Source organism: Camellia sinensis, chromosome 8, assembly GCF_055761805.1.
Source record: "Camellia sinensis isolate YWXY chromosome 8, ASM5576180v1, whole genome shotgun sequence".
NCBI lineage: Eukaryota > Viridiplantae > Streptophyta > Magnoliopsida > Ericales > Theaceae > Camellia > Camellia sinensis.
Genome location: NC_138968.1, coordinates 155,568,013 through 155,640,101, shown reverse-complemented (window position 1 = coordinate 155,640,101; position 72,089 = coordinate 155,568,013). Strand labels below are relative to the sequence as shown.

Below are 72,089 nucleotides of genomic sequence, written 5' to 3'. Positions count from 1 at the left end.
AGACAAACCCATAGGCCTCAATACATCCGAAAACAACTAGACATGCAACATCGAATCTCCACTCCCATCGAATCTGTCGATGTGGGGCATTTTAAATTTCTCTAGTAATCTGACCAAAGCCTCAGTGTACCCATCTTCGATATCTGGAATGGAGTTGAAGCCCTGGGATTTCTTCAATGCTTTCTCCAATCTGGAAATCTTGACCAAGGCTGGATCAATTTCATTGATATCAAAAGGAAAAATCCTTGGAGGAGGTTGAACTGGAGGACGATAAGCTGGAGCTGGGGGAAACATGTCGTGAGGATCTGGGACTGGTCGATTTTCTTCTGGTGGGGGTAGATTCGGGTTTGGCCGAGCAGTAGGGATCGAATGCATGGTTGATGCTGATGCCCCAAATGTACGTCGTAGATTGGCAATGACTTCATCTTGTGCAGCCATCCTCTGCTTTACAGTGTCCATAGTCCTTTGGACGGCAGTCATCATGGCAGCGAATTCCTCTGCGTTCGGTGCTGTATTCTGTGCCATTACTAATCTGGGTGAACTACATACTGGTGAACCGATTAAGTGAAAACGGGTAGGTGTTTGTGGAGTGCTTTGTACTGATGCTATTAACCATCTGTTTCTTCTTCGTTGAGTGACTAGAGGAAACGAGACTAGGACGGGCTGACCATCGACAAGGTCTTGAACTTTACACAGCCTACTGAAACGAGTCCACACAACTTGGGAAATGTCGGGTCTTATTGAAGCTATGATGGTAAACTACCTAGCAAAAAGAAAGGAAGAAAAACAAAATCAAAATCAGACAGCACTTAGGCCCCAATTCACAACGGTCAAAACACATAGTTGAACTGTAATCCCCACTAATCTCTGTCTTCAAACTTTATACTGAGATGAACCATCATGTACAGTCTCACTGTAAAAACACATATAAAGTAAAAAGAACCAAAACACCCCTACGAGGGGGTAGGCTTACCCTATCCTAGATTTTGGCATGATCTACGTTGCACTATTTCAAACAATGAGTTTTACAACATCTTGTAAATGGGTGGCATCCTATCCTAAGTTGGAATAGTCACTATAGCTTCACTATATGTAACTAGGTCAAATGGTCAAAAGGGTACCTCAGCAAGAATACCTAATATATCTCTCACACCTAACACCAAGAAATGGAAGGTGGATCAAGCGGTACGGCGGTAATCCAGATCCAAGGGTTGTGTTCCCAACAAGGCTGAGCCCATGACCGATCAGCCTTTTGGCAAGCTTTTTAGGAAAGCCTCCGGCAAACCGTCCAGGAATAGCAGTCGGCAAACACAGTGACTTAAACGCACCAATACAAATGCAAATGCAAAGAAACATATAAGTGTAAATAAAAATTCACATTATGAATTTCAAGTCAAGTTCTCTAAGTCCCTAGCAGAGTCGCCAGAAACTGTAGCTTGACTTTTCGTGCTCCTTTCGGAAGACGAATAGCCCTACAGTTCGGACTCATGTGGTTCTGAATCTGATTTCACAAAGTGCAATGTGAAATAGTAAAAACACAAAAGAGCCCAAATCCGGCAATTTTTTTTTGGAAAATCGATGTTTGAATCAAATGCCAAAAATGGACTGCTTTGCCAGATTACAGAGTCGCCACCTAAATATGTTTTTTGGAAAATTTAGGAAACCAAAGACTCGTGCCAAAGGCCATTAGTCTGTCATCACCAAAGTATCTCGGCTCAGGAACTTAGATACAAGAGGAGAAGGTCGTGAATTGAGCACCCCACTCACTCAATGAAAGATCGGCCTTTATTAATCATGATGTGATTTTTATTTACATTATATGTTCTTTTTCCGATTTATTAGCTATTTTTACTATGCAATGCACACACAAGGTATAGACTAATTTGCAAGAATTGGAACACTTGATCTCATGTTTTGTTTTGAAATTGTTTTGTGAATTTGCCACTTGAAAAAGTGGGCTAAAATGGACATTAATCAAGCCATCACAATTCAAACAACTAGCCTTCATCCACAAGCATTCAAACAGTTATATCATTTAAGCAATTAGCCTCATGGAAGTATACTTTGACATGATAACACAAACATTCGATGCAAGATGCTAAAGCAATAAAATTACTAACCTAGTACTCTGAGCCAAAACAAAGCAGAATTTATTAGAAAAATATGCATGCTCCTAATCAATGCAATATAACTAAATGCAACGCACACATTAGGTATTTTATAGGTTTGGCTATGAGCATGGCATACGATTCTATTCAAGACATGCGATAAAGCACGTATTCAAGTAATGAGTTTCAAACATTTGATATTGGGTTAGCATGATGAGCCAAACCTTGAATGTATGCAAGACGATGGATGCAAGGCATAAGAATGCAATGAAACGGGATGCCCTATACTAACCATCGTAAGCAAGTAAGTAAAAGGGAGAAAGACGTAGGGTTGTAAGACATACAACTTATTACAACATTGCCCTCGTGCAAGAGGGTGCAAATCAAAGTCCAAAAGTCCGAATTAAATTAATTATTACAAAACCGAATGAATAAATAAGTGAGGCTAATTAACTAGCTAACTATGCTATTACAACAAGGATAACCACGGCAAACAAACTCGCTATTTAAACTAATTAACTATAATAATTACAAAGGGACAATAATAATAATTACAACACTTAATAATTAATGAGACTAATCACAATAAGCAATATTAAATTAATTACAACAACAATTATAATGTAAGCGAGGATGCACAAGGATTGTATGCATGCACAATGTTCAAGAACAGCTCTGTTTGCCCTAGACTTACTCTATTTCAACTGAGCCACTGCCCTCTGTTTTCTGCAAAAATACAAAGCTAACCAAACATTGAGGACCGGTCATGCCTCAATTTTGTGCAAAACTCTATTTTGTATTCTGAAGTGAAAACAGTGCAGACAGAGTTATTCAAGCTCTATTTGTCTCTTCCTTCCTTCTCTATCATAGGAAAGCCTCAAGAGAAGGTTAGATTTGTTTCCAAAACCATCAATGAGCAAATTGATTGCTTGATAATTTCAATGTACAATTTTGGACAAAGATCAATAAATAGAATGAATAACAACCACCCCTCCCCCTTGCCATAGAGTGAACTCAAAGAGGGAGGTAGGGATGCTCCAAGGATGATCAAAACACCATGAATTAGCGTATGACCACTCTTGACTCGATAAACTTGGCATAACGTCCGGCCAAGCCCAAGCAATATGACTCATTTTCTTTATGTGTTTGGTTGCTTTTAAACCAATTCTTTTAGTCATTTCCATTCTTTAGTCCATTTGTTCGAAGTGATGATTAAGTCCTCTAAAAAGAGAGAAGCGTCAAACGGGAAGTAATTCTCAACGTAAAAGAGAGATTATGCCATTGACAATGAATCTCCATATAGATTAAGCCATTAAGCATGAATCTCTAGTTCATATGTTAAATAACCATCAACCGATTGAAACAACTCTTAATTGAAAGAAAGGAACGGCAAGTTGATTCTTAAAATGAGGTTAACATGAAAATTGGACAAAGAAATGCTAAGAACAACATAATACAAGCTATGTACAAAGACCAATGCTACAATAAAGGAACTAATCAAAGCTTGAATCAATTAAATAGATTAGGACAACCCTAAAATAGTCTCTAATAAGCCAAAACAGTGGCTGAAAATGTAAGAACAGAACTCAAAAAATAAATAAACAAAAAGAAAAGACAATAAAGCTATGTAAGCAAAAAGAAGGAGGGGTGGCCAACCCCTCCAACTTCAAGACTTCAAACCATGTTTTTTTGGCCTCAGTTCAACTCCAAAAATCAGTTCAAAAATCAAAGGAAAATAGTGTAAAGGAACCAAGGGTTGAGCTATGAAGATAGGTGCAAGTAAGGGTGTTAACCTTACCACCTTTGGTAGCTTATCCAAACCCAAGTTCCAACACTTAGAATGGATACAAAATAGCCCAAGAATACAAGGAATAGATAGAAATGAAGTAAGCAAAAGCAAGAACAAAAGTTGTTAGCTTATACCTCTCAAATTGGAGTAAGCTTTAGTTGATGATCAAACTCACTCTTACCACACTCTTAAGCTTGAATTATATTTCTCAAGGGTCAACCAAGGCTCTAAGATGATGAATCAAGGTTGTGTATGGTGTATATAGATGATACAAGGAAGGTAGGTTAACTCAAAGGTAGCTTGCAATGGAAGAAGGAGGAAGAAAGAGCTCTTTCTATGTGTATAGGCTTTCTTCCAATTGTTTAACCCCAAAAATAGAGGTATATGGTCGTATTTATAGAATTTGAGCACAAAAGGTGATAAATATCTTCAAAAATGGACAGCTGGCGGCCTCCCGCCCAGAATAGTGTTTCTCACTACTGAAGCCCGATCAGGCATCAATAGCCACGGCTAGGCCTCAATGAATTCCACTGTTTTCTATTTTAGCTTCAACAAATGGTGACACAAGGTGTACAAATGAATTTCTTGGGTATGATCAGTGGGAATATGGAAGGTTTGGGGTTGTTTCAAAACTTAAACAAGGCTCCTTGGTTGAGACTTCGAACCATGCACAATACCACTTTCATCATCGAGTGTACCGAGCAAAGCGCTCTAGCCTTGTGGGCAATAAAAAATGGGGTGTCCACAGCGTATCCTGATGTTCACACCACATTTCCTCATACCGCGTGTAACGTATTAGGATTATACCTTTGGTTAAGAACATTTGGACGTGTCCCGATGTTCACATCGACCTTTCCTCTTATCGCATTCTACGCGTTAGGATTGTACCTTCGGTTAAAAACATATGGGCGTGTCCCAGTGTTCACACCAACCTTTTCTTCTATCGTGTGCAACGCATTAGGATTGTACCTTCGGTTAAACACATTTGGGCGTGTCTCAGTGTTCACACCAACCTTTCCTCCTATCACGTGCAACATGTTACAATTGTACCTTTCGTTAAAAACGACAGGTGTGCCTATTCGTTCACACCACCTTTCCTCTTCCCCTCGGTTAAAAACATTAGGTGTGCCTGTTTGATCACACCACCTTTCCTCCTATCGTGTAAGATGCGTTAGGATCTCGGTTGAAACCTCGGGTGCGCCCAATGGTTACATCGCCCTTCCCACTTCCTACGTGAGGCGTAGTTAGGTTTGTTTTTTCTTACATCCTTTCTACGTAAGACATAGGTTGGTTTGTGCTTTCTTTGTCCTTTTCATGTGAGACGTATATGTTTGCTCACTTCTTTCCATATGAGACACAACGGGGTTTATTTTGCTTTGATTTGCGTTTTCATTCAAACGTTGCATTCTTGTTAGATTATAGCATTGTTTCATTGCTTCATTTACATTATGTTTCATTACATTGTTTCATTGCATGATCATAAGTTATTTGTTGCATTTCATATTGCATTTTGCCCTCGAGTTCAATCTTTACATTTATGTCTTGATTTCTTGCCCGAGCCTTGCGGCCTTGTCAAATGGGTCATCTCTGGGCTTTGACATTCAGTCACATCACTTTATGACTTCGAGCTCTGTCAAAGAGGGGCAACTGTGGACACCCCATTTTTGACCGCTCGCAAAACTCGAGCGCTTTGCCTGGTACAGTAGCTCGGCTTTTTTGCCCCCCTTTTCGAAGGTTTGAAAGAAAGCCCTACAGTTCGAACTCCTGTGGTTCTGAATCTAATCTTACAAGTGCAATGTGAAATTGATAAACACTAAAGAGTCCAAATTCGGCAAATCTTTTGAAAAATTGATTTTAGGATCAAAATGCCAAAATTGGATTACTTTTCCAGATACAGAGTCGCCACCTAAATATTTTATTTTGAGGAAATCTAGGAAATCCATGACTCGTACCAAAGGCCACGTGTCCATCATCAACAAAGTTGCCTCGGCTCGGGAACATAGGTACGAGAGGGAAAGGTCATGAATTGAGCACCCCCGTTCGCTCGATCAAAGATCGGCCTCTACTAATCATGATATGATTTTTTATCAATATTATATGTTCTTGTTCCAGTTATTAAACTAACATTACTATGTGATGTGCGCAAGCCAATATAGACTAGTTTGCTCAAGTTGGAACAATTCAATTCATGTTTGTTTGTGAAAAGGGTTTGAATTTGCCACCTCAAGTAGGCTTAAAGTTTGTGGATTTGCCACCAAACATAGTGGGCTTAAAACTGATTTGCCACTCAACAAAGTGGGTTTAAAAACATACATTCGTTGAATCGTTCCAATTCAAACAACAAGCATTTATCTACAGGCATTCAAATAGTTCATCACTTAAACATTTAGTCTCATGGTGAGCATGCTAAACATGGCAACATTCACAATCATGCAAATATGCTAAAGCATAAAAACTCATCTAGTACTCCAAGCTAAGAAGATATGAGTTATAAAAATATGCATGATTCCTAATTATACAAAATGACTAATGCAACACATGCAAAGAATGTAATTAATAGGCTCAGCTACTAATATGACATATGATTCAATTAAATAGCACGCGGTTAAACACGTATTCAAAGAAGTATTGAGCTAACAATGAAGTTTGAATGATGCGCCGAGCCTCGGTGCATGCCATACAAATGAATGGATGAAAGCGTAAGGTATGTTAATTTGAAATATGTCCTTAATCTAACCATCAAAAGCGGATAAATAAAAGGGAGAAAAGATGTGGGGTTGGAAAACATACACATTATTACAACACGCTCTCACGAAGGAGAGTCCGAATGAATAAAGCTAACTAACTAAGCTAAGCAAAGCTAATTAAGCTAATTATTACAAAACTTGAATAAATAGCTAAACTAATTAACAAATTATTACGACACTTGAAATGAATAATTAACTAACTATCTAAGCTAATTAATTAAGAATTTAACTGAGCTAAGCAAATTAAATATTACAACAACAAATAATTAGCTACAACTAATTAGATATTACAACACAATTAATTATACCAATGAAACAATTAAATAATCAAACACATTCGATATGAGCACCAAGGAAGATGGATGGAGGTTGCATGCGTATCGCCTGAAAGCTACTCTGTCTGCCCTAGGCTGCCTCTGTTTCACCTTCATCCACTGCCTCTGTTTCTGTAAAATTGTACTACTGGCCATACACCAAGGGCCATGCATTACTGATGGCCAGCCGGGCCTACAAAAGGCCAATCGTGCATTGATTTGGTGCAAAACTCTGTTTCTGTGCTCTGAGGTGAAATCAGTGCAGATAGAGCATTTTCAAGCTTTGTTTGTTCTTTCTTCATTCTCTATCATGGGAAAGTCTCAGGAGAAGGTTGGGATTGACTCCAAAACCATCAATGATCCATATGATTGCTTAATAATCTCAGATATCATTTTGGACCAAAAATCAATAAATGTGATACAAATGGACCACCTCTCCCTTTTTGTCATGGAATGAACTCAAAAAAGGAAGTTGAGACACTTCAAGGACATCAAACACACCATCAATTGATGCTTAATGACCCTTGACACAAGAAACTCGGCATAACGTCCAACGAAATTCAAGCTATTTAAGCCATTTTCTTTAGGTATGTTGATCCAAGTTTTAAACCAATTGCTTTAGTCATTGCCATTCATTAGCCTATTTTTCCAAATGTGATGTTAAATTCCTCTAAACAAGAAGTGTTTTCAAACAAGAGGTCCTTCCAAGACATGAGAATGAGACTACACCGTTGACGATGAATCTCCGAAGAGATTAAGCCATTAAGTGTAGGTCTCTCCTTTACATGCATTGAACACCCTCAATCGGTTGAAACCTTCTCATGAATGAAAGATATGGAATGATTGATTGATTAGTAAACTTAGGCTCCAAACATGGAAAATGAACAAAGAAAGCATATCAAACAACAAGCATGCCAACTTGTGAGACCCCAAGTGTATTAAACAAGGCATGAACCAATTGAAAAAGCCTAAACAACCTCAAAACAGTCCTAAATACATGAAAATTAGAGGTGAAGCATGCATGAAAAGGGGTTGAAAAGCGAGACAATAAAGATGAGAATTAAGGCTAGTAAACAAGGATGAGGAGGGGTGGCTAACCCCTCCATTTTTGAAGCTTCAAAGTATGGTTTTTAGCCTTTTCAAACCTCTTCCAAGAAGTAAGCTTGTCCTTGGAGTTTCAAACTTAGTTCCAATACACTCTCAAGCTTGAATTACACTTCCTCAAGATCAACCAAGGTTTAGGATGGTAAGATAAGGTTGTATATGATGTATATAGGTGGTGTAAGCAAGCTAGGTTAGCTCAAATATAACTTGCAATGGAAGAAAGAGGAGTGAAGGGCTCTTAAGGTGTATATATCTCTTATAGAATTTTGTTCAACCCTCAAAACAATCCCAAAGCTTTGGTTTTATAGAATTCGGGCTCAGAAGGTGATAAATATCTTCAAAAATGGACAGCTGGCGATTTCCCGCCCAGAATGGTGTTTGTCGCCATCGAAGGCCGACCGGCCATTCAGAGCCACGGCCGGCCATCACTGATGCACAACTGGGCCCTGATGGCCTCCCCTATTTTTTTTTTGGTTCAAACTCAGCTCGAGGTGAGAAATGGTCCAAAAATGAAACCCCAGGGTTCAAACAAGGTAAATGTTGAAGATGTGAGGTTATTTCAGAAGACTGATTGATTTCGAATTGCTGCGAATTCATAATTCAACTTTCATCATTGAGTGTATTGAACCAAACATCTAAGTCTTGCAAGTGGTCAAAAACGGGATGTCTACAGGTACACTCAATGATGAAAGTGGTGTTGTGCGTGGTTCGAGGTCTCAACGAAGGGGCCATGTTTGAAGCTCCAAAACAATCCCGAACCTCCCATATTCTCACTAATTATCCCAAGAAATCCATTTTTACACATTATGCCACCCTATGCTGAGGCTAAAACAGAAAAACAGGAGAACACATTGAGGGCCGGCAGTGCCTCAATAAGGGCTGGCCGTGGCTATTAAAGGCCGGTCGTGCCTTAGTAGCAAGAAACACTGTTCTGGGCGAGAGGCCGCCAGCTGTCCTTTTTTGAAGATATTTATAACCCCTCTTGCTCAAATTCTATAAAAACGACCATATATCTGTCACGACCCCATTCCGCTCCTAGTAGAATGGTGCCATGATGGCCAGTAATTCGAAATTACCTAAGGCCAACTTGCAAGGGTTCACACACAAACAGAGTATACATATGGGGCTTACAAATGCGGAAGCAATAAATTCAAAGCTAAGTAGTCCATAAGAGCAGTGCATAAGTTAAATGGAATGGCATACATCCTCACATAGCTTTAATATAACAAAATGAAGTACAAAAATGCATCTTGACCAAAAGGCTTCTCAGCCCTCAAATACAAAATACAATGAAATACAACTAAGAAGCATAATCTTCAAGATGCTACAAAAGTGCAAAATCCAAAACAAGTGGCAAGTACATCTAGGCGTTACCGCCGTCCTGCTCGTTACCTACATATATATATATAGAGGGGGGTGAGCTTGGATACTCAATGAATGGTATAAATAATAAAAGGGTTTGCATGACTGGTATTCAAGATCTTTATCAAACGATACATAACATAATTAGTGCAAGTCAAAGGATGAACCAAGTCCATCTAGCAAATCTGTCAAGCTTCAAGGGATGCTTATTAGCATCATTATAATACAAGTGATGACATCTCGGACAAACAAACCCACGCGGTAAACCGTCAGTGGCAAACAAGGCAAGACAAGGGAGATATCTCAATTCAATGGTACAGTTGCATTATAGTCCCCTGGCACTAAGGACTTGTGCTACAAATGCTTAGAGTCCCCTAGCACGTACAGACTTCCAAACTTTGTGCTGCAAATGCTTAGAGTCCTCCAACACGTAAGGACTTTAAAGATTGTGCTGCAAATGCTTAGAGTCCTCTAGCATATAAGGACTTTCAAGATTGTGCTGCAAATGCTTAGAGTCCTCCAGCACGTAAGGACTTTCCAAGAATGTCATCAAAACAAGATAGTACATATTTTCCAACTAGGAATAACTATTCATGCTTACAAATACTTTTCAAAAACAAAGCAAAACAAGGCTTTTATCAAAGCATTATAACATAACTTTATTAAAAATACCACTCACTTAGCTCTTCAAACGTCGGGGTTAAGGCAAGTCCAAGTCCTACAAACACATAGCAAAGTCTGTTGAATGCACTTTCAAACAAGTTTCACATGCATGCAAATGATCTCGGCATTCCTCAAAAACTAAGTCAAATCAAAACAAAACACAGTTTCTTATCTCGGGAAACATGCTGGGCAACTACCAGGTCTAGGCCGAGGTCCCACACCTCCTTGCCGAGGTGTGGTCCCGGTGGCCACATTCAAGGAAATGAAGTCGGAAAAATCTAGGTTTCCCTCTCTTGAAGAACATAACGAACATGAAGAACATGAACATGAGGAAGATGAATGCAAAGATCATAATTTGCTATTACAAAATCTGAGATTTCATGCTATGAATTCAAAAACATGGACCTGGGTACCCATATCCAAGGATCTTGTGAGAACAAACACAAAAACATGAATCTTAATGCAAACTCTCGGATCAAACAAGACTTTTTCTTCAAGAACACATGAACACTATTTTCTCTTTCTAAAACCAACTTTAAATCAATGCATGACGTGCAGAACAGGTTCGATCGTGCAATGCAGCTAGATGGTCAATAAGAACAACAAGAGTGAATCAAGAATCTAACCTCAATACACGAATCTAACAGTTTGATCTCTAGGAATCAAGCTCGAAAGCCCACTCTCTCACTCTAAAACTTCTTCTTCTTCCTAGAGCTTCTCTCTCTCTACAAGGCAAAGATATAATACAAAAATGTATATTTTTTGGGTCTGTCGACTGACTTAACCCTCTGCAGGGGTACGTGGCAACGGCTAGTTGGTTTTACTCAAAAAGTGACCAAGTGAAAAGACAAGGCTATGACAAAGTGTACTCAATAAGCTAGGCGGCAAGAACACTCGAACAAGTAACGACATCGGCTAACAACAAGACTTCGGCAAGCAAGGGGCAAGGACATCGGCTAGAAAGGACAACACTTGGCCTAGCTGTGCCACACCTTGGCCTAGATGTGCCACACCTCGGTCTAGGTCGTACCAATCCAGGAGTACGGTCACTTGGGTTCAAGGGTAACATCTCGGCCTAGATAATATACATCTCGGCCTAGATAGTGACATCTCGGCCAACATGTCAGAGTGAAGATGGAGTCAACCAAAGTAAATTCCAAGATGGTCTTAGATGTAAGAGGTTCAAAACTGACATAGGCTCAGGGTGACCTCGGCTAAACCCGCACCGAGTAAGGTACAAAGCACGCTGTAACACTTAAGCGAACAAGGACAAGACTTGAAATGCAAGCTTAACAAGACAGAATCATATGAATGCATATGAGTATGGTTAGGACAGTGTGAGGATTATTACAATATCTCTGTTTTGTGGGTTGAAGAATTTCTACAAAGCCTCTACATCACTTTGAGAGCTCCCTCTTCTCTTTCTTCTTGTGCAAGCAACACTTTGAACAAACCCATCACCTTGAACCTATATCCATACACCATATACACCTTCATACCTTGGCCTAGGAACCTTGGTTGAGCCTTGAACACCATAATTCAAGCTTGAGAGCGTGTTGAGACTTAGTTTGAATCATAAGCAAAAGCTCACTTCTTTGAGAGGTATAAGCTTGTCATCTTCTCTTTTACTCCTTGTTCTTTCATTTGCTATCTAGTTCTTATAGTTTTATGTTGTTTTGATTCTATTACAAGTGTTTGAGTTTGGTTTTGAAGAGCTACCAAAAGGATAGAGAGAGTTTACACTCACTATACCTTTACTTATAGCTTAAACCCTTACTTTTACACTCTTTTTCTTTTCTCCCTAAACTAATTTTCAGAGTTAAAAAAGGGCTAAAAATCATGCTTTGAGGTTTTAAAAATGGAGGGATTAGCCATCCCTCCTTGTTCTTGTTTACTAGTCTTGTTTTCTCTCTTTGTTGATTAGCTTTTTAGGCTCTTTTCATGAATTCTAAGCCTCTATTTTTCATCTCTTGAAGGCTATTTTAGATTGTGTAAATAGTTCATGCTTTGATTTGCTTGGTTGTTGTCCTATAAGTTTGCCTGCATAGCTCGTTGTATATTGTTCTTAGCTTTTCTTTAACTCATTTCCATGTTTAAGAACCTCATTTTAATAATCAACTTGCAATTCATCTCTTTCATTTGAGAGTTGTTTCAATCAGTTGACGGTTATTCAAAACGTGAACTAGCAATTTATGCTTAATGGCTTAATCTCTACGGAGGTTCATTGCCAACAGTGTAGTCTCTTTTTCATATTGAGAATCACCTCCCATTTGACATATTTCTCATTTAGTGGACATAATCCCTAATGGACGTAACAATCATCTTGGACTTAATGGATTAAAGGATGGTAAAGGCTAAAGAATTTGGATTAAAATGAACCAACCCACATAAAGAAAATGTGTTATATTGCTTGGGGTTCGGCCGGACGTTATGTCGAATCCATTGTGTCAAAGGTTATCTGGCATCAATTCATGATGTTTTGATGAATCTTGAAGCGCCTCTACCTTCCTCTTTGAGTTCATTATATGATAGGAGGGAGGGGTGGTTGTTGTTTATTTCGTTTATTGATTTTTGTCCAAATTGTACCCGAAATCATCAAGCAATCAACTTGCTCATTGATGGTTTTGGAAACGACTTCAACCTTCTCTCGAGGCTTTCCCATGACAGAGAAGTGTGAGGGGGACAAACAGAGTCCAGAACACTCTGTCTACACTATTTTTATTTCAAAGCACACAACAGAATTTGGCATGAAACTGAGGCACGACCGGCCTTCTTTGGGCCCGACCGGGCTTCATTGAGGGCCAGCCGGTCATCAATGTTTGGTCAGCAGTGTATTTTGCAGAAAATAGAGGGCAGTGGCTGAAGGTGAAACAGTGCAAGCCTGGGGAAGATAGAGTTATTCTTGGACACTATACATGCAACCCTTGCGCATCCTTGTTTACATCATGATCATTTTTTAATTAATTAATTAGTCTTGTTAATTATTAGTGTTGTAATTAATTAATTTATCATCATTGTTTATTTGTAATTGTTATAGCTAGTTAACTTAAATAGTTAGTCTATTTATTATTATCCTTGTTGTAATAGAGTAGTTAGTTAGTTATTCTTTGCGTATTTATTCATTCGGTTTTGTAATAATTAGTTTGATTTGGACTTTCGGACTTTAATTTGCACCCTCTTGTACGAGGGCAACTATATAATAAGTTGTATGTCTTCCAACCCCACGTCTTTCTCCCTTTTACTTACTTGCTTACGATGGTTAATATAGGAACATCATTTTTCATATTAGCATTCTTATGTTTTGCATCCATTATCTTGCATGCATCCAAGGCTTAGCTCATCATACTAACCTAGTATCAATGTTCAAATCCATTACTTGAATACGTGCTTTATTGCATGCCTTGAACGAAATCATATGCCATGCTCATAGCTAAGCCTATAAATGACATAATGTGTGCGTTGCATTAGCCATATTGCATTAATTAGAAACATGCATATTTTTCTTAATTATTTTGCTTGGTTTTGGCTTGAAATACTAAGTGAGTAATTTTGTGTTTTAGCATTTTGCATCGAATGTTTGTGTTACCATGTCAAAACATACTTCCATGAGGCTAGTTGCTTAAATGATATAACTGTTTGAATGCTTGTGGATGAAGGCTAGTTGCTTGAATTGGGATAATTTGATTAATGTCCATTTTAGCCCACTTTTTCAAGTGGCATATTCACAAAACAATTTCAAACAAAATATGAAATCAAATGTTCCAAATCTTGCAAATTAGTCTATACTTGTGTGATTCATGTAGTAATATAGTTGATAATCGGATCAAGAGTATATAATGTAAATAACAATCACATTATGATTACTAGAGGTCGATCTTTGATCGGGCGAGTGGGGTGCTCAATTCATGATCTTCCCCTCTCATACCTAAGTTCTTGAGCCGAGACAACTTTGGTGATGATGGACTAATGGCCTTTGGCACGAGTCTTGGGTTTCTTAAATTTCTCAAAAATATTTAGGTGGCAACTCTGAAATCTGACAAAACAGTCCATCTTTGACATTTTATTCAAAACATCGATTTTCCAAAAAGAATTGCCGGATTTGGACTTTTTTTGTGTGTGTTTTCACTGTTTCACATTGCACTTGTGAAATCAGATTCAGAACCATAGGTAGAGTCTGAATTATAGGGCTTCTCGTCTTCCGAAAGGAGCTCGAAAAGTCGAGCTACAGTATCCCCACATTGTAACCCAAACAAAAGCCTCACATCCACATCGGGGAAGTCCACACCACGCCTACCAGCCACCAACATCACCGCTTGTACGTTGTAAGACTGAATAATGCTAACCACCAAATCATCACATTTTCTGAACTCGGTGTGGTCCAACTAATTTACGAGTATTGCTTTGAACAATAACCAGAATGGTGTCTTCCACAAGTCAACAAGGTGCATATCCTTTAACTTCATTGTGTACACCATCTTTACCACGCCTGCTATGTTGGAACGAAAATTTAATCTTTGTTTCGGACGCCTAACAGTACCACCAGAACAGGCCATAATTTTCAGTTGTACAAATAGGTTGAGCCCTTGCAATTTACCCCCTACATTCTTAGATGTCGACGCGTCATCCGCATTTTTCCGTTTACGCTCACACGACCGTGTCCACGGACTTGACAGCCTAACAACTTTTGCATTCAAACACAATAACACAACAGACCCAAAAGCAAAAAATTATGCACACACACATTACACATGACATTGTATGGTTCGTTGTTGTTCAATTATCCACCACATAACCGAAAATGTTTACACAACCAGGCAAACAAACACATAACAACAGCCCAACAACAACAAATGCCTAATGCACAACGTGACATGTGAAGGAACAAGTACAATTTTCCGCACCAAGCACAACTACCATAATACATACAAATTGTGTAACTCCCTCGCAACATTCAATTAGCGATGTAAATCTCGCTCGGCTCGGCCCACCGAGCCCGGCCCTGTCCATGTCGGGCTTCGCGGGCTCCTGCCAAAATTCAGGCCTGCTGGGCTGGCTCACGAGCCAAAAAATTAAGCCTAGGCTTTGACCCTAACCCAAGGGTATTCGGGCCTTGGCCGGGCCTTGGGGCGGCCCGATGGGCCTGACTATTTTTTTAATTTTTTCTACCAAAATTTTATTATTTTCTACTAAAAAAGACACTGGGCCTCGGGCGGGGCGAAGCGGGCCTTGAGTGGGCCATAAGTAGGCCGATGGGCTAGGTTTCAAAATGATGGCCCAAGCCCTGGCCTAGGGTCTCGGGCTGGGCATGGGTCTGGACCCAAACAGGCCTAAACGGGTCGAGCACACCTCGGGCCGCGAGCAGGCTTCAAGCCGCCCACGGGCCGTGGGCCATTTTTACACTCCTACATTCAGGACAATTCAACGCACCTTTCAGCAAATCACCCCCCCTCCATAACGCATGCAGTTGTTAACACCTACATGACCCCATACCATTGAAACAACCACAAAACACAATCAAAAATCAAAACTAACTTATGCACACTTCCACACACCCACATTCAAATTCGTTCGCTCAGTAAATCTCATCCCCACAATGCATGAAATTGTTAACATATACATGACCCCACACCATTGGTATGACCAAAAAACACAATTAAAAATCAAAACTAACATACGCACACTTCTCCACACTCACACGACCAACCACATACAATAAAAAACAACGTCACACCCTTACCCCACCACCCCACCGTACAACGTTGAACATACAGCCCCACACAACACATACACCCACAAATCAACAGGCCAACAAAAAAAAAAACCCAACCCCGCCCTCCCAGCAACCGAAACCCCAAATCGGGCCCCAATCTCACACGTGTTGTCCCCCAAACACACTACATTCGTTTCTACGTAAACACCCCCCCAATGTAAACCCAAACACAAATGACATTAACAGGCACACTGCCACATCAAAAATAAATCACTTAACACCGAATCAGTTCAAACTCAGTACAACAACATGCACATACACACACTGTGTAATGGAATAGAGAAATACTTACATTCCCAGACATTGTGCACCCATACGTCGACACTTTTCGTGTGCCACTAGACAGAATGCAGAGGTTCACGTCAACGGCAACAACACCCCAAAGACAATTAGGGTTCCACACCAGAAACTACTAAAACAATCAATCCACCAACACGAGTGATGCTACGTCGCTTTGTTTGGAAAATCTTTCTGAAATTACTAATGTGGGATGCAATCACATCTTATCATTTCAAAATTCAAACATGGAAAACTATAATCAAATGATCGTACCGTTCCGCTCATTTCGGCAACACTGTTTGCTTCCGATTTAGGGATTAAACCACACACGTTAATTGGTTATACGGGGAGGGTCAGACAATTACCAAAACAATAATGATACAGACCACTAAAACATCACCACTAACATCACCATTAATGATGTGGCAAGCCAAAAAAAAAAAAACTAAGGCACAAAACACATGTGGCAGTGGGTACGACAAATTAGTGGTCTGCATCATTTTTCTTACCAAAATGAAAAAAGAATCTATACCGTCTCACAAAAATGGGTACGACAAACGGGTCATAAAAAAATTACGGTTCACTGCAGTCCCCCACAACCTCATATGCCACGTGTAGTGTTCACATTCCACAACTTCACGCCAAAAACAATCTAAACAATAAAAACATAATAGTATGCTTTTTTTAGGTGAAACACACACACACGATAATTCCCATAATTAAACACATCAGCCATTGCTAGTCAACAAACCAATGGCAATTAAGTAAACAAACATCCACAAGGACTACATGGTGAACAAGAAAACAATTAGGAGCATATGGATTACATGATCAAAAAATGGGATTTTTTTGGTCAATTCCTCTATAATTTAAGCGGCTCAATTTATATGGCTTGTTGAGCATATTATCGATGTAAAAAATTAAGTTGATTGGATACTAAAAACTATATGATCACGTCACATTTTTCTTACAAAAATTGATGGCATATATAATTTTTTTACAATAGCCTATTCATTATTTTATGAGATAAGTGTGATCTAATCAAACAATTGTTGATTTTTTTATATGAATTAATGAACAATTTAATTCACCAAATGGGTCTAGAGCTAGCTGACCAAAGCCCAACAATACTTATTTAATTTGTAATTCGTAATCAAATTAGAGAGAAGTTGAACCTTCTAATAGTTAGTTTAACTTGTTTGAAACACACTTCTCAAAATTTTTGCTATTATTCTTGCAATCTCAAGCTTATTGTTTAATGCACCCTCTACCAAAAAAAAAAAAAAAGAAGTGAGAGAGCTTATTGTTTAATATGAATATGTGATTGTTTGTTTAATTTTTAGCATTAATATTTTAATTAATTATGGAAGTATTATAATGCTTTACTACTTTTCTAAGGTTCCCAATAAATTTTATTATAAATATCATATTCAATCTTATATTATCTAATATTTTCAGTTTTTCATAATATTTTTGGACCACTTTTTATTTTTATATTTCCTATGTGTTTTTATTATTTTTTTACAGATTGTATTGAATTAAGGGTTTATTATACTTTATACCCCTAAACTATCATCACCAAATTATCTATTTAGTCCCTGAATTATCAATTGAGCGTTCTTAGTTCCTAAAGTATATAAATTAAAATCTATTTAATCATTAAACTATCGATTGAATCTATTAAGTACTTAAAATATTTAATTCATTAAGGCCACAAATGACCTTCCTGACTACATGCAAATATGTTATTTAGCCATTTTCAACTTTGGAAATGCAATTGCCTATGACATTCTTAGGGACCGTGGCTTAAGTGTGATCTCCTTCATTAAAGAAGAGGTAAGATAATAATTTGGAAATTTAGACTAATGCAACTAAAATTATGGAATTGGGCACATATATATATATATATATATATAGCGATAGTATCTCTTGGAGCATTACCACAACATGTATACATGGTACTCCCATTAAACAAAGAAATAGATAATGTCAATCTTGTCTCTCACTCAGTTGACTAAACTGGATTGGATCAAGTAGAATTGGTTTCACTCATCCCATAACTACTGCTCTTATTGATTTGTGAATATTATATCAACATTTTGAGTTAGTACTCGGCCAGTATTGACATCTAATCATGTGTATATTGCAGTGGGCAAATCTTTGCAGATCACATTTGGCGGAGGCAAGGTGGTTCTACAGTGGATATACACCAACATTGGAAGAGTACTTTAAAAATGCATGGATTTCAGTGGGTGGCCAAGCAGGCATAGCCCATGCTTACCTGCTACTCGAGTCTACCATGATCAAAACTCGTCTTGATATCTTCAAGATCAATGGCTTTGGCCCAATTTACTGGTCATCTCTTATTGCCCAACTAAGCGATGATTTGGGCACCTCCAAGGTAATACAACATAGAATACATCAAATTAATCCTTAATTATACATGCATTATAGTGTATAATCTTTAAAATTTTATAAACTATTCTGATTATCAAAATAAGTTTTGTGAAGTGTTATGAAAGTAGAGAGAGGAGAAAAGAGAAACTCTATATTGAATTGAATAATGAAATACAAGAAGCCTGTATATATAGGATAAGAAGAAACCTAGATAAGTATAGAAAATGAGATGAGATACATCTACAATACAGATAGAAAAGTATAAAATAATAATATATATCTAATATATATCTAACACCTCCCTTAAGTTCATGGTGGTAAGTTAGATATCAATTTGAGCTTAGAGAGGGGATCAGAGAGGTGTCCTAGAAGATGAGCTTTGGTGAAGAGGTCAGCGGTCTGATCAACAGAGGTAACAAAGAGAAAACGAATATGGCCACTAGTAACATGTTGTCGTATGAAGTGGCAATCAATCTCAATATGCATGGTGCGATCATGGAAGACATCGTTATGTACAATCTGAATAACACTCTGATTGTCATAATAAAGATTGGTGACAATAGAATAAGAAACACCTATGTCAGAAAGAAGCCAACGAAGCCACACAAGCTCCTAAGTAGTGTCAGCAAGAGCACGATACTCAGCCTCGGCACTAGAACGAGCAATAAGGGTTTTGTAGCGCCCTCAAAATAATACATAAAATCCATCACTTTAGACATGCATTGGTACAAAGAAACCAACCATCTTTCCATTAATCAGAGTAGTTCTTACAAAAGTATTACATGTTAACAACAAAAGCAAATGTCCTACGGGCTTACAGCTTTCCAAGTTAACACTTGGTTACAAAAAGAAGAGTGCTAACTCGATACATATTAAGCCCTTGGCTTGAATTTACATGTAATATATCAAAAGAAAACAAACAACAAAAGCAATCTGCCTGCCTCTAGCCTCCCAAGCTATGTCCTTGGAGGTGGCATGCTACTTGTACCTCAAAATGATGTCCCATAAAGGGTGAGCCACAGCCTAGTAGAAATACACTAAACCAGCTATGAACAATGACTAAAAGATTAGCAGTTGATAAATGGCCAACACAGATCCATCCACATATATCACATTTCGGTTTCATGACATTAAGTCCATGTTACATTTCATTTCCCATGTCTTTTCCAACTTTGAGTTTGAAAACAGGGCTCAACACCTAGCCAAATAACTTAATGAGATTTAGACTCATCTTTAAAACACTTTCGAAATTCATGAGGGATACACATTTTAATGTTGTATTAATAACACATAGACCATTCTACACTTTGCGAAAGATACACATTTCGGTGCTGTATCAACATAACATAGAATCACTTCTATACTTCACAATTGATAACGATATACATTTTAGTGATATATCAAATCAATTCAAACACTTCCATAATCAACACTTGATACACATGGTAGCGCTGTATCAATGTCACACAAAATTCGGTTTAGAGGTCCATCCCCTATCTTCCCCTAAACCGTGGAGTACAACCCCTATCTCCTCCCACACAACACATGTACATAAACATAGATCATATACAATCAATCAATACATAGAATTAATGTATTATACCAGTCGCTATATTCAATAGCATACTCAATCGATTAGTTTTAGTTTGCCTAATCATCATGCAGTGTCTACAATAGTCAAGACTATCCTCCACCGATAGTCCAAAGCAGTTATTTCTATACTGAAAATAAATGCACCAAATGGATATATAATCAACATTTCAACTAGGTAAGCGATGAACGAATCTAACTACACCATTTAATTCCATACACATTCAATTCCAACGTTCTCAACTTAATTCCTATTTTCTTCAAAATAATTATACCAATTAATTTATCAATGTAATTAGAACATTTCCCATAATTAACATCACAACCCTAAGGTTCCATTTTCACCAATAATCCAATATTGATCTCATTTCTCTATGCCAAACATGCATATAAATTTATATAAACAAAACCCCAACTTTTTTGTAAAATTACACAAAGGCCCAAACTTTTTCAAAATTACCCAACAACCCTCAACTCATCAAAATGCTAAAATTCAAAGACAAAACTCATGAGAAGGAGTATGATATTCCTACCTCGAAGTTAGAGCTCAAACGGAGAAGAGACCAAAAACCAAAGTGCTCCAAACTCCAAACCTTTCGGATCAAAACGACGCCCATGACGATCAACACAACTTTTACAAAGGCCGAAGGGAAAGGAAGCACTCTATCTAGATTAAACCCTAGAGAGAAGAGAGTTTCTAGAGAGAGAAGCTTTCAAAATCGATTTTGGGAAAGTTAGAGAGAGAGACGAAAAGTGAAAAGTGATTCAAAAATGCCCAACTGCTAGCTGATATACGACAGGTCCGCTCAAGCGAAAAACACAACGCCCGAGCGTCAAGAACAAAAAGCATGGTCCGCTCGAGCACAAGAAGGCCCGCTCGAGCTCCAAGACACAGAGATAAAGCACATCCGCTCGAGCGCGAAAACCAGTCTGCTCGAGCATAGATTTCCCTCTCCCAGAACTTTCACAGACAAAACACTACCCGCTCGAGAGCCAATAGGTCCACTCGAGCGTAAGAAAACCCGCTCGAGCGTGAAAAACACACCTGCAGAAGTTTGGCAGAGGCACGAAATACTGGGAGTGTGTAAACTCCGCTCGAGCGCAAGAAGACCCGCTCGAGGGGTCAACCAAAAGCAAACTCCGCTCGAGCGCAGAATGGCCTGCTCGAGCGTAACACCAAAACTCTGGGCAACAACACTTGATACCAAAACTCAACCTACCTGCTCGAAACACGCCCAACACATCCTAAAATTCAAACATAGGGAATTAAAAGACAACAACAAGATACACAACTACCAACTCCACGGAACCAAAGTTCAGGAGTACAACAAATACAAAAAGGAAAAAAAATCGGGATCGCTATAACCTCCCCCCCTTAAAGAATTTCGTCCCCGAAATTAAATACAAGTTTTTCAAAAACAAGATTTTCTCAATTCCTAACATTATTACAATGCGAATTTTAACAACTCGACCCCTTACCGGTCATCTCATCTCTTTTCAAGAGGCAATTTATAACATTTTCCACAACATGCATTATAGTTATGCATTCCCTGAAATTTCACAAATTTCAATACTACATTCCACAATTCTATATCATATTCAGTATTCATAATATATTTCCATTTCTACAATACATCCAACATATGCAATGTTACATTAAACTTCCATTTTGAGGCAAGTTCAAAATACTTCCATTAAATCAAAACATAAACCATGTTTTACAACCTAAGATATATTCAATACTCTTAAGGTTCAACAATACAACAAAGTACCTCCAACTCACGTTCCCAAGTGGCTTCCTTCACTCCGTGATGTTTCCACAAGACTTTTACCAAGGGAACGGTCTTGCCTCGCAAGACTTGATCCCGCCTATCCAAGACCCGAACCGGTCTCTCCTCATACGAGGCATCCTCACCAACCTCTAAGTCGGTCCAATCCAATACATGCGATGGATCTGGCTCATACTTCCGAAGCATACTCACATGAAACACGTCATGAACTCCAGATAACTGCGGCGGTAATGCTAAACGATAGGCAACCTCGCCAATCCTCTCAAGGATCTCAAAAGGGCCAATAAACCGAGGGGATAACTTCCCACTCTTCTCAAACCTCATCAATCCCCGCCTAGGTGATATCTTCAGAAAAACATGATCACCCACCTCGAATACCAAAGGTCGCCTCCTACGGTCGGCATAAGATTTCTGACGACTCTAGGCTGCAACAACCCTCCTACGGATAAGCTCAACTTTCTCCGTCGTTTCCCTCACCAACTCCGAACCCAACAAAGGTGCATCACCCACCTCAGCCCAACAAACTGGAGACCTACACGGTCGGCTATACAAGGCCTCAAACGGTGCCATACCGATGCTAGATTGAAAGCTGTTGTTATAGGCAAACTCCACCAAGGGCAAGTACCTCTCCCACGTCCCACTAAAATCAAGGACACAATCCCGAAGCATATCCTCAAGGATCTGAATAGTACGCTCAGACTGCCCGTCAGTCTGAGGATGATAAGCCGTGCTAAAGGTCAACTTAGTGCCCAAGGCACTCTGCAAACTCTGCCACAACCTAGCAGTAAAACGAGGATCTCGATCTGAGACGATCGTCATTGGAACCCCATGCAACCTCACTATGTCCTGAATATACAAGTCGGCGAGATGATCTACCGAATCTCTCACGTGCATAGGAATGAAGTGCGCCGACTTAGTCAACCGGTCTACAACCACCCAAATGGCATCACTACCCCGCTGAGTCCTCGGAAGACCTACAACGAAGTCCATAGTGACATGCTCCCACTTCCACTCGGCAATAGGCAAGGGTTGCAACAAACTCGCTGGCCTCTAATGCTTGGTCTTCACTTGCTGGCAAGTAAGGCACTTTGATATGAAAACAGCCACATCTCTCTTCATATCCCACCACCAAAACTGGCGACCCAAATACCGATACATCTTAGTGCCTCCCGGGTGTACCGCAAGGCGTGAATGATGGAACTCTCGGAGTACTTCCTCTCGGCAAGACTCTGGCACAAACAAACGGTCTCGATATCTCACACTCTGGTCGGGATACACCGCCAAACCCTTCTCAACCTTCCCACTGGATCTTCTCTCTGAAGGACTCTACCTCAAGGTCACCTCTCTGTGCCTCTAATACTCGGGTCACAAGTGTAGGCTGCGCAACAACAGAAAACAAGGCCGCAGCCTCAACAGATTCGCCCAGAAGCAAATCAAACTCGCCAAGTACACCCAACATCTCCCATTCCCGGATGGCTATACAAGCTACATCACTAATGGATTTCCTACTAAGGGCATCGGCCACAACATTAGCCTTTCCCGGGTGATAGTGCAACTCAAAATCATAGTCCTCAATGAACTCCATCCACCTCCCCTGCCTCAGATTCAAGTCTCTCTGTGTGAAAAGTTACTTCAAACTCTTGTGGTCCGAGAACACCTCGAACCTCTCACCATAAAGGTAGTGCTTGCAAATCTTCAAGGCGAAGATCACTGCTACTAACTCTAGGTCGTGTGTATGGTAATTTTTCTCGTGCATTTTCAACTGACGTGAGCCATAAGCTACCACATTCCCCTCTTGCATCAACACACAACCCAAACCCTCCCGTGAGGCATCACAATAAACCACATAACCCAACCCTCTCTCCGGAATAATCAAAACGGGAGCAGTAGTCAATCTAACCCTCAACTCCTGGAACGACTTTTCGCAAGTCTCACTCCATACAAACTTGACCCCTTTTCGCGTCAATCTAGTCAAAGGCGAAGCTAGCCTGGAGAAATCTTTCACAAACCGACGGTAATACCCAGCTAATCCCAGAAAACTGCGAATCTCAAACACATTCTTCGGCTGTGCCCAATCTTGCACTGCCTCTACCTTGGATGTATCAACAGACACCCCTTCCCCCGGACACCACATGGCCTAAAAATTTGACCTCTCCTAGCTAGAACTCACACTTCCCAAACTTGGCATACAGCCTGTGCGCTCTAGGCGATTTAAGCACCACTCTCAAGTGTTCCTCGTGCTCCTCCTCAAAAGGCGAATAGATAAGAATGTCGTCCACGAAAACGACCACAAATCGATCTAAGAATTCCCGGAAGATCCGGTTCATCAAATCCATAAAGACTGCCAGTGCATTGGTAAGCCCGAATGGCATCACCAGAAACTCATAATGGCCATACCGCGTACGGAATGCCGTCTTAGAAATATCCTCCTCTCTGACTCTCAACCGGTGGTAACCCGATCTCAAGTCTATCTTAGAGAAACAACGGGAACCCTTCAACTGGTCAAACAGATCATCAATACGGGGCATAGGGTACTTGTTCTTGACTGTAGCCCGATTCAACTTTCAGTAGTCGATACAAAGTCTCAAGGCACCATCTTTCTTCTTAGCGAAGAGGGGCGGTGCTCCCCACGGCAAAACACTAGGGTGAACAAAGCCCTTATCTAGCAAATCCTAGAGCTGAATCTTCAACTCACTCAACTCGGCTGGGGCAAAATGGTAAGGTGCCATAGAAATCGGCCCTGTGCCGGGCACTAAATCAATAGAGAACTCTATCTCACGGTGAGGTGGCAAACTAACGAGATCCTCGGGAAAGACATCCGAGTACTCACAAACCACTCTCGGCAACACAGTCTGGGTCTCACCGCACTCACGACTCAAAAAGCTAGCAAGTAGACCACTAAGCTCACTCCGCCCTCGTGGATTGTACACCGGTGGCAACACACTACCAACCCGATCCCCCAAGAAATGGAAACACTCCCCGCTCAAGGTACATACTGTGACCCTCTGGCGGTAGCAATCAATAACAGCCCGGTATGACGATAGCCAGTCCATACCCAAAATAACATCAAAACCCTTCATGGGCATGACAACAAAAGGAAAAGGAAGCCTATGGTCGGCGACCTCTATATCACAACCTCTAACACCTTGTTTCAAGATCAACTCACCACCAACAAGCGATACTACACATATAGGAGATGCTAACTGTGCCAACTCTAATTCCAAAACAGATGCAAATGCTGCAGATACAAAAGAATGAGATGCACCCGTATCAATCAATACATTAGCAACCGAGTTGCAAAACAAAAAGGTACCTCTCACAACTGATGGAGCAGGTACAAGATCCTGCGTGGTAACAGCGTACACGCGACCTGTAGGCCCCTGTAGGACCCTGAGTACGGACCATAGCAGAGAAATCATAGTACATCTGTTTAAGTTCAGAGCAATTTTTGAGAAGAAAAAGCCAAGTATAACGAGAAAAATCATCAACAAAAATCACAAAATATCTGGACCCCCATGGTCAGTTCGGGGGAAGGTCCCTAAATATCTAAATGCACAAGATCAAAAGGAGAAGGAGAAATAGAATTACTTTTATTAAAGGTAAGGTAGGTTGTTTAGCAATTTGACAAGACAAACAATCGACATCTTCAAGATGGACACGACCTAACTGACCACTAGAAACGAAAGTTTCCAAATGACAAAAAGAGACATGTCCTAAGCGACAATGCCAAAGATGAAAAGAAGACATAATAGATACAGCAGCAATAGTAGATAATTTGTGTGGACTGTGAAGATGGATAAGGTCAAACATACATCCATGCTTACAGCCTAAACCAAGGATCTATCTCGTTTGACGGTCTTGCACCAAACAACTAGTAGTAGAAAAAGGTATTGGTTAGACCAAGTTCACATAACTGACCAACATAGATAAGGTTAAATTGAAAAGCATGAATATGATAAACATCAAAAAGAGATACAGTGGAAGTAAAGATTTGGCCAGTGTGACTAATAGGCATATGAGAACCATCAGTGGTGTATATAGTGAGAGTAGAAGATGATGATGATAAAGAAGAAAATCGAGTGGAGTCAGAAGTCATGTGATTACAGCATGCGGAATCAAAATACCATGCAGAGTTGCCTGAGGTTACTGAAAAAGTAGTAGAGGGAGGAGTACCTGTGATGCCCCGACTCTACACTATTGGTTGCAGTCAAGGGAGAGTCGCTAATGAGCCCTATGGTCAATAACCAAGTAAGATCCCAGATCGCCGGAGGAATCAAATTAGCCTCCCTTCTAAGTCCAGCTTTCTTAGGCAGCGCACTACCTTTTTGACAAATCTTACAAGGTATTGACACAAGGTCTCATAAGCAACGATAAGGTTCATACATATATATATTAGAATATAAGCACATAACAACCACGAATATCCTTAATTTCAAAAATTTGTTCCATTATATTACATCCCAAAAGAAATTTTAAATCTTCATATGAGCCTTACAAAATATCAAAAGGGAAATTTCTAACTTTTCTAAGATAGCCAAAGTCTTCGAAGGTTTCAGGCTCGTCGTCTCCAGCTATAAGCTCCTCTTCAGCACCTGGCATGATACGTCATGAGCTTTGAATGCCCAGTAAACACACACACACCCCACCCATTTTTCCCAGTCCAATACACAATCACAAATATAACATCAAGTAGTAAAGCATGATACTCAACTAAATAAATAAAGGGTTATAAGCTAGATGTTAGTAAACTAGAAATCCCCCAAAGAGATTCCGTCCTCCCAACCACAAGAATCGGACGCGGATTATTCAGTATGCCCCCTCTTTTGCTACTTTGTTGCAGTCCTAACCTCTGATGCCTACCAACGGTTATGTACCGTGTAGCGCTAACCACAGGGCCTTAAAAGAGACGGTAAAATAGGGCTTTGCCCAAATCCCTCCTCACACCAAACCACCTAGGGTCCGAATACAACCGCTCCATTCAAGGGTTCCGAAAACCACTTGCGCAAGATTTTAACTTCCAAATAGGGAACGCATCCCAACAATCCATACATCACATATTATCATCTTTCCATTACTCAAAAGATTGAAAACCCAATACCATCCCAATTAAGTTTTTCGTTGAATTAAATGTTTTAAATCAAGGTTAGACTAACTTAACAAGATAATGATATCCACACAAGCATGCATCATTAAGATGAAGAAGATAAAGAACATAACAATAACACATATAATATCATGCCAAGATATGATCATAAGCTAATAAGCATTTTCATGAACACAAGAGCATAAAACACCCATGCGCAACAGAATTTCCAGATTCAATATCACATAAGGATTAGAATGAAAGGACTATTTTAAATTTTTCACCAGACTCGGCCTTCCTATGGTTCGTAGAGAATTTAATCTAGTTTCATAACATATTTCGGAAATGGGATAGCTTTTCTAGATTTTAAGTTATTTAGAAAACACTCCAGCGCTGTCCAGATTCGTCGACCGTTACGAAATTTTGATTTTCTTGCAAACCGCTCACTGTTTTTCAATGAAACCAATTTTAGTTGAAAGATAACTCCTTAAGGAAGATTTTGACATAAAATAGAGGTCCAGAATAATTTTATAAATTTTTCTAGAAATTTTGAAAGTTGGCTGCGAAAACAGATTCTAAGGCACAATACCCAAAACAAGAAGATTTGTGAAAAAAGAGATCCACTACGGGAAAATTTTCATTTATTTTGTGATGAAAACATGCTAAATAACATATATTAAACTCAGAAATTTTGCTTGAAGGTGTGCCTTTGGAAAGTTTAAGAGATAGATATGAAAAAGATAGTTTTGCATCGAAATGAGGGAAACTACAAGAGAGGTAGAATCATGGCTCAACCCTTATCATTTTTAACACAAGTAGCTCATCAATAACACATTTGAAAACAATGTTTAGAACTCTTAAGAACATGTATTTGAAAAAAGGAAAATGAAAGAGAAGGTTGCGTTGTGGCTTACTTGCTAGGCTTGAACAAGATGGCTCTCCTCTTTCTTCCTCTCCCTCTCAAGACTTCTCTCTTGCTCTCCTTTCTCTCCTCTAGGCCGAATGTGTGTGAGGGTGTGTTGTTTGTGTTTGTCATGCCAGGGGGTGGTGGTATTTATAGGCAAATTTTGGTGTAAAAAGACATAAAGGCCCACTAGTTGGAATTGGATGGAAAAGATTGGATTTACTTGGAGTCTAATGGAATAGGGAGTGATTAGGGAACTTAATCATAGGATTAGACAATATCTAGTTGGTCTCTAGTTGGAGTGAAACTAGTGTTGGAAACAAAACCCTAGATTTAGGGGTACTAGGTGTTAGGGTTTCTAGAATACCATGATTACAATTCTTGAAAATAAGCCCCTCACAATCTCCTAGGGTGGTCGGCCATTGGGAAGGGAGATGGGGCATTTTTTTTTATTCAATTTAGATACTAGGGACGCATCTCCCAATGTATATATATATATATATATATCTCAAATTGATTTGATGGTACCTATAGTATAAAAGTACAAGTACTATTTTTGGGGCAATTCTTGAAATTAATAAAAGAAGTGAGGACTTGGAATTAAACTCATGTATTGATACCTTACTTATGTAGAATTAAATTAAATTAGGCTAAGGAACCTAATTCGGCTAGGATATTCCTGTTTCGATAAAAATAAAATAAAAAAAAATGCTAACCGACAAGATTCGAAATAATTCAAGAAACTGAGGGGCTTTAAGGAAATAATTCAAACATAAGGGTTTTTAAAGAGAATACATTTTTCAGGGGCTTCACAGTACCAGATTTGGCTAGTACCTGGTAGATAACGGACTCAACATCATCCATAGAGAAGGAAGGAGTAGAAGAACCCTCAAAAGAAACAGCAGCAGAGCGAAAACCGTGGCTTGATTTGGCAATGCGAACCACCCAAACTACCTCCTTTGGTGCACCACCCAAGTCGTCCCCTCTAGCGCACAATCCAAGCTGTCCCCCCTCTGGCGCACAACCCAAGCCGCCTTCATTATCCACCAGGTGCTCGCCAAATCTGGATAATTCTTACTTTCCCATTCATCAAGATGGTCATCGAATGCAGAGTTAGTCTCATCCTCCTTTTGGTTAGGTTTGGGAAGAACACTAATAATGATCTGCCAAAGCCGTTTCCCTTTGATGAAGCTAGAGAGAGCTTGGGCCCAACTAACATAATCAGACCCATCAAGTGTAACAGAAATAGGTTGGATGTTCTCAATATGATCCATAAGAAGAAAACAGATTTAGCCAAAACAGAGGTCACCAACAGATTCAGAAGGTTGAAAAACCTTAGGAACAAGTAGGGCTGATGTCAGCATTGTGGCTGTGATGATGTCAGCAGCTAGTCAGTGGCTGAGTAGGGCTGACATCAGTGGCTGAGGAACAAGGCACGCGGTTGAGCGAACCGGGCATAAGCCGGGGTGGGGGTACGCAGCTAAAAGAAATCGAAAGGAAGCCAATGGTGAATCAACTGAGGTGGAAGCCGATGGGCGAGCTGACGGTGAATCGACTGAGGCGAACGTCGAGGGGCTGAAGCCGAGGAAAGCCAGTTGAGATGACTCGTGCGGGCACGTAGGAAGAGTGGAACCAATGTCAACCGACGCGTCGTTCTTTGGGAGGCATGTGAGGGCGCATGTGGAGACCGATGAAGGTGAGTCTGGTGGCGTTAGCTTCATCTTGCAGAGATGAAGAGGTTGGTATAGTCCAAACATTGAAACAAGGATGGACTAGATATTTAAAAACAGTAGAAACCAACAGGGGACAAAAGCAAGCTGCTAGAAACAAAACGTGATGAAGAAGAAAATGAGGCTAGGAGAGAACCCTACGCTTTGATACCATGTTATGAAAGTAGAGAGAGAAGACAAAAGAGAAACTTTGTATTGAATTGAATAATGAAAAACAAGAAGCCTGTATATATAGGTTGAGAAGAAACCTAGATAAGTATAGAAAAAGAGATGAGGTACATCTACAATACAAATAGATAAGTATAAAGTGATAATATATATCTAACATGGAGGTCACGAAGGCCTTAATAGTATGCCTCAATTGACTTTGCCAATTTGGTAGAATCTCATTCCAAAATTAAATAATAGTGAGTGGGGTTCACTTGTGTTGATGTGAATGTTATCAATAAAATATCTAAAAATGATACTATACTATCTTAGGTCATTAATTCATTTTTGTTGTTTTCGTATCTTGATTAAAGGCAGAGATTACGAGAGGGGATGTGGCAAAATCCATTCAATGTCATATGATGGATAAGGGTGTGACAGAAGAACAAGCATGAGATCATATTAAAGGCCTCATAAGCTTTTCATAGAGAAAACTTAATAATGCAATTGCAAAGAATTCAAACCCTAAATCCATAATATTAACTACTTTGTCACTAAACATGGCAAGGACTGCCCGGTGCATCTACCAACATGGTGATGGTGTTAGTACATCAGCTGGGGTGACCAGAGATCGTTTGATGCCATTGATCGTCGATCCCATTGCAATGTTCAACTCAAATCAAGGAACAGTGGCAATAATGTATTACCCAACGGAGAACCCTGCATGAACACGCACAAATGGGTCCTAGGGATAGATAGTGATGGTCCACATGTATCTCTTGTCTTGTTGTTTGATATTGTCCTAATAACCAGCAGAGCCAATTCAAAGGCCAATACAACCTTGATCAATGATAATCAACACCAAAATCATAAATTCAGTCATGGTGATCACGTATAATCAATCAGCATGAGACTTGTAAACTAGAACATTCAAATACCAAAATAAATCTCGGGAAACAGAATTAACCACAGAATCAATTACATAAATTAATTAGAGTCATACGTATAAGATAGTGAGACCATCCATTGATGAGATTATTTAACTCAAGTTGTTCCACTTGTGTTTTCTGTAGTAGATTCTATAGTCAGTTTGTGTCGCTAGACTTGTCATTCACATACCATGTATGAAGGAGGCAAACCAATGAGCATTCTCTGATAGGGGATGCTTTTTAAATCTCGTCTTCAATACAAATGTTGCACTCACCAACCATGTTGGCAAGAATATGTGCAAGACCCAAATGGTGATTTCAAAACCATTTATTTCTATCGAGCATAAAACATGCTAATGGTCATTTCATTGACTGAATTTATTGTACCCTTGTTCAATGAACAATTAGCTTCAAGTAAATTCCTTTCAGTGAAAAAGCCAGGTTGTTTAGGCTGAGGCAATACACCCTCACTGCCTAACATCAAAACCACAGTTGACATGTTTGGCCTATCCTCTGGATGTTGTTGTACACATAAAAGACCCACATGTATTGATCGCAACACTTCAAATAGGTCACATGAGTCCCTTAGAGATTCATCAATCAATTCCATTGACCTATCTTGTTTATAGAGTATCCATGCCTGAAAAATTCATAACAATATTAACAACAACAATTTGAACGAATACATACGATAATGATAATGAGCACTTTTAGATTTAAATTTAACACTTACATGACCAAGGAGGTTATGGTGATGATCTGGATGACAGAAACCTCTGTTTCTCTTCCCACTCATTATCTCCAACACCAACACACCAAAGCTAAATGCATCTGACTTTACTGAAAATAGCCCATCAAATGCGTATTCTGGAGACATGTAGCCGCTGCAGCAGAGCACTATATGAAGAATCGAATTTTGAAGCAAATGTAAGTGAATTAGAAAAACATGTTTTAGCGATGCTTACTATGTTCCAACCACTCTTTTTGTATTTCCTGCCGTCTCATTTCCTCCAAAACTTCTAGCCATTCCAAAGTCTGATATTTTTGGGTTCATGCCAATATCTAGCAAAATATTGCTTGCTTTGAGATCTCTATGAATAATTCTTAGTCTAGAATCTTGATGAAGATAAAGAATCCCCCGGGCAATTCCATTAATAATTTGGAAGCGCTTGGGCCAATCCAGTAATGTTCTTTGAGTTTGATCTGGTCACATTTTTTCCAGAGTTAGACCATGATCCTAATAAATAAATGCTTGAATTTAACAAAATTCCTTCAGGAAGTTCACAATTATTTTTTTGGTAGACAAAGTTCATACAGGTGCACATGTAAAACAAAACCATGTGATCTTGATCCCATTTTCAAATAATTAAAAAGATTTATAAGGAGCCAAAAGGATTAAATTAGAAGAAGATGGAAGTGAGAAAGTGATGTAGTATTATAGTTTCAAGAGAGACTAACCAAAAATAAAGTAGTCCAGACTTTTGTTGGGCATGTATTCATAGATCAACATTTTTTCTTCTCCTTGATTACAGCATCCTAAAAGCTTCACAAGATTTCGGTGCTGAAGTTTGGCAATACAGATAACTTCATTCTTGAACTCATTAGGCCCTTGTGTTGAATACTCTGAAAGCCGCTTAACAGCTATTTCTTGTCCACCTTCCAAAATACCCTGAATATAAACCAATTTGATCAGTATAATAGTCTTCAAACCTAGAAAAATAAATAAATAAATAAATAATAAATAAAAATATCTTTTTTCATGCCACACACTGCTAACAAACAGAACTCAACTTTTAGGTCCATTTTTCCGTTCTAAAAAAAAAAAAAGTAGGCCCATTTTGAATCCTATGGCACAAATACACATTCCATGTTTTGGATGGGTATGTGTGTGCTCTTGGAGGAGGGAGGGAGGGAGGGTTATCTAGAAATATACAAAAATTCATTCATCGTCACTTCTATGCAAAAGGTCAGACTCAATAGTCATTTCATTTCCCATTAGAGCAAGTTCATAAATAAAATTCCTCTTACTGGTGTTTTTGCCAATTTCATATTCCAGAATTGTGGTTTGGCATTAAAACTTGAGCACGTTTGGAAAAATAGTGATAGAAATATTGCCTTACGAGAAGTATCTACAATATTACCTTGTAAACAGGTCCAAATCCACCCTCTCCAATCTTATTGTTGATTGAAAAGTAATTTGTAGAATCAACTATTGTAGCTAAGTCGAAGAATGGCAACTCTAGATCTTTCTTCTGGTTTTTGTTTGGATAAAGTTGCCCGGAGTTGTGGTCCATACGTTCTGCGAAGTGGATTTAGATGAGACAGCATGTTCCAACATATTGTTACAGAACAAAAAGTAAAAAAAAAAAAATAACCTTAGAAAGGCACATAATTACAGCACAAAATCACTCATTTGCGTTACCTTCTTTCTTGAGGTGCAATTTTTTCTTCTTTTGCCGGACATAAAAGGCAAGGCTCAGAGCAAACAGTAGCATCCAAGAGAATAGCGCCAAGCTGACAATGATTATTGTTCTTTTCTTGCCATGGTAGACAACTTGTTGGTCTGTTGAATCTCCATACAAACAAAATGGTCAATTAATTCAATCTGATGATAATACAACCATGAAAGCACAAAATTAGCAGCACTACAAATTATCATAGGCTTCAAACTAAATAAAAAAAAAAAAAAAAAACCCTTCTACTTGAATCAACGTCAAAACCAAACTTACTGAAATCTCTGCTTGTTAAACCTTAACTAGATAAAATGAATAAGAAAAAGGCAAAATCTGTTATTTTCATGCTTACTTATCTTTGCCTGCATTTGTATAATAATATTACTCGACATATCTTTAATTGTAATCAAGTAAGGAACAATTATGAAGAATAAGCTAACAGGATAGGATAAATATATATATATATATATATATTTTTACCACGGCCACGTTTTCTATATATTTTTCTGTGCATCTTGCAGTGCCCATATGTGAATCTTACCTACGTCGGAGGACGCCATCCTTATGTAAACATTTAGCCCATTGTCACTGAACACTCTCAAGTCAATCAGGTCATGAAACCAAAGCAAGCAGCCACTTCCGCTGCCTCTCACATCTAAATTTGTATAAGCCGTGCAAGAGCAATTTTTCAAGCATACCTCTCTGCATTCCTCAAGTGTCATGGTAGTGTTATACCAGGACTGTCGTGTGTCTGGTATTTTAATTCCAGAAAACTTGACAAACCCATCATTGTGGCAATCCAATGGTGTCATCCGAACACACCCGCTCGACCAATCTGCCATATCCCAATTTTTAGAGTCTTTTGGAACAAATTTATCACTCAAACAACCACAAACAGGGGAAGTATCAATGCTACAAATACCATATGGACCACACAACTTAAAACTGTCACAAGGATCTTGTGGCGCGGTCACATATTGTACCCAACCGTGGGTTCGATCAATCCATGTCGTTTGCTCTGCAATGCCATTCGGATTCAAAACCAACCTCGAAACAATAGAGCTATTTATGAGCTCATAACTATAGTACACCTCATCATTTTTAAAAACAACTTCATTTGTGTAAATTGGATTATGTCTCAAGTGTGGACCACTGAACCCGACACCATTCCAGGGTCCAGCACGAAACTGCTCGGTGGAACCCTTGCTCAAAACAATTTGCGGATACCCGTGAAGATCCAACAGGCACTGCTGGGAAAATGACTTTTAGCGGCGTTTTAAAAACGCCGCTATATGTATGAAAAACGCCGCTAATTCCTTTAGTGACGCTTATCACAAAACGTCGAGGACGCGGCCGTCGCTATAAGTTTATGACGCTTTAAAAACGTCGTAAAATTAATATAGGCGGCGTTTTTAAAAACGCCGCTAAATGCGATAAATAATAATAAAATGACATCATCCAATATTTAGCGACGTTTTTAAAACGCCGTGATAGATTTTTTTATTTTAAAAAAAATGTCCGTTGGCACTGTAGTGGCGTTTTGAAAAAACGCCGTTATAGCTCTTTTTTAAAAAAAAAAAATTCCTGAATCTGTTATATTTAACTAAAAAACATACCTGTAATAAAGCTAAAAAATAACAATAATATGAATAAAATTTTACAGCTACTTCAATATATTGACTAAATAAACATTACATGATTGTGTCTGAACCAAAATCAAACAACAAACACAATCAAAAAATAAAAAGAAAAAATAGATTAAGTCATTTGCTTGCACATGCAGATGCAATGGAATAGCCAAGCATATTACACATCGTTACACTGCATCAGTAAATTTCCAAGCTTTGGATCAGTAAATTTCCATTTGTAGTTTGAAAATGAACTGGTCCATAGCTGTGATCCGTGATCCTAAAATAACTGCTGATGATGAATCTTCCGTGCCATGCTTGTCCTTGAGTGGTGTATGAGGACCACGAACAATGCATTTTGCTTTTGCTCCGTATTCAAGAGTAGAAATCGTCTTGTGCATCTCCTTGGGATCGGGGCTAGCACACAATATCATCAAAATCTTCGACTTATCATCCTCAAATGAATCCTAAAGACAAAAAAAAAAAAAAAATGAACACAACACAAGGATTTGAAAAATAAAGATTTAAAAAAAATCAGAAAACAGAATCATGTTAAACTTTATATGACAATATTATGACTGAAATTTACCTGCAAAAGCATAGTCAACTTGCTGTCTCTGAACGGCACGTGAGAATCACCATTTGCAATGGACTCTACCACTCTCTTTAGTGCTATATTTCCTTGGTTGATCTTTCCAGTCTGCACTTTCAATGGAAAATAAATTAATAATTTTACTAATTAAAACCTCGAATCAGTAGAAGGGACCTTCATAATTTTTCAGAAAGCTACGAATAGAGCATTGTTTAAAAATAATACCTGCATTTTGGCTTCCAAACCATTTTGACCAGCTTGCTCAATATTTTCAGAACCAGCCATGTCAACAAGCATAAGCTGTCCTCCCATAGTTGGGACATCAAGAATTACCTGTGAAAAAACAAAGAAGTGCATGTTCAAGTAAATAGGATTCCATGAATAAGGTATCCATCAAAAAGAGGCACAGAGAGAGAGAGAGAGATTCAAACCATGCAGTGGCTTCGAGAGCTCCTCTCATTGCAGAGTGTGCTTTTGACAATCCTTCGCTTCTCAACTTTTTGGATCTCTTTTGATATCTTTGCTGCTTCATTTCCACAGATAAAGGTTGCATTCTTCGCCTTCTTTCCCATCACTTCAAGTCTTACCTGCAAATGCAAAGTGAAGATTTGAAGTTACTAATAGAGAACAAAGTACCCACATAAGCACACATGGGCAAACAAGTGACCTAATGGTAAGAACGGTAGCATTTGTCCCATGGTCAGAGAAAATTGAACTACCAGCCTAATTCCAGGCTAACATAAGACAGACATCTAAGGAAGGATAAGGCCTATCATTCAATTGACAGAAACCAGAAAAACTGTGAATAAGTGTGAGTGCAAAACAAAAGAAATAAATCCTAAGAAGAATTATGCCTAGGTTGCATTCATGAAGTCCTTTTTCTCCTCAAACTCAACATCTTATGTTTCCATAATTCAACACAATAGACTCCAATCAATTTTTTCTTTGGTAGGCTGACGTAAACATCATAAAAAAGTATAGCTCAAAAAATGCAATCCTTTTACCCTCAAAATCAAAATGTGTGTGATAATTGGGAAATTTATCTGTTCATGCATACAGTTTGAAATGTCATCCCTAATCCCTTGTATGCTTTTGATTAAATGATTGCTCACCTCTTGTCTGCTTTTGTGTGGCTTGACTTGAGCTAGGACCTACAAAACACAGATACATGGCATGCCACAATCAGTAAATGTTTACCATTGCTAGCGAGTTAGAAATCACGCTGCAGCGTGTGTCAAAGAAGCATATTATCAGCACACCTGAGGTGAAGATGAGAAAGTTAAAATAGAACAAACATACAAGCATATAAGTGTATATCCACCAGCAAAGGACTTTCATTATTACAGTGAGCCGGTTCCCTCAACAACCATGATGACCAGAAGCTCTCAAGTAATTTTCATGAACATGTTTTCATGCAAGTGGGGCAAGAAAAAGTAATTCACGAGAATATTTAATGCTATAAAAATAAAACAAGTAAACAAGATTTTGATACTTAGTCAGATTTTTCAGGAAATTAGTGTTATGTATGTTAAAGTTGCTTTATTTGAAAAGCAACAGTGTTCTTTTGTTTCACTAGAAAATGGAATCTTTGGGAGAAACATCATAACAATTTGCATTGGACATGTACAATTTTGAGTATTGATGTTGGTATTTTTGATAAAGTAGTACATCTGACAATCCCCAGACCCCACAGTATGGGGAACCTCATGCATTAAGACTGCCGTTGTATGTAACGGCAGCAAACAGCATATTTTGGAAAATTTAACTGACTCTAAAAGTAAATATGAAATGAAGAAAGACAAATTTCTCCATTTTTAAGAATGTAACATAATGAGTGAGTATGCGGTCAACATAGCTTGGTCTTCCTTGCACCACTAACGTAATTTCTGTGCAACATTTTAAAAATAATTTTGAAGATTTAGCCACTAATACCAAATGGAGAATAAATGCCCCCCATTTCTGTTTAATGCAAATGTAACATCTAAAGAATTGATATTATTTCAGAAATTTAATGTATATACCTGAGTGGCTGTCCCAAAGCAGGTCCACGGGAAGGGAGGCGATGCAAGGAAGCTGCCTCTTGGAGTTGAATAAGTGATGCATAAGCACTATTTGGTTTCGAAATGAGCTGATCATGACTCCCGGTCTCCACTATCTTTCCACCTTGAACAACAGCTATTACATCTGCATTTCTAACAGTAGAAAGCCGATGGGCCACAACAATAGTTGTCCGTCCCACCATCACACGATCAAGTGCCTCCTGTACACTCTTCTCAGACTCCGCATCAAGAGCGCTTGTAGCTTCATCCAGCAGAAGTATTGAAGGATTCTTTACTATTGCTCGTGATATTGCAATTCTCTGCTTCTGTCCACCCGATAATTGTATTCCCCTTTCACCCACCTGCAAATGAACTTCAATTGTTACTCCTTTCACCCAGAATATAAAAATCCTCCCATCCTAATGTTCTCTTAGGCAATGTTTGGATCAAGGACTTGAGGAAGGATTTGCAGCGGGAAAGGAATTAAGAAAATAAAAGTGAATGAAATAGAAGATAAACTTTTGTCACATTTTCCTTGACTTTTCCTTTTCCTTTTCCTTTCCCTCTCCAAATTCTAATCCAAACACAGCTTTAAAGATTAAGATCACAACGTGCTAACTTTACAGTGTCAATTTTCAAATTTCATGTATATATATATACCAACAGTTCCATATACCTGGGTTTCCAATCTATCAGGAAGGTTGTTGATGAAAGTGATTGCCTCTGAAAGTTTCGCAGCACGTGTAATCTCTTCGAGGGTGGCATCGTCTTTCCCATAGAGAATGTTCTCCCTAATGGTTGTAGCAAAAAGTGCAGGCTCTTGATTAACCAACCCAATCTGTTGCCTGAGCCACTGGAGGTCAAGCTCTCTGATATCGGTTCCATCTAATAGTATCCGTCCAGAGAGAGGCTCGTAGAAGCGCTCAATCAAGGATACAACCGTGCTCTTTCCCGACCCACTTCCTCCCACAAGGGCTACAATCTTCCCAGAAGGTATGGGAAAAGCATACCTACACTCTAGAAAGTGTCACTGCCAAAGTTGCAGACCAATGTCATTTCACATGATTAATTATTATCACTTTATAATCAAATAGGCCCAAATTTTAATAGGTATGGGAAAAGCATAATAAACTTGCTTCCAATTTTATGTTAAATCTAACATACTGAAGAAACATCTAAACAGGCCCAAGATGTACAAGAAATCATGTTCACTGAAAATGCAAAATGGAGGCACCAGAAGTAACGAAGGACTTGTTCATATGCTACCTTCCAATTTCAATGGACCAACTCATAGATTCATCGAAATACAATAAGAGGCACAACGGACTAATTCAAAAAATTGCTTGAATAAAGAGAAAGGGGCAAAGACTTACAGTCCGGCAATGACAACATTGAGCATGGTAGTGAAAGAATCTCCTCCATTGGCAATGTTCTTATGAACAACAATGCTCGTATACCAAACAAGCAATGACCATGAAAGAAAAAGGACACAGTGCAAGGTGCCAAGCCCCAGGCCCTTGGCTAGTCCTGCTTTCCTCCCGTACTTGTAAGTGTCCAAGAGTGCTGCTCTATACAATCTCACTGCCTTTTCTTCTCCTGCAAATGCTTGAACTGTTCTCACATTTCCTATCACCTGAGAATTGCATAAAATGAGGAGAGAGAGAGAGAGAGAGAGAGAGAGAGATCTGTTCTACTAAACCGGGTGAATTACATTTCTATTCTATTCCTAATCATAACCCAACAGAGCACCAAATTGAGACATCTCCACAAAATGCACAAGAGAGGGCTAAAAATTAGAGATGAAGCAAATGCAAAGCCTCTGGACTTACATGGGGTATTATTGAATTTGACAATGTTCACTTCAAGATTTTTATTCATCTGAGCAAAAACAAATTGCATGTGTACAGTGCGGATATTATATATAACTAGAAGTAGGCACATATTGCGATAGTTATCTAAAAGATCATACCAAGGGTACACTAATTCATCATTCATGCAACTATAGTTACCTGCTCAAGTGGAAAATATCAAGCAAAGTTCATACATACCAGCTGAAACAGAGCCATGTGATGTACTACCGCTACGTGATGTGGTAGGAAGACTGCCTAGTGGATGCCATGATGCCGGTGGATCGGGTATGACTTTCGTCTTGAGTGTGGTCTGAGTCTCATCTGAACTAGAACTACTAGAGCTTGATTGCTCGCTTTCACCAGAAGAATGGTCAGAGCTAGAACTCATAGATAATATCTATAAAAAAACTACAAACATAAGAGTAAGGACATAATAATCTATAAATATCTACTGCATTCAAAACAAAATAAGAGTACATGAAAGGTAAAAATAGCCACAAAGGTACAAAAGCAAAGATTTTATTAACTTTTATTACAAGTTGGTTAAAAGGCCCCAACAAAATGAGGGACAACCATGTACACACGATGTAAAAGAGGTATATGTAATTAGAAGCATTGTTCCTTCTCTATTTTTTGCAAAGATTGGGGTATAATGGCATCCAAGCATGTGATTAACAAAGTATTCCCCCCCAATTATGCAGGGTGTGGCTCCAAAGTTTTCAACTTGATTTGTAAAGAAAAGCATGTGTGTAGGATACATTAATTCGAATAACTCTATTTCAGATTATAGAATGGAGGGAGAAAATTTGAAAACTACATATATTGACTGTATTCGACGTAGTCTAATCTGAGCTACTTAGTTGAAATAATAATCTCCACTTGAAATGCATCAACATTTTGAACTCAGTGATATCTCTTATCAATCTTTTGAAGTTTTATCTTGTTGTAATGACATCTACTTTTGACAGGAAAATATTCGAAAGCAGCAATTCTTGGCAGTGGGGTGCACAAATCAGGTAATGAACTTACTAAGAGAGCCAGTAATACTCACCCAATTGTGCTCTTATTATGTTCATGTTAAATATGATTTCGAGCTAGTCATATCTTGCAGTTCCAAAATGGCATGCATCTGCCTTTCAGCTTGGGTGTTGAGCAACAGGTTCGACATTTGAAGGAGCCAAACTTGCCTCCCAAAAGGTGAGTGGCATGTCAATCAAGCATCAGATTTGTTTTGCATGCATGAAAACATGCTCTGTTAAAAGTTATTATGCTCTGTTAATCAAGATTCATTTCAAATGTCAGTCTCATTACAAAACTAAATCTAAACCACACCATCAGTCAATATTCTAGATAAATTTCAAAACAATTTTCTAGTTTCTTAGCTTTTCTGTTATTGTAGACGAAAGATTCCTAGCAAAAAGTAATCAATAATATTCAAAAATCACATGCAAGAGATAGCAAGAGAGAAAGAGGCCCCCTGAATCTCTAAATCACAGAGCTGAACTGACAGAGATAACTAGGGTTTAGACAGCACAGAGAGCGAGAGAGAGAAAGGGGGAGAGAGAGAGAGTAGCTCACCGATCTGAATCGATTTTGAGAGAGAACTTCGAAATGGCTCGGATGAATCACCGATCTGAATCGATTTTGAGAGAGAACTTCGAAATGGCTCGTATGAATCACCGATCTGAATCGATTTTGAGCGAGAACTTCGAACAGTGCAGAGAGGGCGAGAGAGACGGAGAGAGAGAGACCGCGAAAGTGAGAGTGAGAGTGAGAGCGCGAGAGTGAGATTGAGATTTTCGCTTATACTGCTATCATATTCAAAATAAAGGTGAAACAGGAGAGAAGGAGGGGGTTGAACAAAAGACCATTCCAAGGCGTTTAAAAAACGTCTTTGATTCTTGAAACGGTGCCGTTTCAATTACAGCAAAACAAGACGTTTCTAAAACGCCGTTAAATATTAGAAACAATGGCGTTTTAAAAAACGCCGTTAAAAAAACGCCGCCTAACACCATATTTCCTGTAGTGAGGAATGTGTACGCGCCTTGAGATGGATCAACCTTGCTCTTCCAAGACGAGAGGTACCATTCTTTGCCAGTCACAAAGTTCTTCCCAAGCTTCATACCAGGTAAAAAAGTATCACCCGGATAATCAAAACTCTGCCAGAGGAGGAGGTGCTCTGTTTTTGTGTTTTTTTCATCATTCACAACAAGATTGCCTGAATCAAGAAGTCGGGCTACTGGGTTCTGAGCGGAGATTGAGGAATTGGTAGACCATACGATTTGATTGGATCCATTGACAAGGACGAGAATTCCGGGGTCGATGATCTTCAAGACACCAGATTTATCAGGGATTGGGGTTTCTCTGTTGGCAACCCAAACCACAGTCCCGGTTGATATTTTCTTGTACCATATTCCCACGTACCGGTTCTTGGAATCGGCGCCGGGAGTGAAGAACCCCAATTCGAAGGTTCCGGAAGATGAAACTATGGTGTTACCATCTGAAATGAAGTGGGTTTTAGTAATGGTGGTGTTTATGGAGATTATTAAGATGAAAAAAGTAAAGAAGAAAGAAGGTACGGCACATACTTCTTCCATTGATGTCTTGTCAGATCTCTTCATGGTATGTGTGTCTATTATTCACTGATTCAAACCAAATAGTACCACATGAAAATTATCAGCAGCACCACGACATATTTGGGGGTGATGGGCCCAGCGCAAGAGAGAATGGAAAGCATCCTCGTATCATAATCATTATACAGTAGCAAAGATCCTGTCTCCTGTTCTAAATTACTTACAACCATTAGATTATTTGAGAATTCCAAGATATGAGAATCTTAAATCATATCTAATGTCTCCTGTTCTAAATTACTTACAACTATTAGATTATTTGAGAATTTCAAGATATGAGAATCTTAAATCATATCTAATGGCTGTGAGTGATTTGGGACATGGAGACAGGAATTTTTAGGGACAAGAAATCTTTGGGCATGATACACCTAACCTAAGCGAAGTCGGACTTAACACTATTGGAATCAAGGCAAGAAAATAAAAGAAATGATTACGTAAGTTAGAGAAAATGAAAGAAAAGAAATGATTGTGATTTCTCTCATTATTTAGATAAGTAAGAAATAAAAGAAAATAAATAATTATGATTTCTCTTTTTTTTGTTTGGTTAGATTTCATAAGTGAAAAGAAAAGAAACTGCTTTATATTATATTACCAAAATAACATTTTTATATTTTGTCAATTATTTTATTTTTTTTATTTTTACAGGGACAAAATTAGTATTATGAAAATATAAAAAACTGTTAGTTTCTTTTCTCTCCAAATCTTTCCACTTTTGAAAAGATTGAAAATGTAGATTACAAGAGAAATGATTTCTCTGCGTTTCTCTCCATTTCTTTTCACTAAAGTTATTCAAAAATATCACGTGGTTTGTTGGGGTCAGGCTCCGCCGCATTGCCGCCACAAGGGTGGTTGCTCCGCCGCCGCCCCACCAAACAAGTGCCGAAAGAAGAATCCTCCTGTTGGTTCATACTTGACTGTGACTGTGACTGACTGTGAATTGCTCAGCTACGTTGATTGCAAAATCTGCTTCCACAAAATCGGCTTCCGATCTTGACGACGCGGCAAACCACCTATTTATCAATTTAGGGCTGTCAATTAACAAACACAAAAATCTCAACATATTTATAAATTTATAATCTACAAAAGATAGAGAAAAACCCTCTTTCCCTTCTCTCCCTCTCTTTAATATATACACAAATAGATAAATACCGTATTGGGTTTTAACTTTTGATCTTGAGCATTCTTTTCATTGCTAAATTTTTAGCTTGGATTTGACAGATAAAATATTTTTTAAAAAATGTTAAAATGAATTACTTTATTGAATTTAGTACTGTTGCCAAAAAAATATTAACTGACAATAACCCACTTTTTTTTATAAAAAAAAAAAAAAAAATTATTATGCAAGGAAGAGATAGTTAACATTTTTTTGGTAATTAAGATATATTTAAGATATTTTCAAAAGTAGCAATATCGGTAGTTCTTATTTCTATAAATAATAGACATGCATGAAAATATTTCTCAACAATACAGTACATTCTAGAGATATTTTTAACAAATTGAAGATACTTCACAAATTAACTTAAAGATGAGGTAGACTTGGGATTATTTTTATCTCAGACATCACTATGTAAGATTTTTAATTCAACCATCTTGTTTCCCTATTACTATATTGACTTTATGTTCTTTTGCTTGCTTCTGGTTTTATGGGACAATGATTTGCTTGCGAAGTTTCTGAACATCATCTAATATGTAATCAAAGCATGGTGATACATCAACAATATTAAAAATTTGATCACCATATCATTATTTATAACTTCAATGGTTGTATCACAGCACCTTGAAAGAAATAGTGTTCATGTTGCCCACAACCTTGCTAAGGCGGCCCAAAATTCACTCTTTTGTGCCCTGTCTAAATATACAGGCCACTCTTATTTTGGTGCACTATACTTTTGATTTTGTCTTGTGCTGTTCTTATTTTCTCTTATGTCTGAACTAATTATGCATTCGAATTGTATTTTGTATTCCTTCTAAAATTAGTTTAAGAAGCGAAAAAAAAAAAATTCTACATGAACAAATGTATTGTGTATAAGTATCTGATTTGATAAGGAAATTTTTTTAATATTATGAAATTATAGGACTGCTGAATCAAAATTCCAATTTTGTTTCAAAATTCCTATCATTCAAACCAACGATTCAAAAATTTGAAAGTCACCCTTTGGAGTGCCTTTCACTGTAGTAATATTAAATGTAGATGGATAACTGGGATGTGACACCTGTGGCAATCCAGTCCCCATTTTCTTTTCTCCTTCCTCTTTTGTTTGCTCCTTTCTCTTCACCTTCATCTGTTGGGGAGAAGACTGAGAGGCAAGACTTTCAAAAAGTCATTTGAATGCCATCGTCAATATGAAACTAAAACAAAGACCTTCAGTTGACGGCAAGACCGTCAACTGAAGACATTGCCCTTGCCATCCCACCAAAATTACCACCAATGCATTGCCCATTAATATATTATATAAATTTATTTAGAAAGATGTATTATTTTTGAAATTCAAAGTCAATCCTAAATGGATGCTTTTATTTAAAAAAAGTGCAATTTAATCACATTTATAGTGATGCATTTATGAACTCTTTTATAAGTGATGCATTTTTTTTTTTATCAACATTACATTTATAGTGATGCATTTAGAAGTGAACCCATTAAGAATTTTTGATAAAATCTTGTTCATATACTTGTATTTCATTTTATTTGTGTGTTTAGTTTTTATGTTTGTATCAAAATTATAAAAAATTAAGAATAGACCATGCTGCTAAAATAAAATAAAATGGAATGAAATATCATTCTTAAGAAAAGTCATTTTCTTAAAAGTGAAAAAGCCGAACGATCATTTCGAAACACTATCCCAAAGCCTAAAAATAGTTGGTGAAGCTATGGGAAGATAGATTGTGTGATGCTCAATTCATGTGTATGTTACAATCTTATTTATTTATTTTTTGAAATAAATATCTAATGTTATACATTTTTTTGTAAGCTTGAAATTAATTATTGTAAATGGTCTTTTTTTTTTTTTTTGGTTTCTTTTTGCAGATGCACCCTTTTGAGGAGTTGAGATCCTCTCCTTAAGCTCTCTCCTTGTCTCCCTACTTACAACAGTAGAGATGCATTTTGAGTTGATCCAATGGTTCAGATTTGATTATTTAAAAACAAAAAATAATAAAACAAATTCAAATTTGCTTTTCCCACCCAAATTTAAACCATTGGATAAACTCAAAGTGCATTTCCATAATTGCAAATAGGGAGACAAAAAGATAGCACAAGGAGAGGATCTCAACTCCCTTTTGAGTACGTGATGATATTTCACATATCGGTATTGGAGCTTACAATCTTATTTATTTATTTATTTATTTTGAAATAAATATCAAATATTTTACATTTTCTGTAAGCTTGAAATTAATTATATTTTAAATGATTATTCTTTTTAATTTTTTTTTACAAATGCAACCATTTTGAGTATATGATGATACCATTGCATATCTATATTAGAGGTTACAATTTTATTTATTTATTTATTTATTGAAATAAATATCAAATGTTTTACATTTTCTATAAGTTTGAAATTAATTATCATGTAAATGATTTTTTTTTTTTTTTGTTTCTTTTTGCAAATGCAACCTTTTGAATACGTGCTGATATCTTTGCATATCAATATTGGAGTTTACTGTTGATATTAAAAAAAGTTATAGTATAAATGTTTTTTTATTTGTATTGTTGATGCTTTTGTTTGTTTTAGATACAAAAATTTGAGTTCTTGAATTATCAAAAATTATTAATATTGTTGGAGGATGTTTTATATATTTTTGTAAAAAATATTTGGTTGATACTGTATTGTTACAGGGTATATATATATTATTCGTATGATTTTGTGAATGTGGATATAGATGTGGATGTGGATGTATTTTATTTTAGAAAATATTAATAACTTGTGCAGGGAATAAATTACTAGAGTATATATCTATTTTATGAAAATAAATTTGTTGCGACAATAATAATCTGTCGCTAATATAATTATCATTTTCTTGCATTTTATTAGCGACGGGTTAACCTGTCGCATATACATATTAGTTCAAATCTTTAGCGATGGTTTAAGCTGTCGCGAATATGGTTTTAATTTAATTCTATTTTTTTGACGACGTTCTAGACCGTCGCTAATAATACTTTTTGCGACGTTAAACACCGTCTCTAAAAAAGTTTTTGGTGATGGGAACCTAAATCATCGCTAAAAGTGGAGTTTTTTTATCCCTCTTTCATGTCAAATTCTACTGCCGCAAAAACCTTTGATTTACCGTCGCTAAAAGAAAGTAACGGTTTGTAACCGTCGCAAATACCTTTTGTCACGCCCCCTTTCTCCACCTCCATTTCCAGTTGCTACTCTATCGCAAAAAGTCTTTTGCGACGACATATGCACCTTTTGCGACGTTTACGACCGCCGCAAAAGTTTTGATTTTTAGTAGTGAAGGACATATAATATTTTCATAGTTGTTAAGGTCTCTCAACATTTCTACAGAGAAAATTCGACTTTGAAAAATTTTGTTCGACTCTGAGAAATTTTGAAATTTCTCTGTGGTCATACCAAAGAAATTTTGAAGTTTCTTCGAGTTAGGGCCGAAATTTCTCTAAGTTGGGCAAAATTACTCTGAGTCGAATTTTCTCTGTGAAAATATTGAGGGACCTTAGCTAATAAAAAAAAACATCTTTGATCTCTCCTACTACACAAAGTTGGAGAGAGATGTTTCACTAATTTTTCCTTAAAAATATAGTTAAATTAGAAAAAGAATTAGTAATATAAAATTAAAAGTAATTCTAACTGTTTAATTTTCTTTTATATTCATTTGGAAAATAAAAATATGTAGAAATAGAAATTATATAAAATTAAATATAAATATGTTGTAGTTGGATTATCATGTAATGATTTTATATGATATATATATATATATATATATTAGATTATAAGATTGTAAAATAAACACTCTTAATTAAATTAAAATATTAACTATATGAAAGAAATTCAACAACGACTAACTAAGAAAGAATCACATAAAAACATCTAAACTCAAAAAGAAAAAATAATGAAAATATTCAAATAATGGAAACATCTCAGTGTGTGAAGTGATTAATTGTAAGGTCTCGGTATCCCACATCAAGAATGGCGGGGAGTTCCTGGGCTATAAAAGTAAAAACCTGGACTCTTTTTTAGTATCGAGGCCTTTTCTTGGGCGGTGAGATCCCTAGCAGAACTCTCCAATTAACCATGCTTAGGTTGGAGTAGTTCTGGGATGGGTAACCCACTGAGAAAAACAAATCCTTGTGGGTATGGCCCAAAGCGGACAATATCGATGACATATGAAGGGTTGAGGCGTTACAAATGGTATCAGAGCCGACTCTCTGGAGTACCGAGTGTGGGCCCTTGACGTCTCTTGGTGCATGTGGACAGGTTCGTGAGCTGGAAGGCTACTGCACAAGGACGTGCAACCTTAAAAGGGGTGGATTGTAAGGTCCCGGTATCTTAGATCAATAATGGAGGGGAGTTCCTGGGCTATAAAAGTAAAAACCTAGACCCTTACATAGCATCGAGGCCTTTTCTTGGGTGGTGAGATCCCTAGTAGAACTCCCTAGTTAAGCGTGTTTAGGCTGGAGTTGTTCTGGGATGGGCAATCTATTGGGAAGAACAAATCTGTGCGGGCATGGCCCAAAGCGAACGATATCGATGACATATGAAGGGTTGCGGCGTTACATTAATCATCTGTAATATTATATCAAAACATAAAAAAACTTATTGTTCAACAATTGAAAAAGTAACTCAAACAGTAAATCCAAAATTTAGAAGTTACTCAAGAATATCATTGTAAAATTATACGAATAGCCTACTAGTTAATAATTAAAGTTATAAATTTTTAATGAATGTAAAATTATTTTTTTTAAAATACATTGATCATTTAGAAACATCATCTCGAAGTCTAAAAATAGTTGGAGAAGCTGTGGGAAGATACATTATGTGGCGCTCAATTCTTGTATATGTTACAATCTTATTTATTTTTATTTTTTTTGAAATAAATATCTAATGTATTACATTTTCTGTAAGCTTAAAATTAATTATATTGCAAAAGATTTTTTTGTTGTTTCTTTTTGCAATTGCAACACTTTGAGTACGTGATGATATCTTCGCATATCGATATTGAAGCTTAAATTTTTTTTTTTTTTTTTGAAAAAAAATATCAAATGTTTTATTTTTTGTAAGCTTGAAATTAATTATTGTAAATGATTTTTTTTTTTTTTTTTTTTTACAGATGTACCATTTTGAGTACGTGATGATATCTTCGCATATCGATATTGCAGTTTAAAATCTTATTTATTTATTGAAATAAATATCAAATATTTTACATTTTCTGTAAGTTGGAAATTAATTATCTTTTAAATGATTTTTTTTTTGTTTTTTTTTTTTTGCAGATGCAACCATTTTGAGTACATGATGATATCTTCACATATCTTTATCGGAGGTTACAATCTTATTTATTTATTTATTTTTTGAAATAAATATCAAATGTTTTACATTTTCTATAAACTTGAAATTAATTATCATGTAAATGATTTTTTTTTTTTTTTTTTTGGTTTCTTTTTGCAGATGCAACCCTTTTGAATACGTGATGATATCTTTACATATTGATATTGGAGCTTACTGTTGATATTAAAAAAGGTATAATACAATGTTTTTTTATTTGTATTGTTGATGCTTTTGTTTTGTTTTAGATACAAAAATTTGAGTTCTTGAATTATCAAAAATTATTAATATTGTTGGAGGATGTTTTATATATTTTTGTAAAGAATATTCGGTTGACAATGTATTGTTACATGGTATATATATATATTACTCGTATGATTTTGTGAATATGAATGTGAATGTGGATGTGTGTGGATATGGATGTGGATGTATTTTATTTTAAAAAATATTAATAACTTGTACAGGGAATAAATTAATAGAGTATATATTTATTTTATGAAAATAAATTTATTGCGACAATAATAATCCGTCACTAGTGTAATTATCATTTCCTTGTATTTTATTAGCAACAGGTTAATCTGTCGCATATACATATTAGTTCAAATCTTTAGGGACAGTTTAAGCTGTCAGGATTATGTTTTTAATTTAATTCTATTTTTTTGACGACATTCTAGACTATTGCTAATAATACTTTTCGCAATGTTAAACGCCGTCTCTAAAAAAGTTTTTGGTGACAAGAACCTAAACCGTCGCTAAAAGTGAAGTTTTTTTCTTATTTTTTCGTGTCAAATTATACTGTCTCATAAACTTTTGATTTGCCGTCTCTAAAAGAAAGCGACAGTTTGTAACTGTCACAAATACCTTTTGTCACGCCCCCTTCCGCCACCTCCATTTCCCATTATTACTTCGTCACCCCCTTGCGACGACATGTGCACATTTTGTGACGTTTACGACCGTCACAAAAGCTTTGATTTTTAGTAGTGAATGACATATAGTATTTTCATAGTAATTAAGGTCTCTTAACATTTTTATAGAGAAAATTCAACTTCGAGAAATTTTGCTCAACTCAAAGAAATTTCGTCTCGACTTAGAGAAATTTCCGTGATCATACCAAAGAAAATTTGAAATTTCTCTAAGTCATAGCCAAAATTTCTCTAAGTCAGGCAAAATTCTTCTGAGTTGAATTTTCTCTGTGAAAATGTTGAGGGACCTTAGCTAATAAAAAAGAAATCTTAGATCTCTTCTACTACACAAAGTTGGAGAGTGATATTTTACTAATTTTTCCTTAAAAATAATAGTTAAATTAGAAGAAGAATTAGTAATACAAAATTAAAAAGTAATTCTAACTACTTAATTTTCTTTTATATTCATTTAGAAAATAAAAATATGTAAAAATAGAAATTATATTAAATTTATTAAAAAAATTAAATATAAATATGTTGCAGTTGGATTATCATGTAATGATTTTATATTTTATATATATATATATATTAAATTATGAGATTGTAAAATAAACACTCTTAATTAAATTAAAATATTAACTATATGAAAGAAATTCAACAACGACTAACCAAGAAAGAATCACATAACAATACCTAAACTAAAATAATAATAATAATAATGAAAACATCTAAACAATGGAAACATCTCAGTGTATGAAGTGATTAATCATCTGTAATATGATGTCAAAATATAAAAGAACTTACTGTTCAACAATTGAAAAAGTAACTCAAATAGTAAATCCAAATTTTAGAGGTTACTCGAGAGTATCATTGTAAACTTATACGAATAGCCTATCAATTAATAATTAAAGTTATAAATTTTTAATGAATGTAAAATTATTTTTTTAAAACAAATACATTGAATTGCAATTGTCCCTTATATATATATATATATATAATTTTTTTATGCCATAAATGGAGAGAAAATTTACCTATAAATCCCATCTTGAGCGATGGTGATCCGATTATTGCCAAGAATTTTCTTATAGACCAATTAGTCCTATTGATTTTAGAAAAGTAGATTTAATATATTATTTGAAAATTGGATTTACAGTTATACTCTTATTTCTATTATTTTTTTATTTTTATTTATTTATTTATTTATTTATTAGAAAGGTAAGGTACACATTCTATGGTAATCAAATTTGGAATAAATTTTTATATAGAAATCTTTTTTTTATTTTGAATGACCTGAAATGTAAAATTTTTCAAACATTTCAAAAAGAGTACAGAAATAACTTGAAATATGAAATTCTTCAAACATTCTAAAAGGATGTGAAATTCTTCAAATATTTCAAAGAGAGTACAAAAACTCCTCATTAAGTTTCGAGCAAACGTATAATTTCAATATATAACACTCAAACGTAATACTCTAATGTAATATTCCAAAAAAACTTCTTAATATATTTTTTCCAATAACGTAACACTCTAATTCTTCAATATAACGCACACAAAAAAATTCTTATTATGTGTTTTTCAAACATAATACTCTAATGCAACACTCCAAAAAAAAGGATGTGGAATTCTTCAAGCCATTCCAAAAGGGTACGAGATTTTTCAAATCATTCCAAAGGAAGTACAAAAATTCCTTTGTAAACTTTGGGTAAATGCATAATTTCAAACTGTGAGTGTTACATTTTAAAAAAAAAATACACTTAGTATTTTTTAGTGTTTTTATGTGTGTAACATTGGAGTGTTACATTTGAGATTGCATTGATTAAAGTGTTATGTTTGAAAAAAATACAGTAAGGAATTTTTTTTTTTTTTTTTGTATGTTACATAACAGTGTTACGTTCTTGTTCATATTGTGAGATTTGTTCTAGAAGGATAAAAATTGTCCAAATGTGTTATTTCACATTTGGAAAAATCCACTTTATCTCTCAAAAAATAAATCTAAACGTGTAAGTGACTACCTTTTTGTGTAATTTCTATTTTAATGGGACCTTTGGGTTCATAAGAAAAAAGGAAAGATTAACTAGTTCAAAAGATCACATTTTGAAATTCATTGGTGCTCCATCCTAAATAGAGTTGCAAATTATGAGTTATGAGCTGAGTACTAAGCTCTTTAAAGCATAATTTAGGCTACCTTTGTAATTAGTTAAAAACTTAATTTATTAATTAATCAAAATTATAAATTTTTTAGATTAAGTGTAAAATCAGGATTAAAATATGACCTATAATTTAAGGTAGTTCTATCTTAGATCAATTTTTTTTTATACATAAATATATATAACTATTCATTTCATTAGGGGTGCAACTTGGACGGGCTCAACCCGAGTAACCCGAACCCGGACCCGAACCCGAACCCAACCCGAATTTTTTTAGGGCTTGGACAAGATATTTTCAAATTCGGTACGGGCTTGGATGAAAATTCAGAAGTCCGAATTAAATTTGGACGGGCTTGGACAAAGACGCCAAATTATACATATATAAATATATAAAAATATCAAATATACATATAAATTATTAGCTATTGTATGATATTAAAGTAATTTAGATTATTAAATCATATTGAATATATATTATCTATATAAATAACATAAAATTTTACATTTTTTATTTGCACTTATAAATTGTAAAGACTACTATAGTAGCATTTCTTTTACATTATATAAATTATTTTTTTTGATAGTATTAATGATTTTCTATATAAAAAATATATATACATAGTCAAACTTAAATAATTTAATAATGTAGCTACACACACACACAACAATAAAATAAAATAAATAAATAATTTGAAATTTATTTACAATTCAGGCAATTCGGGTAATTCAGGTTTAGCTCGAGTCGGGCTTGGGCAGACCTCGGGTTACAATTCGGGCCTGGGCAAGTCTCAGTATAATTTGGGTTGGACATGGACAACCTCTCAATCCAACCGAATCCGCCCAAGTTGCACCTCTACATTTCATAGTGTTAACACTAAAACTACATGATCACATCACATTTTTTTTACAAAAATTGATGGCATATATAATTTTTTACAATAGTCTATTAATTATTTTATGAGATAAGTGTGATCTAATCAAACAATTGTTGATTTGTTTTTTATATGGATTAATGAACAATTTAATTCACCAAATGGGTCTAGAGCTAGCTAACCAAAGGCCAACAATACAAGATTAGTATACTTTTTGACTTTTTATGAAAAAATGTGAAATATGAGTTAAGTTTGAAGTAATGTGATAGAAAGATGATATAACCCAAAGAAAATGATTGTAACTTAAATAGAATAATGTGCTAAAATAGCACATGCCAAACAAACAGTTAGTTTAACTTGTTTGAAACACACTTCTCAAAGTTTTTGCTATTATTTTTGCAATCTCAAGCTTATTGTTTGATGCACCCTCTACAAACAAACAAACAAACAAACAAAAATTAAAAAAATAAATAAAAAGAGCTTATTGTTTAATATGAATATGTGATTGTTTAAGTTTTAGCATTAATATTTTAATTAATTATGGAAGTATTATAATACTTCTTTTTTAAGGTTCCTAATAAATTTTATTATAAATATCGTATTCGATCTTATATTATCTAATATTAATTCAGTTTTTCATAATATTTTTGGACCACTTTTTATATTTATATTTCCTATATCTTTTTATTATATTTTTTTACATATTATATTGAATTAAGGGTTTATTATACTTTATACTCCTAAACTACTGTCAAATTATCTATTTAGTCCTAAATTATCGATTGAGCCCATTTCATTCCTAAAGTATATAAATTAAAATCTATTTAGTTATTAAACTATCGATTGAATCTATAAGTACCTAAAATATTTAATTCATTAAGGGCACAGATCACCTTGCTGACTACATGAAAATATGTTATTTAGCCATGTTCAACTTTGGAAATGAAATTGCCTATGACATTCATAGAGACCGTGGCTTAAGTGTGATCTCCGTCATTAAAGAAGAGGTAAGATAATAATTTGGAAATTTAGACTAATGCACCTAAAAATATGGAATTGGGCATATATATATATATGAGAGGGTGATTTGTGACCTGGAGTTGGGCCGAAGCAACGGCCGAACAGGTTGAGAGCCCAACGATGCATGGGCCGAGATGATCGACTATCCGCCCAGAGATGGGCTGCCAGAACTTGGGCCGGGCAGAACTTGGGCCAAGTGTGAGCTGCCCCGGACCGAGAAGAAGCTCGGCAAGGTAGTGCTCGGCAAAGGGATGGCTGAAGCCAGACAAGCTGAGTGACCGGCGCCCGGAAAGGCGTGGTCAACCGAGGAGACCATTTGATCGGCAGGGAGGCCGACCAAAGGAGGTGCCCGGGCTAGGCTCTGCCGAGATGCCGCCTAGCCCGGTCCTCTTTGTGTTTATCCAGTGAGGTGCTTGGGTATGAAGCATAGCATGGCCGTGGTAGAGCAGCTCGGCTGCCGAGCTCCAGCTGTGAAGTCAGGCAGTTGAGATTAGGTGATGTTCAGCAAGGTTTATGCTGACAGATGGGATAGCGGAGCCACGTGTAAGGAGACGACTGGGAGTAGATACGGGGCACAGAGGGTATATAAGCATGTCTGAGCCCCCCATACGCGACGGATGAACACTTTGTAAGGAATTTCTTACATTCAAACACCTTCATCTCTCTCTCTCTCTATCTCAAGGTGTGTGCTAACTTGATCGTCGGAGGGTTTTTCCGGCCACACACCGCCGGGTAGCTCACCATTGTTTGCGCGCAGGCGATCGGACATAAACGGAGCTCGGAAGAAAGAAGTACGGGCTTGCCGGAATATTTACTCCCCGTACAATTGGCGCCGTCTGTGGGAATCTCGACAGACAAAACCTTGTCTTCCAGGTTCATCTGATCGCCATCCATGGCGAACAACGACGAGTTTTCGTTGTCTGCCATAGATGGAGCTACCCCGGAGTTCACCCGACGGAGAGAAGGCCCTCTCGCCGTCCATCCAATGGCGAGCTTGGGGACGCTCACCGGAGGACAGTCAGGAGACGCGCGGGATAAGCGCGGAAGAAGTCATGGACATTAACGGAGTCCAGACGGTCACCAGCGGGGGAGAGACTCACACGCCAGGCGACTGGAGAGTAAGCTGAGGGACCAAGATGCTGTCATCCGGCGAATGGCGGCAGAGATGGAGGACCTGAAGCGGCATGTCAAAGGGAAGGGTGTAGATGGAGTGGGAGACCACAGTGAGCGCACCCCATCCCGTCGTTCAGGCGGTCAGAGTCAGCGACGTACTCAGTCCATATCTATTACCAGAAGTTACCAGGTTGGTGATTCCGACGCGGGTGCAGAGAAGTCTAGCGCGCAAGACAGCACCTACAAACCCTCACGTCCGGAGACGACGTTGAGGTACTCTTTCTCCGCTCATACAGAGGATTTGCGGGCAGTTTTAAAGGAGCGGGCCCGCCGGCGCGAAGCACAGAGAATACCGGCGTTCCAGCGGTTATCCTATGGGGTTCACGCCAGCGAGGAGGTCGGAATGCCTCCACCCCGCCAAGCAGTGCCGCTCTTTGAAGATACGGACTTGGCCAGGCTGAGCGCCACCCCTTTTTCCCTGGATATAGAAACAACACCGCTTTCGGCAGGCTTCCACCAGCCTAAGTTCACACTTTACGACGGAAAAACCGATCCATATATGCATGTGAGCCACTTCCGACAGGTTATGGCCAGACATAGGTGCAATGACGAACTTATGTGCTGAATATTCCCGTCAAGTTTGGGCGAGCTGGGCTTGAAATGGTTCGAGAGGTTGCCGGAAGGGAGCATACAAAGGTGGCACCAGCTGGCCGAGGCGTTTGTTACACGCTTCAAAACCAACACAAAGACACCAAAGGAAGTTGATCATCTGCTAAGTGTCAAGATGGAACCGAGCGACACGCTGAAGGTATACAACTCAAGGTGCTGGGAAACCTTCAACGAGATCTTGGACTGCCCGGTCAACCTTGCAATCACGCAATACAAGCGTGGTCTCCCGGTCGGACATAGACTACGGGACTCGCTTACCATGCACCAGCCGACCTCCATGGGCCAACTCATGCAGCGCATCAATGAACACATCCGAGTAGAGGATGACGCGTCCGCTTCTACCGTGAAGGCCACTCCGGTAGCAACAGACAAGAAGACAGCGGGCAAAGTGCACGCAGTTGGGAGAGAGTCCAGCCGCTCAAGCGACTGAGCAGAGGAATCGGACCGTGGCACGAACCGTAAAAACCGAGGAAGAGGACGTCGGAATGACCGGGATGACTACCCCCGAGACGATGTAGCGGACGCAAACAGAAGGATGAAGGCAAGGACCGACATAACCACGGTCTTCAAGATTCCAATCTATCGCGTACTTAGTGAAATCCGAGACGAGGAGTATGTTCGGTTTCCTGCTAAGTTGGGCGATGGACAAAAGGGCTATAATCCGTGGTACCATTGCACGTTCCACCGTGAGAGAGGCCACCGGACTGAGGATTGTTTGCCTTTGCAGCAACACTTGGAAGAGCTGGTTACGGCCGGGCATCTAGACCTTTACATTGATGGCGGCGTGAAGCCGAATCAGGCTCCGGTCGATCCCAGGGGACAGGATGACCGAGACGCACCACCACAAGGAGTTATTAATGTCATCCACGGCATCGTGGAACCGGAGCGAGTTTGCGAACTCCGGGGCATGATAAAAACGACAGAGCATATGAGGGAAGTTTTGTCGGTACAGCCTGCCATCAAAAGGGGGAAGACTGAAGAAAAAGACGTGATTAGTTTTACCTCAAGGGATCTAGAGCGTATCCAGACGCCGCACAACGATGCCCTAGTAGTAACACTACGCGTCAAGGACTTTGATGTTAAGCGGATCTTGATCGATCAGGGAAGCTCGGTCGAGATCATGTACTATGATGCGTTCAAGCAGCTTAAACTTCGGGAGACCGACTTGGCTCCGGCAACTTCGCCACTGGTTGGATTCAACTCGCAACTAGAGTGGCCTTTGGAAAAGATTATCCTGCCGGTCAAAGCGGGATCCGTGGTCAAACAAGTTGAGTTTTGGGTGCTACAAGTGCCTTCGACGTACAACCTTATCCTTGGTAGGGGATGGCTACACGCCATGCAAGCTGTAGCGTCGACTTATCACCAGGTGATGAGATTCCCCTCGGCTATGGGGGCAATCGAGGAGATTTGGGGCGATCAGGTCATGTCCAAGCAGTGCTTCGTGGCGGTCAACGGAAGCCGGGCTGCCAAAGGATTCGTTTAAATGATTGAGGGACCGGAGGACCAGGGTGTCTTGGATGATGTGGGCACCAAGGCCGAAGATAAGGCTGTTGAAGAATTGGTTGAGGTGCGGATTGATACAGAGCAGCCGGACAAGTTCTTCTTGCTCGGTTCGAGTCTCACGGCCATAGAGAGGACCGAGATGATTGAGTTTTTGATGGCGAATATCGAAGTCTTTGCATGGTCACCTTACGATATGCCTGGCCTCGACCCAAGTTTTATCTGCCATCACCTCAATGTCTTCCCTGGAGCAAAGCCGGTCATCCAGCGAACAAGGAGATCGGCGCTACATCACGCCGAGGTAGTTGCAGAGGAGGTAAAGAACCTGCTTAAAGCACGAGCAATTCAGGAAGTGCACTATCCTCGGTGGATTTCCAACACAGTAGTGGTGCCTAAGAAGAACGAAAAGTGGCGAGTTTGTGTCGACTATAAGACAGTCAACCGAGCTTGTCCCAAAGACAGCTTCCCTTTGCCGCGCATTGACCAGCTAGTGGATTTGACGGCTGGACACAATCGGCTCAGTTTCTTGGATGCGTACCGCGGCTATCACCAGATCGCCATGCATGGGCCTGACCGAGAGATCACCTCTTTCACGACTCCAAGGGGACTCTTCTGCTACCGAGTCATGCCTTTTGGTTTGAAGAACGCCGGGGCAACCTTTCAGAGGATGGTGACCAAAATGTTTGCTCCTTTGCTTGGCCGGACAATGGAGGCTTACATCGACGATATGGTGGTCAAGAGCCGACATGAGGCAAACCATTTGTCCGACTTAGCCGAGATGTTTGCCATTCTAAAGAAGCACAAGCTGCGCTTGGATGCCTCAAAGTGTGCCTTTGGCGTGGGATTCGGAAAATTTTTGGGATTCTTAGTCACGAACTGAGGTATCGAAGCAGACCCTACTCAGATCAGAGCCGTGCAAGAGTTGAAGCAGCCCAGCTCGTCTAAGGACGTGCAGCATCTGGCCGGGATGGCCACCGCGCTTAATCGATTTATAAGCCAGTCATCAGATCGCTGCCGCCCTTTCTTTCAAGCATTGAAATCAAAGTTCTCATGGGACGACGAATGTGACCGAGCTTTGGCCGAGCTTAAGGAATATCTGTCTTCTCCGCCACTATTGGTTACACCAGAGCCGGGTGAGGAACTCTACCTTTACCTTGCCGTCTCCCAGCACGCAGTCAATGCGGTGCTGGTCCGGGCTGAAGGAATCAAGCACCTCCCAATTTTTTATGTCAGCAAAACTTTGTTACCGGCAGAGTCGAGATACTTGCCGTTGGAGAAGCTTGCTTTGGCCTTGATGATGGCTTCAAGGAAATTGGCGCACTATTTCCACGCCCATACCATTGTCGTACTGACTGAGTTTCCCCTCAAGGCCTTGTTTGAACGGGCGGACTTTTCAGGTCGAATTCTTAAGTGGGCGGTCGAGTTGGGACAATTTGATGTGAAGTTCCAGCCGCGCACCGCTATCAAAGCCCAGACCTTGGCAGATTTCGTCGCCGAGTTCTCACCGGGCACTCATCCGGTTTGCCCGGTCGATATTACCGTGGCAGATGATAAGATGCACGCAAGGCCATCCGAGATACTAGGGCTGGGCAACAAACCCACCCGCCCGCACAAACCGCCCGACCCTACCCTACCCACAGTGCTTTGGGCGGTTTCGATGTAGGTAGGCGGGCGGGTGCGGGTCAAGAAATTAGCAAAAGATCGGGTTCGGGTCGAACCCGACCCGCCCGCAACCCGCATCTTTTTTTTTTTTTTTTTTTTAAAGAAAAAATAACTAGTTATTATTATTATTTTTTGCATTTTGGATGGATGGAGATAACTAGTTATTATTTTTATTTTTACATTTTGGATGAAAGTAAAATTTATTATATGGGCACTTATATACATTATCATGATCTAATGATATTTAAATTAGTGTTACTAGTTTGACTTTTATTTATATATATATAAAAAAAAATCATTATATTCCATTAGTCTAGTAGACACAGTTAAATATGATATTTTGAATTGTCATTCTATTATCACATTATTGCATATTAAAAACTAAACAGTGAAGATTAATCCACTATTAAAATTAGTGTTACTAGTTTGACTTTTAAGGGTTTGTTTTTGCATATTTAAATTAGTGTTACTAGTTTGACTTTTAAGCGTTTGTTTTTGCAAGCTAAGGAGGAAGATTAATTACTATCCTCAAGCATGGTTCCATATCATCTTATCTAACATGTGGACTATTTATTATGATCATGAATTGTATATCTTGTAATTTAATTTATAACTCTTCTAAAAAAAAAAAATGTTTAGAAAGTAACAAAAAATATCAAATTTGCTTAAGTTAAAAAAAAAAAAAAAAAAAAAAAAAAAAAAAAAAAAAAAAAAAAAACTAAACCGCAAACTGAACTGCACCCGCCCGCACAAACCGCGAACCGCATCGCGGGCGGTTGCGGGTCCATTTTTCCCCAACCGCATAAGTGCGGGTCGGGTCGGGTTTGACCCGCACCCGGCCAAAACCGACCCGTGAGCAGCCCTACGAGATACAACTAGTTGGTGGTAGTAGCGACGCGGAGTTTGCGCGCACCAGTGAAGCACCCTCAGTTTGCACGGTCATACCACCCGGTGATGCGATGACAGAGTCGTGTATCACCGACCCATCCACTCTGTCCGGTCCCGCATCATCAAGGGGGGAAGAAATTGAACCACATCGCTCAGAACCTGATGATTCACCTACGGACTTGGGCATTACAGATCGACTTGCTGAGTCCGGTGCCGAATCATCAAGGGGGGAAGGAATGGACCCACACAACTCAGACCCTGCGTCCGGCTTAACACCGCAACCTGAGGATTCGCCCACGGACTTGAGCCTTATAGCACTTGCTGAGTCCGGTGCCGAATCCCCAAGGGGGACTGAATTGGAACCGGTCAACACAGAACTTGAAACCGCGTGGCCGAGCAGTTGTGATCCCATTGCCCTTCGCAACTCTCAGGACCCATCCGACTGCTGGAAGCTTTTTGTGGGGGAAATGTGGAAGCTTTTTGTCGATGGAGCGTCCAACTGCCATGGTGCCGGCCTTGGTATCGTTCTTATCTCCCCGGATGGCCTAACCATTGAACATTCCATCACGCTTGGCTTCCCAGCATCTAACAACGAGGCTGAGTACGAGGCGCTTCTCGCCGGGCTCAAGAGCGCAATTCAAATGAAGGCTGCCAAGCTCCTTGTGTACAGTGACTCCCAGCTTGTGGTTAACCAAGTCTCTGGGATATATGAAACAAAGGACGACAGGATGGCGAAGTACCAGGCTCTGGTCAGGGAATATATCAAGCAGTTTGAGGCAATCAGAGTCCAACAGATTGGCCGGGAAGAAAACAGCCAAGCTGATGAACTGGCCAGCCTCGCTTCCATGGTAGATAGTACATCTCCAAACCCCCTGTTGATCGACTTTCTTCCGCGGCCAAGCATTGAAAACGCCGGGCAGACGGATGTACTCTGCGCCGCGCTAGGTCCTTCCTGGATGGACCCCTTGATCTTGTTCCTCAGAGACCGGACTCTTCCAACTGACAAAAAAGAAGCACACAAAATCCGGGTGAAGTCAGCACGGTTTTGGCTCTCTCCATCTGGCGCGTTGTATAAGAAGTCCTTCACTGGTCCTTATCTAAAGTGCGTGCACCCGAATAGTGTGGAGGCCTTCTTGTACGAAATTCACGAAGGCATTTGCGACAGCCACATAGGGGGCAGGTCCTTGGCCTACCGAGCTATTTCGCAAGGATACTGGTGGCCGTGCATACAGGCCGACGCACAAAAGTACGTCCGCAAGTGCAAAAAATGCCAGAAATTCGCCCATCAGATCCATCAGCCTGCTAGGGAACTTCTTCCCCTTACCAGTCCTTGGCCCTTCGCCATGTGGGGGCTAGATATAGTGGGGCCACTGCCAACAGCACCGGGCAACCGGAAATTCTTTATTGCAGCCACAGATTACTTCACGAAATGGGTTGAAGCTGAGCCCTTAGCAACCATCAAAGAGAAAGACGTGAAGCAGTTTGTCTGGCAGAACGTGGTCACACGGTTTGGCGTCCCCAAGATTTTGATCTCTGACAACGGCACCCAGTTTGACGGTCGCCTATTCAGAGGATTTTGTGAAGATTTGAAGATAGAATTCTACAACTCCACCCCGGCTTACCCGCAGTCCAATGGTCAAGCCGAGGCATCGAACAAGACTATACTGGATGGGTTGAAGAAACGGTTGGAGAAGGCAAAGGGAAAATGGGCTGAGGAATTGCCCAGCGTCCTTTGGGCATACCGAACAACCCCGCGGCGATCTACCGAGGAAACTCCATTTGCTTTGGCTTACGGCATGGAGGCGGTCATACCTTTGGAAGTTGGAATGCCCACCCTTAGAAGCGAAAGTTTTGAGCCCGAGCTGAACGCCGAGGCTATTGCCTTGGAGCTGGACCTAGTGGAAGAGCGTCGGGAGAAGGCCCTCATCCATGTGGCCGCCTACCAACAAGAGCTCTCAAAGAAGTATAACAAGACGGTGCACCCCAGACCGTTCAAAGTTGGTGATTGGGTTTTGAGGAAGATTATGGGCAACACCCTGGTGCCAGGAGAAGGCAAACTAGGGGCAAATTGGGAAGGACCCTACAAGATCACCGGTCTGGCAGGCAAGGGGGCTTACCACTTGGAGGATTTAGAGGGAAGAGCAATACCCCGGCCATGGAATGCGGCCAACTTGAAACTGTATTATTTTTAAGCTTTTGCCTTCTTTTCTTGTGCAAAGAAATTTTTTGGCTTGCATTACAGCATGTAATTCTTTTTGTCAATTTATGGAAGTAAATTTTGCTTTAGCACTTGGACTGTTGTCTTAATATTTAAAGACTGAGATGATGTACTCCGGTTGGAAGAGTTGGTGTTTTGTCCAACTTCGGATTCCCAACCGAAATGACGTGCTCCGGTTGAAAGAGTTGGTGTTTTGTCCAACTTCGGATTCCCAACCGAGATGACATACTCCGGTTGGAAGAGTTGGTGTTTTGTCCAACTTCGGATTCCCAACCAAGATGACGTGCTCCGGTTGGAAGAGTTGGTGTTTTGTCCAAACTCGGATTCCCAACCGAGATGACGTACTCCGGTTGCAAGAGTTGGTGTTTTGTCTAACTTCGGATTCCCAACCGAGATGACGTGCTCCGGTTGGAAGAGTTGGTGTTTTGTCCAAACTCGGATTCCCAACCGAGATGACGTACTCCGGTTGCATGAGTTGGTGTTTTGTCTAACTTCGGATTCCCAACCGAGATGACGTACTCCGGTTGGAAGCGTTGGTGTTTTGTCCAACCTCGGATTCCCAATCGAGATGATCTAATCCGGTTGGAAGTGTTGATGATTTGTTCAACTTTGTCATTACCAACCAGGATGGTTATTTCGGTTTATTAATTTGTTGTTTTGTTCTGCTTAAGTACTTCAACCGTGTTATGCATTCCGGTTGACAAGGTGTTTTGTTCAAACAATGATTTATACCAAGATATGTTGCTGAAGATGGAATTGATAACTACCGTGCAAACACTTAGCAAAATTTGAATTTCTCATTGAAACGAAAATCAATACAAAAGGTGGGGACAGAGCTCGGTTACATCAGAAGCGTTGAAAGCAAAAATACAAAAAAGAAAACTAAACTAAGGGGGATAGATTGGTGAATTCGTCCTCGCCGGCATCAAGGTTAATGGTTGGATTTGTGTCTTGGGCACCGGGCTCCTCATTGCCGGGCTGCTCTTGCACCTCAGCCTCTTCTGCCTCAGAATCTATCTCACCGTCTCCTTCTTCAAGTCCTTCCTCGGCCTCAGCTTGCAAAGCGCTGAAAACGTCGTTTGCATAAGGCACGAGGTAGACCGGTAGCGAAGTTGGAGGAGGGTTGGCAAATACGTCGGTGTCAGAGCCCTGGCCGAGGTGTTCGCAGGCGGACTTCCAGCCAGCCTTGAAGTAGATGTCTTGTGTTGCAAAGACTTGCTTCTTGTAACTCTCCTCGGCCTCGTTAAAACCGGCGTTGTTGGCAGCCCGGCAAGCTTTCTTCTTCGAATTTTTCAGGGTGTCCACCTCGGTCTGGAGCTCATCCCATTTTTTCTCGGCCGCATCCAGCTGACCAAGCAGTCTGTTATTATCGGCGTTGGCCATCTCGAGGGAAGCCTTAGCCCGGCCGAGCTCGGCTTGAAGGCTCTCGACCTGGCTGGCTGTGTCGTTGGCTTTTTGCCGAAACCTGTGGATGTGCTCCAAAACCAGGTGTTGTTTTTGAATGGCCTGCAAAAAAGCAAAGTTGATTAGAAAGGGAACCGAGCAGAAAGGGAACCGAGCAAACACTTGTGAAATTTTCAGAGGAACATCAACTTACCCTGGCCATAGACTTCACTGACGATTTGACTAACCGGGTGTCGGGGACGTGGTCGCTGCCGACCACGTCGCTCAGTAGCAGCAGGGCTTTGGACAGATCGAAGGCGAGCAGATGCTCTTTGTCAGCCTTGATCGAAGCCATTGCCGGGATGTCTTGACCCCAGTGCTTCAACTGTGGACGCCAGGCCGACACTGGGGCGGGGGCGTCAGCTGGATGCTCGGTGGTAAGCTCGGCGACTAGCTCGGCGGATGGGTCTGCCCGAGCTCTTTTACCGGCACGTCGTGCAGAGGGTTCTCGGCTGGATTGCCCAGCGGATTGAGAGGCAAGGGCGACCACAGCGCCACTGGATTGACCGGCGGATGGCGAGCAAATTACGATGCTCGGTATCTCGGCAGACGTGGCAGTGAGCAGGTTCTTGATTCTGCTGCGCTTGGCCATTTCTTGTTCCTCGGTCAGGCGTATGAGGGGAACGTCTGGCAGAGTAGGATCTGGAGGCGGCGAAGGAGGGCGGAGGAAGTCAGTTACTCTACTCCGGCGCGGAGCAGAATACCTGTAGGTCGGTGTGTAGCCGAGTAAATCGTTGCAATCTCGGTGAGGATACCGAAGCACGGTCCGAATTGCTTCGACGTTGGGAAATTGATAGTTGGCTTGCAAGGCTTGGATTGCTGCAAAAGAAACAGGAAAACCGGTTAGTTACAAAGTAAAGAGTTAGGCTAACCGAGCAAGTTTGAGTGGCTTACATGAAGAACCGAAGTCCTTGTTTATGAACCAGCCCGGCACCTCGGCTGTTTCGTAATTGCCCGACACCTAGAAAAAATCGTCGTCGTGCAGATCTTTATCCGGGGTGCCGGTTACAATTTTTTCCTTGCCCGGTCTTATCTTCAAGTAATATGCTAGGCCGTCGCTGGTGTGGCCCATTGTGTATTGCCTCAATATCTCGGCTAGACCTAAGTTGGTGCCTAGCCGATTGTTCAATTCGTGAACACCGTTGATAATTCTATAGGTATTGGTGGACACTTGTGTGGGTGCCAGCCCGGTACGACGACGGAACTCGGTTATAAGAGGGTTGAGCGGGAAACGGAGGCCCCCTTCGACAATTGAGAGCACGGTGAAGGGGCATTGATCAAGTCTGCCCCAGGGTGTGGTCTCCTCTTTAGCCAGTTCGAGATGAACATCGGCCGGGATGTCGTAATCCTCTCTGAAAGCAGCTAGCGCGGCCGGAGTATCCACTAGGAAGCGGAATTTCCCCATTTGTGGCCGGCTTGGTGTATCCCGGTTGAGGGGTTTGGCACTGGTTATTGGATGCTGCTCGGTCTTGAGAGCCTCAGGAATGACAGTGGTCCCCTTGGACTCTGCAGGAAAAGGATGGCAAGTGTTAAGTGTGAGCGCGGTCGCGCAAAAGGAGCTGGATTTTAGCTCGGTCATTAAGATTGCCAAACCACCTCGGTTGTCTATTCTATCTAAGGAGCCCGGTCGCCCAAGCAGACCAGATGTTAGCCCGGTTGAGCGACCATGTCCTTTTGTTATCTCGGTTTTTGCTGGGGTTGAAACAAACATGTTATTTGCTCGGTCAGATTGGTTTTTTGGATCAAAAGAAGACCAGGAGCTCGGTTCGCTCCAGTTCTTCAGTGTTCTTCAGGAAGAAGAAGAACACTAAGAACAGTGGGAGGTTTGGGACGGATTCTATGACCTATGCCCTAAGAGCTACGTTTTTGTGCCCTAATGTGTATAATATGAAAGAAAATAGCAACAAAATAGAGGTATAAGGACTCACCAGTGAAGGGCAGGGTCGAGTCCCTCGAACATGAAGAATGGCAGACGAGTCCAAGGCAAGGTTGCTAGAGCTCTGGAGTTGTGAGACGGAATAGCAGTAGGAGGAGATGAAGTTAGGAGGTCCTGTATGTATAGACCAGCGAGAGGCCGCCCAAATTCAAATTCTGGCAAAAACGGCGGGTTGGCTTCTCGATGACCAATGGGAGCCCGCCACGTGTCCCCATTTATGGCGACGTCAAGACTGAAGCGACGGGTTGAAGAGTCGGAGAGCCAACCGAGCTACTTTCGAAGAAAAGGATGTCAGCCGAGGAGTATGACCGGGCAAGTTTGCAGACAGTTATGTTAATTAGCCCGGTCGAGGTTTGGCATCTTGAAGACCGGAGAAATGCTACCTCGGTCGAAGTGAGTAATCCCAGTCACGCTTTCGCGGACGGAATTAAGGGGCAATTGAGAGGGTGATTTGTGACCTGGAGTTGGGCCGAAGCAACGGCCGAACAGGTTGAGAGCCCAACGATGCATGGGCCGAGATGATCGACTATCCGCCCAGAGATGGGCTGCCAGAACTTGGGCCGGGCAGAACTTGGGCCAAGTGTGAGCTGCCCCGGATCGAGAAGAAGCTCGGTAAGGTAGTGCTCGGCAAGGGGATGGCTGAAGCCAGACAAGCTGAGTGACCGGCGCCCGGAAAGGCGTGGTCAACCGAGGAGACCGTTTGATCGGCAGGGAGGCCGACCAAAGGAGGTGCCCGGGCTAGGCTCTGCCGAGATGCCGCCTAGCCCGGTCCTCTTTGTGTTTATCCAGTGAGGTGCTTGGGTATGAAGCATAGCATGGCCGTGGTAGAGCAGCTCGGCTGCCGAGCTCCAGCTGTGAAGTCAGACAGTTGAGATTAGGTGATGTTCAGCAAGGTTTATGCTGACAGATGGGATAGCGGAGCCACGTGTAAGGAGACGACTGGAAGTAGATACGGGGCACAGAGGGTATATAAGCATGTCTGAGCCCCCCATACGCGACGGATGAACACTTTGTAAGGAATTTCTTACATTCAAACACCTCCATCTCTCTCTCTCTCTATCTCAAGGTGTGTGCTAACTTGATCGTCGGAGGGTTTTTCCGGCCACACACCGCTGGGTAGCTCACCATTGTTTGCGCGCAGGCGATCGGACATAAACAGAGCTCGGAAGAAAGGAGTACGGGCTTGCCGGAATATTTACTCCCCGTACAATATATATATATATATATATATTGGGATAGTGTCGCTTGGAGCATTACCACACCATGTGTACATGGTACTCCCATTAAAAAAAGAAATAGATAATGTCAATCTTGTCTTTCACCTAGTTGACTAAAGTGGATTGTATCAAGTACAATTGGTTTCACTCATTCCATAACTACTGCTCTTATTGATTTAATATTATATCAACATTTTGAGTTAGTAATCGGCCAGTATTGGCATCTAATCATGTGTATATTGCAGTGGGCAACTCTTTGCAGAACATATTTGGCGGAGGCAAGGTGGTTCTACAGTGGATATACACCAACATTGGAAGAGTACTTGGAAAATGCATGGATTTCAGTGGGTGGCCATGCAGGCATGGCATAGCCCATGCTGACCTGCTGCTCGAGTCTACCATGACCAAAACTTGTCTTCATAGCTTCAAGATCAATTGCTTTGGCCCAATTTATTGGTCATCTCTTATTGCCCAACTAAGCGATGATTTGGGCACCTCCAAGGTAATACAACATAGAATACATCAAATTAATCATTAATTATACATGCATTATAGAGTATAATCTTTAAAATTTTACAAACTATTCTGATTATCAAAATGAGTCTTGTGGAGATCACGAAGGCCTTAATAGTACGCCTCTGTTGACTTTGCCAATTTTATAGAATCTCATTCCACAATTAAATAATAGTGAGTGGGGTTCTCTTATGTTGATGTGAATGTTATCAATAAAATATCTAAAAATGATGCGATACTATCTTAGGTCATTAATTCATTTTTATTGTTTGCTTATCTTGATTAAAGGCAGAGATTATGAGAGGGGATTGAAAAGTGAATCTTGAGTTATGAGTCCAAACAAATTGATTATCTTTTAAATAATATTTTTAAATCATTCATTAATGAACAAACTTTATAAAGATGAAATTAAGAAATAGTGATATTATAATTATGATAGTGTTAGAATTAGGAAAGAGTGATATTGTAATTATGGTATAAAATCTGTGATAGTGTCAATCACATATTTAATATCTTTTTTTATCTCCGTTTCCTTTTTTGTTTGTTTCTTATTTTGTAATATTGTTTGACTATAAATACAAGGCTCTACCCCATTCATAGGTAAGCAAAATAATTCTTTTCATTCTTTTTGGTATCAGAGCTAGGTTAAGTACCTAGTAATTTTGCTTCACCGGTGGGGGGCAGCCTTGCCTTGGCCGCCCGCCGGACCTCAACCCATTCTACTGTCATATTTTCTTTCAGTATCACTTCATGGTGATCTCTTCCTTTATCCACTAGTTTATTCCTATCCCAAATATCTTTATCATAAATTATGTGGTGCCACGCTTACTGGTTCAACATCCAATTCTATACAACAGTCCGACATAACCCCTAAACTGTCCCGACATTGATTTCGGTTAGTTTCTACAACAATTCCGGCATGACCCCATAAACTGTCTCAACATTGACTCCGGTCAGTTTCTACAACGGTCCGGCAAGACCCTTTTAAACTGTCCCGACATTGATTTCGGTCAGTTTCTTCTAGGGCTGTTCAATCCCCTTTTTTTCCCTTTCAAAGGTGTGGTGCTGATGTATTAAGCATTTTTTGGCCTTTTTTATTTAGTAGACTACCAGATATGTTCAGTAGCATTTATTTGGACTAGCCATTGAGTTTTTTCCGGCTTTGGTGCTGATATATTAAGCACTTTTTGGCCTTTTTTATTTAGTGGACTACCACATTTGTTCGGTAGCATTTATTTGGACCAGCCGTTGAGTTTTTTCCGGCTTCTTCCAGTCATCCATTGGCAAGCTGCGTTTATTAAATATCTTCATACCAGCTTGAGGGGGAGTGTTGAAATTAGGAAATAGTGATATTATAATTATGGTAGTGTTGGAATTAGGAAAGAGTGATATTGTAATTATGATAGTGTGTATAAAATCTGTGATCGTGTCAATCACAGATTTAATACCTTTTTTTATCTTCGTTTATTTTGCTTACCTATGAATGAGGTAGAGCCTTGTATTTATAATGAAACAATATTACAAAATAAGAAACAAACAAAAAGGAAACGAAGATAAAAATAAAAAAATAAATAAATAAAGGTATTAAATCTGTGATTGACGCAATCACAGATTTTATACACACTACCATAATTACAATATCACTCTTTCCTAATTCCAACACTACCATAATTATAATATCACTATTTCCCAATTTCAACAGATGGTCGTTGGTTGACATTTTTTTTCCGAGCATAAATTATAGAAAAAATTTATTTAACATCCCTCTCTAATTTTGGGTAGTCGAAAAGGTCCATATTTTTTTTTTAAATGTTAGATAAGATCCCTCACATCTTTTATTTTTATTTTATTCAAAAAAAATACCAACGTAAACTCATTTTTTCCTCTTATCTCTCTATATATTTGGGTCTCTCTTCTCTCTCTCATCCATTTCTCTGATTTCTCACTTCTCAAACCCTAAAACCTAAATCTATCATCTCCTCACTCTGCCACACTACCACATCCGCCTCCTTTCACTCCAGCGGCTCTTTCATCATTGACTCCGACTTCTACTCTGGCATCATCTTTTCATTTATCTTTTCTCTTCTCTCTCTATAGATTTGGATCTCTCCATCACCTCACAATCTTCTCTTCCCAAATCCTAGAACCCAAATCCACAATTTCTTCATTCTTCAACATCGTCACCTCCGCTTCCTTCTATCCTGACGACCATTTTATCACTACCGGTCTTGTCTATGTCTTTGACGCCAAGTTCCGAACCCTCTCCATCGCCTTTGCGGCCATGTCTACCCCATTGACCTTATCCACTACCATGAGGATGGGTCCTTGATTTATTTGTTGAAGAATAAAGAGTAGGTGATCATGGACAACAATAAACTCAAATCTTAAGGAATTTGGAGAATCTGTTGAAATTTCTCTAGATCTATACCATAGAAATTTCACTGGACCTATATCAGGTAATTTTCTTTGGACCTATACCAGAGAATTTGGAGGACCTGCTGTAATTTCTCTGGATCTATACCATAGAAATTTCACTGGGCTTATACCAGGTAATTTCTCTGAACCTATACTAGAAAATTTGGAGGACCTGCTGAAATTTCTCTGGACCTATACCAGAAATTTCTCTGGAGTTGTACCAAAGAAATTTCACTGGACCTATGGCAAAAATTTCTCTGGACCTATACTAAAGAATTTGGAGGACCTACTAAAATTTTATTGGACTTATACCAAAGAAATTTATTCATGAAGAGAATTTTTTTTGAAATTTCACTGAACTTATACCAGAGAAATTTCACTCAAACCTATGTATGGAATTTCTCTGTAATATTGATCATCTTTAGCCATCACACACTTGCAATATGAAATTTCTTTGGACTTATATTTGAAATCTCTGTCATCTTGATTATCTTTGAATTTTCTCTACAAACCTAGTCAAAGAAATTTACTTGCATGTTGATTTTTTTTCCAACACATTTGATTTTTCTCTAAAATTTCTCCGCAAATGTAGTAAAAGAAATTGACTTGCATATGTTGATTTTCTCTACACGTTTGATTTTCTTAGAAATTTCTCTACAAATGTAGTTAGAGAAATTTACTTACATGTTGATTTTCTCTAAATCATTTGATTTTTTCTGAAATTGCTATATAAATGTATTTAGAGAAATTCACTTTCATATTGATTTCTAATTCAATGAAATTTTATCAATTTTTTTTTTTTTTCTGAATTTCAGATTCATCATAGATCTTGTTTGATAGATCTCGACAAGGGCATTCCAAAAATATATTTTTTGTTGAAAATAGACATCTAAATCAAAAGTTACTAAATTTTTAAGTTTTGAAAAATTTCAAAAAATGAAAGACATTTGAATATAAAATGCAAGGATATTTTGCTCCAATAATTTTAGGGAGAAGAGGCACATGTTTTTGAGGGACCCGAGACAGTATAAAAGTTTGGCATGTCTTTTATCTCCTAAAATTGTAATATTAGGGACCTTAAAAAAAAACCGTAAATTATACTCCTCCTTTTTAATATTTGAAAAAAATATACTATAATTAATTTTATATTTTTAATATAATTATATCACATTCGTTTGAGAATTTAATTTATATAATACCTAGATTATTTTATCAATATTTCGTAACAATGTTATATGATGGATAAGGGTGTGACAGAAGAACAAGCACGAGATCATATTAAAGGCGTTATAAGCTTTTCATGGAGAAAAATTAATGAGACAATTGCAAAGAATTCAAACCCTCAATCCATAATATTAACTACTTTCTCACTAAACATGGCAAGGACTGCCCAGTGCATCTACCAACATGGTGATGGTGCTGGTACGTCGGCTGGGGTGACCAGAGATCATTTGATGTCATTGATCGTCGAACCTATTGCAATGTTCGACTAAAATCAAGGAACAGTGGCAGGAATGTATTACCCAACAGAGAATCCTACATGTACACGCACAAATGGCTCCTAGGGATAGATAGTGATGGTCCACATGTAGCTCTTGCCCTGTTTGATATGGTCCTAATAACCAGCAGGGCCAATTCAAAGGCCAATACAACCCTGATCAATGATAATCAACACCAAAATCATAAATTCAGTCATGGTGATCACGTATAATCAATCAGCATGAGACTTGTAAACTAGAACATTCAAATACCAAAATAAATCCCAGGAGACAGAATTAACAACAGAATTGATTACATAAATTAATCAGAGTCATACGTACAAGATGGTGAGACCATCCATTGATGAGATTATTTCACTCAAGTTGTTCCACTTGTGTTTTCTGTAGTAGATTCTATAGTCAGTTTGTGTCGCTAGACTTATTGTTCACAAACCATGTATGAAGGAGGCAAACCAGTGAGCGTTGTCTGATAGGCGATGCTTTTTGAATCTCCTCTTCAATACAAATGTTGCACTCACCAACCACGTTAGCAAGAACATGTGAAAGACCCAAATGGTGATTTCAAAACCATTTGTTTCTATCGAGCATGTAACATGCTAATGGTCATTTCATTGACTGAATTTATTGTACCCTTGCTCGATGAACAATCAGCTTCAAGTAAATTCCTTTCAGTGAAAAAGCCAGGCTGTTTGGGCTGAGGCAATACACCCTCACTACCTAACATCAAAACCACAGTTGACATGCTTGGCCTATCCTCTGGATGTTGTTGTACACATAAAAGACCCACATGTATTGATCGCAACACTTCAAATAGGTCACATGAGTCCCTCAGAGATTCATCGATCAATTCCATTGACCTGTCTTCTTTATAGAGTATCCATGCCTGAAAAATTCATAACAATGTTAATAGCAACAATTTGAACAAATACATATGATAATGAGTACTTTTAGATTTAACATTAAGGCTTACATGACCAAGGAGGTTAAGGTGATGATCTGGATGATAGAAACCTCTGTTTCTCTTCCCACTCATTATCTCCAACACCAACACACCAAAGCTAAATGCATCGGACTTAACTGAAAATAGCCCATCCAATGCGTATTCTGGAGACATGTAGCCACTGCAGCAGAGCATTATATGAAGAATCGGATTTTGAAGCAAATGTAAGTGAATTAGACAAAAACATGTTGTAGAGATGCTTACTATGTTCCAACCACTCTTTTTGTATTTCCTGCCATCTCATTTCCTCCAAAACTTCTAGCCATTCCGAAGTCTGATATTTTTGGATTCATGCCAATATCTAGCAAAATATTGCTTGCTTTGAGATCTCTATGAATAATTCTTAGTCTAGAATCTTGATGAAGATAAAGAAGCCCCCGGGCAATCCCATTAATAATTTGGAAGCGCTTGGGCCAATCCAATAACGTTCTTTGAGTTTGATCTGGTCACATTTTTTCCTGAGTTAGACCATGATCCTGATAAATAAGTGCTTGAATTTAACAGGATTCCTTCAAGAAGTTCACAATTATTTTTTTGGTAGACGAAGTTCATGCAAGTGCACATGTAAAACGAAACCATATGATCTTGATCCCATTTTCAAATAATTAAAAAGATTTATAAGGAGCCAAAAGGATTAAATTAGAAGAAGACTAAGATGGAAGTAAGAAAGTGATGTGGTATTA

At 39.0% G+C, this 72,089-nt stretch overlaps 3 protein-coding genes across 13 annotated transcripts in view; all 3 read right to left on the bottom strand.

Annotated features, from left to right (window-relative positions):
• Window positions 1-30,647: 30,647 nt before the first annotated feature.
• Window positions 30,648-41,985, bottom strand: LOC114259927 (G-type lectin S-receptor-like serine/threonine-protein kinase At4g27290). Its single transcript, XM_082883873.1, has 8 exons — window positions 41,281-41,985; window positions 33,701-34,409; window positions 33,129-33,278; window positions 32,848-33,005; window positions 32,165-32,375; window positions 31,672-31,909; window positions 31,440-31,590; window positions 30,648-31,346 (listed from the first exon to the last, which is right to left on the bottom strand). Exons 1-8 carry the CDS (start codon window positions 41,887-41,889, stop codon window positions 31,041-31,043), a joined length of 2,532 nt encoding a protein of 843 aa, XP_082739999.1. The 5' UTR covers window positions 41,890-41,985; the 3' UTR covers window positions 30,648-31,040.
• LOC114291968 (kinesin-like protein KIN-10A) lies at window positions 34,818-41,118 on the bottom strand. Of its 4 annotated transcripts, none has more exons than XM_082883872.1 (6): window positions 39,467-41,118; window positions 36,492-36,530; window positions 35,811-35,966; window positions 35,605-35,712; window positions 35,377-35,487; window positions 34,818-35,254 (listed from the first exon to the last, which is right to left on the bottom strand). In XM_082883872.1, the coding sequence occupies exons 1-6, from the start codon at window positions 39,482-39,484 to the stop codon at window positions 35,009-35,011; spliced, it is 678 nt and encodes a 225-aa protein (XP_082739998.1). In that variant the 5' UTR covers window positions 39,485-41,118; the 3' UTR covers window positions 34,818-35,008. The 4 variants fall into 4 exon arrangements, with proteins under 4 accessions (XP_082739998.1, XP_082739997.1, XP_082739995.1 ...); XM_082883871.1 differs by lacking the exons at window positions 34,818-35,254; window positions 35,377-35,487; window positions 35,605-35,712 and adding exons at window positions 37,401-37,780; window positions 38,095-38,428; window positions 38,792-39,051 and having other exon boundaries at window positions 35,868-35,966; window positions 39,467-40,514; XM_082883869.1 differs by lacking the exons at window positions 34,818-35,254; window positions 35,377-35,487; window positions 35,605-35,712; window positions 35,811-35,966; window positions 36,492-36,530 and adding exons at window positions 36,539-36,835; window positions 37,401-37,780; window positions 38,095-38,428; window positions 38,792-39,051 and having other exon boundaries at window positions 39,467-39,676; window positions 40,320-40,516.
• Window positions 41,986-70,183: 28,198 nt separating the features above from the next.
• LOC114259928 (G-type lectin S-receptor-like serine/threonine-protein kinase At4g27290) overlaps window positions 70,184-72,089 on the bottom strand; it is a 4,789-nt gene continuing 2,883 nt past the window's right edge. For 2 of the 8 annotated variants that reach the window (XR_014338497.1, XR_014338495.1), the window contains exons 5-8: window positions 71,611-71,848; window positions 71,377-71,527; window positions 70,724-71,289; window positions 70,184-70,561 (exon numbers count right to left, since the gene is read on the bottom strand). Coding sequence is in view for 4 of the 8 variants with exons in the window: in XM_028199948.2 (XP_028055749.2) it covers window positions 70,984-71,289; window positions 71,377-71,527; window positions 71,611-71,848 (695 nt within the window). In the remaining 4 variants the exon portion in view is untranslated. Of the gene's footprint in view, window positions 70,562-70,682; window positions 71,290-71,376; window positions 71,528-71,610; window positions 71,849-72,089 lie in introns of those variants that run through there. The other 6 variants (XR_014338496.1, XR_003628453.2, XM_028199948.2 and 3 more) reach the window with 3 other exon arrangements.

Excerpts from the sequence above, each read along its gene's own strand:
- LOC114259927 (XM_082883873.1), bottom strand. The coding sequence starts at position 41,889 with ATGAAGAGATCTGACAAGACATCAATGGAAGAAGTATGTGCCGTACCT. Across the intron at positions 34,410-41,280 it reads TCCTCACTACAGGAAATATG|CAGTGCCTGTTGGATCTTCA; the intron begins GTGTTAGGCGGC and ends TCATTTTCCCAG. Across the intron at positions 31,591-31,671 it reads AAAAGAGTGGTTGGAACATA|CGGCTACATGTCTCCAGAAT; the intron begins GTAAGCATCGCT and ends GCTCTGCTGCAG.
- LOC114291968 (XM_082883869.1), bottom strand. Across the intron at positions 37,781-38,094 it reads CTGATAGATTGGAAACCCAG|GTGGGTGAAAGGGGAATACA; the intron begins GTATATGGAACT and ends GTTCATTTGCAG. Across the intron at positions 36,836-37,400 it reads GCTTTGGGACAGCCACTCAG|CATTAAATATTCTCGTGAAT; the intron begins GTATATACATTA and ends TTATTTTTATAG.